The sequence below is a fragment of the Lonchura striata genome, chromosome Z (genome assembly GCF_046129695.1).
Source record: "Lonchura striata isolate bLonStr1 chromosome Z, bLonStr1.mat, whole genome shotgun sequence".
Lineage (NCBI taxonomy): Eukaryota > Metazoa > Chordata > Aves > Passeriformes > Estrildidae > Lonchura > Lonchura striata.
This window is the reverse complement of record NC_134642.1, coordinates 45462361-45534449: the sequence shown is the minus strand read 5'-3', so window position 1 is coordinate 45534449 and position 72089 is coordinate 45462361.

Here is a 72089-nt window from a genome sequence, read left to right as displayed (position 1 = left end):
AAGAAGATGAATTTCAGAGATTATGATAATAAATCAAAAAACTTAACCTAATCTTAATTAGAAAACTCCCCAGTGGCTGCTAAAACCAAAAATTACAAAAGCACCCATTGTTTCTTAACAGAGTTTACATATATCAGTAAATAAAAAAAAAAAAAAAAAAAACATGAGAGATTTAACATAAAGAATAGATCCTAAATAAATCATTATCCCTTTTTGTCTGCTACCAGCATCTCTTCCACTCTGTCATAATTGTGAAATTTCAGGACGAGAGCTGTCCATTTATATGCACTTTCACAGAAACTCTTAAATAACTTCTGGGATCTCTTGTATCACTGGACTGGAAACTACATTAAAAGTGGCATGCATTAGCAAAAACACAGAGATGTTTTTCACACAGGTGTTCTAGCTGAACATAAAAACCAGAGCCTGAAAGTCCCCCATGTAAGGACATAAAGGCATTCATGCATTTCTCAGATCTGACTCTCCAACACAAACATGAAAGATTTCTCTCAATTTTTGTGGAGAAGGACATGCAGGGTCATATAGATTATATTTACAGGATTTATTCCCAAGATCATTGACCCTTTGTTGCAATCTGGTGATCACCAGGTGCCTATCATTGTGTTCACACACCAGGTTTTCTGAGGAATACTAATTCTGTTTTATGGATACCAGCTTTATTAATAATTCTTGTTGGGGTTTCTTTTATCAAAATGGATCCTGGAGAATAATGAGAATCAGTGTCACATAACTGCCACAAGTCTGAGAATAAAATTGTGCTTAAATAAGGCCATGAAATGTGACCATTAAACTAATTTCAATGGCTATGCTGCTTTTTAAAAAAAAATTCTGAATACAGGCCAAATGAATTGTATTTTAATGTAATTCAACAGACATCAGATGAAAAGATTATCTCAATATCACATAGTGAAATACCTTTCCCAAAGCTACAAGAATATTAAAGCTCTATCCCTTTTAGTATTTTAGACAGAAATACTGTTAATATGAGGAAGGTGATGGATCACAACAGTCACCCATCTTGTTCCACATTTGCCATAAGGAACTGTGAGTTAAAAGTAAAAGCAGATGGATAATGAACACAGATGGCAAAACAAATTGTTTTCTGTGAAAACTTGTAATTTAAGAGAAAAAGTCTTTTGATTCTTCACATATTTCTCCCCACTGTCCATATCACTGTTCCAATGTATTTTAATGTATAAACTGTTATTATTTTTAAGCAATTGTAATTTTAAAATATTAGCTCAGTTTTCAGTTATGTATGTAATTTTCTATATAAATTTAAAATTTTAGCCCTCTTCTCTAGATTTTTATTATATTGAGGCAGCTACATTTTTAAAGACCTACTCTTCAGGCACTGAAGTGGTCCTTCATCTTCTTTTCCTTTTTCCCATCAGCTGAAGAGGCTAAGGACTATTTTATAGCTTTTCCTGCTTTCTGCTTAGCAGCACTATTAGCCAGGTATATCTGAGTAGCTTTAGATGTGGGTAGTTATTTGCTTTATGGAATCTCTTTTGATTAATGTGTCTTTCTTGTGCTTAAAAATATGTGTATTTTATAATCTGCAAACAAGAAATCCTGGATGGCCATCTGCATTTGGTTTTCATCAGCGTTCTCAGCCATTAGATTTCCCATGACGTAGTCACTGTGTGTGCTTTTATGGAGAGGCACAGAAAGTCCACACCTTGTGTGAGTGGAGGGCAAATCCTCAAGCATGAAACCTCTTCTGTGTTTCAGCTAATCTGGAATGAAATACCTTTATACAGGGCTGACTGCTGAATACACACCGGTGACTAAATGGAATTTTTAAATAAGGCAGAGAAGGTGAAAGCAAATAGAGCTTTTAATTGCACATTTCCACACAGCCTTGCAAAAGGTTGTTTCATGCATCAATAAAGGCATGTGGAAAAGAGTATTTAGTTGTGGCAGAAGTGATGCCTCACATACCTGCCAGCACAGGGATCACAACATCTGCTGTGCAGCAGCATTGCACTGTGAACTCAAGGCTCCATCTGCAAGAAAATGCAAAAAGTTTGCTGACTCTCTCTCCTGCACCTTAGGGCTCAAGGTCTATTTTTGCTCCCAGGCATGGAGTTAGAGGAATACAGTGAGTCCCAGTGGTAGTAAATTACTTTTCTGTAAGTATCGTTTCCATTGCACCTTATTGACTTGAATAATAATTAAGAAAAAAGCCTCAAAACATGTAATTTCTTCTAGCTCAGCCCCATAAAAACATCACGAGTTCACAAAGACAATGAAAAAAAGGCCAGGAATTACTTTTTTTTTAATTGGGAGTTAGGGAAATGTTAATAGTGCAGGTTTTGTTTTGTTGTTTTGGTAGTTTTTTAATTTATAGATCAGGGAAAAGAAGAAAATGTACAAATAAACACAGTTAAATCTGGCAAAGGTTATTAAAAATTTATACTCTGTGGCAAGGCTTTTAATACTGTAGCTCTCTGTGCTTGTCAGCCTAATAGTTTAGGTAGACTTCAGCGCTTTTAAGAAATAGGGCTACTTTAATGTGTTTTAGAAAGCATAACAACTCCCCATCTTCACTACCTGCCTCCACCCCCCCCAGTTAACAACAACCAAAAAACACCAAGTGCAGACATGATTAATTCAGGACTAACATAACTGAAATAACTAATGTAGTCTTCAGATGAGGTACATGTCAAGAGCATTATGACAATAAAGATTTATAAGCTCTGGAAAAGTTGAAGATATTTTCTTAAATAATTTGAATAAATATTCTATTATCTCTGATCTTCATTAATTTACTTAATGACAATACTGAGATGTGGAAACTCTGGCCAAAAAACTGATTAATAGTTATACATGCAGGCTCTTTTGACATTGTGGGACATATCTTCTAATAACAGCCAACACTGCCATAGAAGAGGTATTAAGTAATTTTTCTGGTACATTTGGGTGTTTATCATCTGTAGTGTTTATCTACTTTGCTTGCCGGGATTTTCAAAAATATAAAAGTCCTAAAGATATGGATTGCTTGGGTTTCCAGAAGTCAATCCTACTAAAACCCTAGAAGAGCATGTTTTAGACAGTGGATTGAATCATTCTTTAAGCATTTAACTGTTTTTTGCATGTCCTCCCAGTGCCAAGGTTGCCCAGTATACAATTGACACTGTGACCCATACTTAGAGTCCTAATTACAATTATATTTATAGAAGGGAAGGGAATAGACAAGTGAGTGCCTTGCTGTCCATCAGATATACAAAACCTTTGTTTCTGAGCAGTAGCTTCACTGTAATCCTTCTCCTCTCAGACAGCTCTTCTGTCTCCCTGCATCCCAACACAGCACAACACCCACCACTTTATTTCTCACAGCTCCTGTTTACTGTGGAACATGAAGGTTTCCTTTTTATCTGACGTTGCTGCTCTTTTTCATACATGCCTTGCTCTTGAAGTGCTGTCTCTTTTAATTTTGCATTTTGTGAAGCATTCCCAGCAACACCATCTCAGTGTGGAGTTTTGATTTGAGTTGGGTCAGTTCTTTGGACCTAATAGCACCTCAAAAAGTTAACAGCAAGCCACTAAAGGGCTGCTGGTTTAGACCTAAATGCATAAGGAGATGCCAGGAACTTATATACCCCCACAGGAATTTAACATTAGGGTCCCCCAGGAACACATAGCAGCTGCAGCCAACAGTTAAAATCTTCACTGCTGGATATTCAGAAGGCCATTTTCTTGTCCCTGGCAACACTGAGCAAATAAACCCTGGATCTTACTCAAGCCTCATCAGGCAGGAGTCACTGGACCATGAATTCTGACTTCTACAGGATCCTGGTGCCACAAACATAACCAGACCATACCCACACCATGCATGAGGAGGTGGGATCCTCCCTCCTTCGCCTTTGCTTACAATTTACCCCACAGTCAAAGTTTGTAAGTCCAAGAGACAGTCCTGACTTAAAACCCAGGGAATCTGAGCCAGTGTTTTCTGCTCTTTTGTGGAGAGTGGGCTGAAATGAGCGGTGTTTTGCTCAATTTGTAGCTGAAATTTGGGAGTCAGGGAATTTTGATTGTCCAGAGGAGTGAATGTTAATGCATCCACCTAAAAATCTACATGTCTGTTGTCTTCACACAGAAAGTCCTTTACAGTGGGGATGGTGAAACACTGGAACAGATTGTTCATGAGAATCTGGGGCTGCCCCATTCCTGGAATCATTCAGGGTTGGTTTGGATGGGGATCGGAGCAATTTTATCTAGCAGCTGTCCTAGCTCACAGCAGGAAGTTGGACTGGACGGCTCTAAAGGTTCAGCCCAAACTATTCTGCTAATTTTATGGTCTTTTATACATATTCTTCTCCTGAAAACAGCAGAACAACCCTCTTCTACTTCATGATCAGAAAAGGACAAAGCTGCCTCCACTTCTCTTCCCACAATATCAGGAAACAGCAGTGTTGTGTCCATCATACTTCCCAATGTCTCCACAGCACTCACTGGTAACAATTTAGAATAAACGGTGTAACTACCACCTAAAACCCAGTGCCCTGCAACTCACTGCAGTGATTTCATTTTGTTGTTAGATTTGCCTTTTGCCAAACTTATCTGGCCTTCTGCAACTATTCAGTTATTGAAGATGCCGCTTTTGGTTGTCTTGGTATGTTAGCAGACGTAGATAAATAAGTAAATAAATTATTAGTTAAAAGTGAAATAGATTAAAGTCAAGATGGAAAAGATAAAAAAAATGACAAATCAAGATGCATAGAGTAGAAGCTCATCAGAAATTAACAGTGTAAATCTAGATTAGGAAGGCATCTTGGAAAATTAACAAAATTTAAAACCACAAATGTTGCAAGATTGTTACCCCACAGCTGCTGTTGGACACCTCTTGAGCCTTGTTGCATGTGTCCTATATAAAAATCAGAGTTTTATATTTTTTTGTTATTATCCATTTGTAGGATGAATGATCATTTTTCCCTGGAAGCTTGCTCCACCTTTTCATTATCCTAAGAGAGGTTTGTTTTCCTATGCCACACACTAGTGTGGCCCCTGTTGCACAAGGTTCAATTTGGTTTCCCTTTGGAAAAGAAAACCTATGACCATATTTCAGGGTGGTGTTGCCAAACAAGCATCAAGTGCAGATGTTAAAATTTACTGAAAAAGCATTTCCATTGTGCACTGAGCCACAAGTCAGTATTCACACTCAGGGGACCAGATGTCAGAGGTGAGAATGGGACGGACTACATTTTACTGAATTTGTTTTTTGTCTTCCATCAGAAAGTTTGGGAGCAGAGTAGAAGAGAAGGGAGGAAAGCTTTTTGGTCACTAGCAGCAGCCTGCAAATTTACACAACTTTCTTTGAGCACCATATTTTGGGCTTCAGTAAGGTTTACAGGGACTTAGATTCTTAAGTCAGGATTGTGAAACAAAACAGACAGCAAAACCCACTGCAAGTTAGAAGGGAGAATATGTTCCTGCAGCTACTGCTGATCCAAGAATCTATCCAGGCACATACTACATAGATTTTGATTGCTGAATGTCTGGAGGAAAAAGCTGCATCACATATTTATGGCATATGTTAACTGCTCTTACACTATACAAGAAGCACTGTTTTTTCTGCCCTGAAAGCACATTTTCATGTAACAGGGAATAAATACTAATAGTATGGTGCCTGCTAGAAAGAATAGATCCAATCCTCTAAATTAATTTAATTATCTTGAGATTTACAGATCATTAGAGGATTTTATTGCTATTGATTTATTTTTCAACCTGACTTAGAACAGCACCTATAATTTTGAGGTATGATTGTGTTGATGTGACCCTGTTAAGTACCTCCTTTTGTAGGGATGTACAGATAGACAATATGAGATTGCTGGGGTTGGGCAGCCCAGAGAAGAGAAGGCTCCAGGGAGACCTTAGACCCCATTCCAGTGCCTAAAGGGACTTACAAGAGAGCTGGAGGAGGATTCTGGAAAGGGCCTGGAGTGACAGGATAAGGGAGGAAGGCTCCACATGGCAGAGGACAGTGTCAGATGGCAGAGTGGAAAGGAATTCTTGACTGGCACAGGTTGCCCAGAGTAGCTGTGGCTGCCACATCCCTGGCAGTGTCCAAAAACAGTTGGACGGGGCTTTGAGCAACCTGGGATAGTGGAAGGAGCCCCTGTCATGGCAGGGAATTGACACTCCATGCTTATTAATGTCTCTTCCAACCCAAACCATTTAAAGAATCTGACAGCTGTCACTGCCTGCAGTGCTGTGCAATCTCAACAGATTGGTTCCAGTAATGAAGGGGAGTAGCTCAGCATGGCAGGTAAAACCAACCAATACCTCAATAGAGAGCTCAGGTGAGAGTTAACTGCACCTCCTTTCTCAGGATGGGAAGTCAGTGTCTTTCACAACTCAGGAATTGTCTGTGGAATGAGCCCTAATACAGTCAAAGTCCCTTGTCATTTTATTCTAACTTCTCTTTCCAGATCCTCTTTCTAAAATAGAGGTATTGATTAGGATGAATCTTTGCTGTAGTCACATCAAAGGCAGGAATTATTCTTTGTCACATCAGAGGGAGATCAGTCTTTCACTAAGCTGCACCCAAATATATATTAATTCAGGAAATAAGGAAAATATTGGTTTTGTTGGAGAGGGAAGGAAACAAATTTTCTGTGTCTGTCTCTTTCTCCCACTCACCAATAGATGGTGGCAAAACTCCTTCCTTATCACTGTCAAGGGCTTGGGATTCTCTCAAGGTGATGTATCATGCTTCTTCCATCACTTTCACACTCAATTCTCTTTTCCGAATATTGTTAAATCTTTTCCTCCCTAGCACTAGTCTCACTTTTTTTCCAGTTTTTCTTAACAAAAGCTGTAGGAAGTTTCAACTTAATTTTAATCTTCCTTGCATGTAGTACTCCATCTTTTTCTCAAGCAAAACAGGGGAAAGGAAGTGGTGATTAATCCCTTTAGAGTTCCCTGCCTCTGAAACCTATGGGGTATTAATCATTTTAACAACTGATGTAGGTATGTGGTAGATGGTTTTTTCCTTTAAGCAAATTTAAAAGATAAACTGCAGCTCAGGCAGACAACACAGCCATGCTTCAGGTATCAGGAGCACTAATTCCTTGGGCTAAATACACCAGAAGTCAAGATGGATTATCTGAGTATCTGAGGGCCTCTTAAAAATGTCTGCTTGGATAAGAGTGGTGTTCCTTTAAAATAAAATGATTTTTAATATGTGGCTTGAGCACATGTACATGTAAATGTTTATCAAGATGACACAATCCTTTTTTTTCTGCTGGAAGTTTTTTCACTGCAGTATGGGAGATGCCATTAAAGGATGGTACTGACATTACAAGCACCATCTTATATTGTGCTTCAGCTTTTATCAAGCTACTGTAATTTTAACACATGAAATTTTACTGTGGTAGTTTGTTTATATAAAAATACCAGCCTGTTTCCTAAAAAAAACACAAACAGGTCTTCAGTAGGTAATGTTTTTCCACAAGAGTGTATGTAAAATTGCTTTTTCCTCAAACTGACTCCTTTGTCTAGAACAGAAGATTCATTAATCACTGCGCAAGTTTTGCAGCCATCTGTTTAGAATATACCAATTTTTATGTTTTCAGTTAGTCTCTTTAATCTGTTACCCTTTGCTTTTAATCTCATTTTAATCTCATTGAGTCAACACAGTGGAAAATAGCAAAAATTATTTTTCATTGTGGCTGTGCAACAGTTGCTCAGTAAATTGTATTTGAAAACATATATTTTATTTTTTCTGTAATCTTGGTGTGTGAGCAGATCTCTCCCACATTTTATCAAACCAAGAAAGCAGAGAACTGAAGACATGTGAATAAATGTTTGAGCAGTTGTAGTCAAACACAGCAATTGAAAATGAGTAAATGACAGAAACAACAATGTCTTGATAAATGTATTACATTGAAATAGTGACATTGTGAATGTCATAGAGCCCTCATCCCACGCCCTGCCATGGGCAAGGACATCTCCTACTATCCCAGTCTGCTTGAAATCTCATCCAACCTGGACTTGGACACTCCCAGGGATCCAAGGGCAGCCACAGCTGTGCCAGGGCCTCAACACCCTCACAGGAAATAATTTCTTCCTATTATCTAATCTAAATCTCTCATATTTCAGTTTGAAAACATTCCATATTGTGCTATCACTGGCTGTGTATAAAGTCACTCACCCTGTTTTGTTTTGTTTTTTTTTTTTTTTAATAAACCCTCTGTAAGTACCAGAGGCTGCAATAAATTTGCCCCAGAGCCTTATCTTCTCCAAGTGAACACCCCCAGCTCCCCCAGCGTGTCTCCATAGCAGAGGGCCTCCAGCCCTCTGAGCATCTTTGTGGCCTCCCCTGGGCCCACTCTAAAAGTGAAATGTGGCCACTGGTTGTTGACTGTGAAAGAACTGGAGTTTTTTCCTGTTTCCTTCATTCTTTCTTGTGCCGAGCCCTTCGAGCCTAAAGGCTACCCATGGTTGAGAGGCAAGCAGAGAGGCTGAGATAACTCATTACTTCACTAAAACTTTAAATAAAACTCTCTCACCACAGCCTCACTGATAAGTTGGAGGAGAATATGCTAGCCAGACTCTGTGATGAGCTGACAATTGTCGAGACCTCTGGTCTCATCGAGTGCTGATCGATGGCTCCATGACTGTTTGGCAGCTGGTAAAAAGTGGAGCATGACAGGCGTCAATACTTAGGCCAATAATGTCCAATAACGTAATCAGTTGCCTTGATGCTGAGAATGTGATTCCTCAGCAAATTTCTGAACAATTCAGAGGGAGATGGCAAATCAACAGCAGAACTTCATTTCACTGAGACCTTGCTGAAATTAAAGATTGGATCATTAGAGAATCCTGGAAGTTCAACAAGTGCAAAGAGCTCCTTCAGGAGAGAGCAGACCTGCCTATGAACTAGCATGGGCTAGAAACAAAATGGGATCTCTGCTGAAAAGTACCTGGATTAACAGTGGGTGACAACACACATACAACCCAGCAGCACATTTTTGTTGTGAGTAAGGCAGACCACACACTGGGCTGCACTAGGAAAAACACAGCCATCAGACCAAGGGAAGTTATGGCCCCATTTTGCTTAGTGCTGTTGAGAAGATGACTTCTCAGCATGTTCTAAAGATAAAATATAAGTACAGCTAAATTAGGTGGTGGGCACCTCGCAAATATCTTGTTTGAGCTCCTGGCCACTGTGTTTTCAAGTAATCTGCACTCTTGTCCCCTTAATAACATTTACGGGATGAGTGAGTGGGTGTCTGGCTTGTCTCAGTGTCTTGCTACTGAAAGTTTATGCAGGGGAAAAAGGTCAATGTATTCAACTCTGAATCGCAGCAGTGGAAAGGGAAAAAAAAAAATAAAAAAATAGAAGGGATTTTCTTGCATTGCTGAATTTACATATGTCCTTGGGGAGCAGACATCCATGTGCCAGCTGTAGAATTGTCTGCTGAAACCAGTTAGCTTTTCCTGTTAATACACAGCTTGCTCAGAGGAGAAGGTCAAGGCAGTTTGTATTAATTAGAACTTATATTAACTGCATATCTGATGTCACACAGTAAGCCTCCAAAAAGATACAGTTTATAAAAATGAAGCAGTATTCCAGGCAAAAACAGTTATAATAAATACCATTTAAATTAATGCTGATGATACATTAATAAAATATACTGACAGTATTGCTACTACTTTTGCTTTGTTTAGCCTTCTAAGCACAGTTTATGTGAGAATCCCAAAGAGATTCAAATCATTAATCACTTGAACTTCATAGAAGCCTTATAATTTTCTTTTGTTTAAAATTAAAACTTACTGAAGGTTAAATTAGGGGTGGAACTAGAAGACTCTTGTATAATCCTTACTTCAGTATTGCCCATGGATTAGAAGTACATGCTCTTGCACCCAGGAATGGTACCTCTTCTCATTTCTCTAGTTCTAGCTGTATTTTGGCTACCATGGAGCAGCTGAGAAAACCCAGTGGAACAAATGCAATCAGCAAGTTTCCCACAAATACACAAACTCAGATCTCTGAAGAAAAAAAAATCCAAAACAACCAAATAAAAAACCAGAAATCAAAATGAGACATTTGAGATTCATTTACTTCGTGCTGGTTTTATAATTAATTTGTAACTTAAATTAAAAACAAACAAAGACTTTTCCTTGGTGTTGGTTGCATTTTGGGATTTTTTAATAAATTATTTTTCCTGGACCCTCATAAAGGAAACAAATATATTAAGGATTGTATAATAATGCTAGTCATTAAGCTAGGCTAAAACATTACCTATAACATGATTACATTTAATTCTTCCTCACTAACTTTGAAATCATGTTGTATAATTATTTTTGCAATACAGAAAGCTTTACATATGTAAATAGAAAGATTTACATATAAAATTAAAAATGCAATTTTCATTGTAAATGAAAAAGTATTTTTAATCAAGCTAGGAAAACATCACATAGAGTGACTGAAAGCTTCATTAAATAATATGAATTTGATACAAATTTGTTTACTCAATTTCCAAAGTTCAGTATGATATGACCTCTGATATATTTGCCCTCCAGGATTTCATTCTGGACAACAAGCATAGGAATCTCTAACTGGTCTTTGAGCCCATTTAATGTGAAGATAAACAATCACCTTCAGATTTTTGTTCTAACTGTTAAATCCTTATGCTTTAATCTTAGCTTCAAATTATTTTGCCTTTTCCTCACAATGGAATTGTCTGGGATATTTTCAGCACAACAGCTTTAAGGTGGCAGTTCTCTCAATATGGAAGTAGGTCAGAACTGACGGAACAAGACCTGAAGTCCTGTCTTCCTTATTTTTTCCAATACAGTGAAATTTAATTTAAAAATCTCTTGGACTTCTAATAGAAAAATGATATTTCAATAACTTCCTACACAGGAATATGTTATGACATGCATGTTTTGCTAAAAAATATGATAGCTGTGACAACTCTTGCTATATGTGCCTGACATATACTCAACATCTGCCTTCAGCTACGAGATTTTTTTCACTTTTTGTCCTAGGGAAACCCCACCCTAGGAAAACATACCTCAAATTATTTTCAGATAAAGGCACTTACACTAGTAGGAACCATTTCTACTTTAATGATTAATAAGTCAACTATTTATTTCAAAGGGATCATTTTGGTTTCTATTGCAGATAATAGCAAGAGACTCTAAGGAGTGGCTTTTCTTACCTCTTTTTTTATTTTAGCAGTATGAGCCTGGACAAGCTGTTTAGGAAAAACACACAACTGCAGAGGTATCTAGGTGCCTGAACTGAGCCAGATGTTAAGTCAACCTTGGGTATTTCCTGATAGAAGATATTAGAAATCTCCTCATCTCTTAAAAGGTCATATTGTGGGGTTTGCCTTCCATTGCCCTCAAGATTTTTCCTTTGAATATCTGTTTAATTGAATTTAAGCTTCAAGGACAAAGATAGTGGCAGAGAAAAAGCACAGTGTCTGTACCTGTGAGATCATTGCATCATACAGTAAATGCAATCTGGGTATTTTACCCACTTGCTTTACTTCTCCATTGCACACTGCTGGATATTAATGGCAGGCTATCAATTAAAAGCTGATAAATATTGTTTGCTCTGTTCAGTGCATCACATGGTAATTTTATCTGAAATTACTGACAGTTACCAAGGCCTTGACAAAATCCATTTTTTATTCATCTAACATGCTGTCACTATTGCCACATTTTGATTAAAATTTGATGGGATGTTCTCCCATCCTGAAAAAAATGTCTTTCTGCAAACATTTTGACAAATCCTTTTTAAAAGTAATACTACCAGACAAATTTGGCAAATGCCAGATTCCCTCATTGCAACCAATTGGCTTAAAGGTGTGGTTCAGTTAAAGCATCCTTTTGCCCCTTAAGCAATGAAATCTGGCCACTGTTTTTTTTCCTGTTTTCTTCATTTTTTTATTTGGATGGGAGAGAAGAGGGAAGTTCATCCTCTGTCATTGCACAGTCAGTAAAATGGTCAAGTTGATATTACAGTTTTACACCTAGATTACTGGAATATTTTCTGAACCCTTTCTCCTCTCTCCTGCATCATCATGACTCACAACTAAACTGTCATTTGAAATGTATGAAGGGCACCCAAAGATAATAAGACAAACAAAAATTTCTAGACTCAATTAATGGGTTAACTTTCATGGTTTGAAGTTGTTTAATCTGCCGTTTTCTCTCCATCATTCTGATCTCACAAAAAGATACAACTGCAGGCCAAGGTGCAGACTCCATCAATGAAATCAAATTTCCAGACAGAGAAATACTGTAATGCACTTAAGCATATTCTGCACAAAGATGAGCTGAGGAGATGAGCAGGAGGAGTGAGTAACATGACCTAAATTTATAATGAAAGCCTGCACATCTACAATGCTGAAAGCTTTCAGTGAGTGTGACATGAATTCTAGGGCAATGGATTACATCATTTCTCTGCACAGTGTTTTAGTAAGGCTTGATAAGTTTCCATTAAATGGAAGAAAATCAGTGCATCATATTCCATCCTGGCAGTTACTGAAGTAACAGAGTGGCCTGAAAAACACTCAAAATGTCTAGTCAAATTACATACACAGGCAAATGCTGTAATGAAAAAGAAAATGTGATTTGGGATGTTTGAAATCCTTATTTTTAAGCATTAGAAGTTACTATAGTCACTCTTGTGTTTATGTGATTTATTTGGTTATGGACAGCATTAGGAGTCACATTAAGACATTAATTGACTTAATTCTATGCCAGTTTGCAACAGCTATAGATTATCAAGAAGATGTATTTGTTTCCCTCTCCCTTGTTATCTCGAGCTGGCTGGTTTATCTCACATGTCATTGGGACTGGAGGAGCAGTACAGTTCTGTTCATTATTTGAGACAGGACACTGCTACTTTTGCACTGGCTCTGCATGTCTGAGAACTGAAATATTAGATTCTATTCTGTGCTTGCAGCAGGACTAAGTGCTGGGAATGTGTGTCTTTGTATCAGGCATTTGACTTCAAATTCGAACCCTATCTGTCTCAGTTTTTTGTGTGTCAGTAATGCTGATATTTCCACCTTCTGTAATTTTTTTTTTTTTTTTGAAGTATCAGTGAATAAGAAATAGAGTACACATGAGTAATGGAAAAAGATCTGAGAAGCACAACGAATTTTATTGCCACTGTTTTGGAATTAACACAAAAGCATTTACAGAGCTCCAGATAAGCCTGAAGAGTCAGATAAAGCTAGAAACAAACAGAGAGAGCAAGATTCAATTAGCAGTAATTTGGAGTAGAAACTAATCTTCAGTTGTTACCATTAAACAAGTCTGGAGTGAATAGCAAAAATCCATTTAGCTTTTCTGAATTATTACCTGCAAAGTCAATAGATGTTTATTATCCTAGGGAGAACAGGCTTGTTATCAGTTCCCTTTCTTAACCCCTAATGGAGCCAGCTGTTTATTTTGGATAATGGTGCACTTCACAGCATATCCCAAGCTTCACGTTGAGATGCAGTTACACAGATCACATGTTCCCTTGCTCAGCCAAGAGCTCAGTTTGTTTAAATGTGCTGGATGATTTCACACACAGCCTCAGAAATCAGAAGCTGGTAGGTGATAAATCAGGTTTTTTCTCAGACTTTACGACTGTCAAAGTAACAGGTCATGAGGGGGCTTTTGTGTTGTATTTTTTTATCTTGGAAAGCAAAAGGGTACGCAATTTGAGTGAAGCATGGGTATGCTGAACATAAAGAGATAAGCTTTTCAGCATGGGAATTTTCTAATTAGTTGTCATACATCCACTTTTTTATCATACATCCAAAACACAAGGGATATGTAAGATAGCTTATCAGGTTACCCTCTAGCCAACTCTCTTATGTGTTACACCAGGAACTCCAGAGGCCTGTTAAAAAATAGGACAAATTTTTGACACTTCATCTAAAGAGACAGTCACAGCTCCCGGGAACCTGAAATCCTCTGTGAAAGGTCCCTGTGGGGTCTGCAGTGCTCGTCTGATGTCTTAACAGTACCCACATCATTCCGGACCAGCTCCCACTCCACAGTTTCAGGATGCTTACCCAGCAAACAGGGACAAGTGGAGATGAACTGAATCTGAGATGATTTTCCTTATGCAACACAAATGAAAACAGCTCATTTCATAAATAAAGAAATTTCCAAAGTTTAAACACGTATTTTTACTCTTATACCATTAAGAAGGACTGTTATTGAAAGGTGAAGGACAATGATGTTTTCCCAACACATTTTTTGTTTGTTTGGGTTTTTGTTTTGTTTGGCTTTGTTTGTTTGTTTTTGTTGTGGTTTTTGTTGTTTTGGTGTTTTTTATTTTTGTTTTGTTTTGTTTTGTTTTGTTTTGTTTTGTTTTTTGTTTCTAGGGTATTTTTTGTTTAGTTTAGTTTAGTTTCACATTGTTTTGTTTGTTTGTTTGTTTGTTTTGGTAAGATAAAATATTCAGAGTGCATATTATAGTTTTTGTGTCTCCTCCACAGACTATAACCTAACCTCAGGGAAAATGTTACTTTGAAGACTCTTTTTTCATAAGCCTTACTTTGGAAACTGTCAGTGCACAGGAGGAGCTAACAACTGGAGAGACAAGAGATAACTTCATCTTAAGGGTCTCATGGCAGGAAAAGTAATCTTACATTCAGATTTCTCTCCTAAATCTCTTTCTGCATTTTACATTATTCAGCAGCAGAATCAGTAATGTAAGTGGGAGCCAATGATATTAAGAAATTCCCTACTGGAAGTTCTGAACTGGTTCAGACCTTACCTAAATTTTAAAAAGTCCCAAGAAAAGCTTGAAAGTGTCCTTTGTTTTGATCCCAGCTGATCATACAGAATTTTTAATTCAGCACTCGTTTTAAGTGAACAGAATTGTTTATGCAGATTTGTTGGTTAGCTTATATTATTAAGTATAGTTATTGAAAATAAAGTAAGGCAGCCAAGATAATTGCTGGAATTAAAGTGAAAGAGAAAAATACATAAACAAATTTGGGTTATACAACTGACATTTCTATGTCATTTAATTTTATTAAAAATGTTATAATTTTAAATTTTATTTAATTTTGTAAAATAATATATTCAAACCAAAATAAAATTCACTCCAGCTACTGAAAATGATCTGAAATATTAGATATTATAGCTTCTTACTAAGGTAAAGGAAATTGTCTAAAACAACATAATTTTTTGCAACCACTTTAACCAAGGACAAAAATAACAGCATATTAAGACATTCAAGTTCATTTAAAAGTATAAATTTACTTTCTTGTAATTTTTCTAAAGGAATCAAGTAATCAGAATACTTCCATGGCTTTACAGGACCTACTCTGAATTTACATTTTGAGAAAATAAAAACATTCAGCACTGTTTGGCTTACATTGCCCAGAACTCAGTTCAGTGTGAAAATTCTTTAAATACATCCTTGCTGTCTGTTTGCAAGGATTGAAATGATTTATAAAAATATTCTTGTGTGAATGTCTTTCATTATAAGGGGAGAATCTTAATCTCTTCTATCCCTTTTAACCTCCTGAGACCTCCAAGAGGTAATTGTAGAGCTGAGAGGGCTTAAAACATCTCTTGAGTGAGATATCCAGCACAGAAATAAATTATTTGGAGCTGATCTGAAAATCCTGAAGCTTACCTAAAAATGTCCATGTTTTTATATGAATAGCAGCAACTGTTGCTCCTTCTGTAGCTCAGATAATAGAAAATATTCTCTTGTGGATTCTGATATATTTGGGTCCAAATCTGTTTACAAGCCTTGAACATGGGAGCACTAAATGGGAAGACACTGCTTCATGCTCTTTCTAAGATGTTCTAACAAGTCACAGGAACCACCTTCCTCCCTGTTTCCTCCCTGTAAAGGTGATGAATTCCTGACACAAGTTGCCCAGAGAAGCTGTGGCTGCCCCTGGATCCCTGAAAGTGTCCAAGATCAGGTTAGATGGGCTTTGGAGCATATTGGAAGGCCCATGGCAGGAAGTGGAACTGGATGAACTTTAGGGTCCCTTCCAACCCAAACTCTTCTGCAATCCTCTGATTCTTCCCAAATCACAAAATCCAGAATTAAAGTGCTTGTAAACAGTAAAACTGGGAGATGTCTAGTTGAACAAATGTGAGGTTAATAAAAACTCTGTGGTATCACACCTGATCTAGATAAAAATGCTGCTGCTGCTGCTCTTTGGACAGGGACTGGCCATCCCATTGGAATGATTGGATACCTCAAGCCAAAACTGCTCTGGGCTAAAATCCCAATCATTTAATTTTTTTAATAAAAGACTTCTCAGAGTGTCTGTGCAACACCTGCACCTTCAGCATGAATCTTCACTCTCTGTTTGCTGCTCTTTTACTCTCTGGTGGGCAAACAAAAGGTCCAGCTGGCTTCACAACAAACCTACCATGTGCTTGGCACTTCCTCTTTCTGGCTTGAGACCAAAGATGTAAGCACAGTCCTGTTTTAATAGATCTTTGAACTTTCTGATAGGTTTCAGCACAGTAGAGTGAGACTTTTAAAAACATCTTCATTCTTACTGGTATACTTGGCAAGCACTTTCACAAATGCTTTCTCATCAGCCATTTTTCAACAGTGAAACAGATTCTACAAGTTATTACAATAAATTTTCTACCATTAAATAAGTATCATCACTTAAACTTGGTACTCTCAATTTCTAATAGACTCTGGTCAAAAAAGTTGTGTTGATCATCTCTTCTTGATGAAAATGGCATTTCTACTAACAAACACTTCATTTATAATATAAATATTTATAATATAAATATATACAACAAATTAAGTGTGAGCTCTCACAGAAAACTCTCAAAATACGGTTTTTTATGAGGATAGAGGAATGATGAAACTCCATTTCATTCTGGGTGTATTATATGACTTGGTCATAAATCAACACATCAACTTAGCATGGGTTTTCCAAGACATCATTCATAAAAGGGAAAGCAAAACTGCACACTTTCAGCATTTAAAAAAAAACTCCAAAAACAACAACCAACCAAACAAACAAACAAAAACCATGACATTTTTCTTTCCACAATAAAATACATTTGCAAATCACCTAGATCGCTGGATATAACATGACAACTCAGACTTTCACTGTATGAAAAGGAGACTGCTTTGAAAATATGTGCCATCAAATTCCTCAGTTATGAAATGTGTGTAGCATCTACAGGGAGTTCACTTTGTATTTAATGACTACTATCTGCTGGTGTCAAACACCTTGCTTTGGGCAGGTGGCTCTGAACTCTATGGGTAGATGAATTTCCATCCCATGCCATTATTGAAGAACTTGCTAAACATAATGAAAGGACTCACAATAAATGGAAAAAGGATCTCATATTGCTTATGCAATAAATATGTTTTGGGATTTTTGAGACAGTCTGTAAATATGGATTATTCAGCTAAATCATATGCAAGGATTTAGTTATGCCCTTAAGTCTTAAAGAAAGATTGGCACAAATGTATAGCTATGACTCAGTGTCAAAGTCATGACATATATATGAAAAGTTATGACATATATATGCATCTATATATCACTGAGAATGATTCATTTTTTCTCAAATTATTTTGTCTACATGTTGTTATCAAATGTGTCCCGCCCCTGGCAAAGAGGTTGGAAATGGATAATCTCCAGCATCCATTTCAAGATAAACCAGGTTATGATTCTATAATTTCACAATTTTTTTCCCCTAAATACACTGCTAAATGAAAAATTTCTTGCCCAAAATAAAATTGTATGTTCATTTTGTGGCACCAAAGTTCACAGGTAATCAAAAATCTGGAAAAACACCTTCAAGAAACCACTATGCCTTTTTTCAAAGTTAAATCACTCAAAACTTTATTCACACTTACAATATCAAGTACCTTAAAAAAAAATCATGTCTTCAAGTCTGCTTTTGAAAGCATACAGACCTGTACTAAATTTTTTTTCAGAAATAGGAGTCTGTGGAAGGCACCAAAATTTCCACCCTTGATCTGGTGAAAAGCTGCTTCTGCAATGAGGCTGACAGTAGGGAGCTGATCACTAGCCATAAAGCAAGCTGTGGAACCATGTTTGGATATTAATTTTATTCTAACTTTTCTTCTGCTTTGCCTTTGTGAACATCCCCTGACACCTTTAAGTGAATTTCTCAGGTGCTACAGACAAGTAGAGAATAAATAGGCCTGCCATATTTCTTTAAAATAGCATATATGAATATAAGCATGAAGCAGTGCCATAAACATGCCTCTTGAAATCCTCCCTGCTCAAGATAGTTAATCAGTGAAAATTCCATATTTATGAGAAGCACCATAATTTCTTTCTTCTCTTATTTCATAAGACAGAATCATAGAATGGTTTGTGTGGGAGGAGATGTGAAAACCATTTAGTTTCAACCCCTCTGTAACGGGTAGGGTAAAAGCCACAAGGCCAGCATTCAGAGCCTCATCCAATCTGGTCTTGAGAAATTTCAGGGATATAGAGTTCACAGTCTCTCAGGGCAACATTTGCTCTAAGAACTCACCTAACTATGAAAGGGATTTTTCTCTCTCTTTCAGAGATGCACACACATGTTTTCATATTTATTTGCCACGTCTTCTCTAGACTACACACCCTACTGATCTGGTTTATTTGTATGCATTCAATATTATGTCAAAAAAGCACATACAAACAGATTTATAGGAGAAAATAAAGAAAAATCTGTGCATCAGATTTCTACTTGTAAATGAAGCTCACTGTCTAGACAGTGAGGAGCAATGACACTCTTAATTAGAGCCTGGGCTTTACCCTGCTCTTTCATGTGGCACAAGAGCTCTGTTGCCTTGGAGCTTCTGCCTTTTCACACCTGCAGCTTTGAGAGCTTTTTCTCCTTCAACCCAAAGACATGGGCAGTCCAATTTTCCCTCAGTGAGAAGGACATCACCTGTGTCCCATAAAACTGTGCTGCACAGTGAGCATGGGCTGTGGCTGGTCATTTGAGGCAGATCAAGTGCTCCCAGGGGAATTCTTGCAGGCCCAAAATGCATATATTATTATACACTTATAGGAAACAGATGGGTCAGAAATAACCATCAAGTTTATTTCCCAATGCGATTTTAAGCAGATATGTGAGGATTGCTTCCACATTTCTCCATTACTGCTAATGCAAGTTGTTTTTTTTTTCTCAAAAAATAAAATCCACATGCTCTAAAATGTGGGATTTTATTATGAAATCTCAGAGCAACTTTTTGAATAATGAATCACAAAAATGGGGGTATATAATCAGAGCATTAATAATTGTTTCCTTAGTATTTGCATATTTTCCCCAATGAAATTTACTATACTTATTTCTTGTAAATTCAAATTTTAAAATGTTCATGAATATTTATTTCCTTTTTTTTCTATTGTTGCAATTCAGTTGAGTTATTTTTTCTACAAACAGATAACTTGGCATTTCATTTTAGATTTTAACACCATGGAAAAACAAGCTACAATTCCTAAGCAATATACTATTATCTCATAAAAGGAAGAGAAAAATAATGAAATAAAAATCAATAAAACTCAGAAGGTGGTGACATACAAAGATAAATTAGTTTTAGATGGGTTTAGTTTCAGATTTGTCCATTTGCCTTACACAAATAATGGAAATTTCAGAAATTGAAAGAGTTGGCCCATGTATGAGATGCTCAACAGGTCTGGTATTGGGAGCTATGGTCAAGTTCTACTTGCTGAGAACTTTCAGAGGGCTTAGGAAGAAAAGTGGGCTGAATTAAAGTCCTAAATGCATCTGGAGGGAAAAGTTGCATTCAACAGTACAGAACAGTTCCTGCAGTATCCTATTTGTGCAGCCATTTAGTAAAAACGTTATAGCTGTTTTTGAAAGTACTTGGGAAAAATAATGGAGAATTAGAGATGTCTCTGGCTCTTTCCCTTTTGGAAGCTAAGAGGAGGGTTCACATGCTTGCATAGCTCTGAGGACACCCTGTCACCCCACTCTGCAAGTACCTGCTCTGTCATAAACCCGAGAAAGTTTTCCCTCTTCTCAAAGTCATTCCAGATTTATGGGAAGTCATACATAGAAAGGAAGCTTGGTTCTCTTGAGTGCTCAGTCCTGTTGCACAACCCCAGTTGCTATTAACTTTGGAGGAGGAAGTAACAATTTAGGACAGCTACTGTTAAGTAAGGAATTTCTTAAACCTACACCTTAGTCTGGAACCAGAAATTCCAGTTCCCCAGGCAACTGAAGAAACCTCTACTGAAATTTGCCACAACACCATTGTCAGGGAGAAATGAGATTGTATTTGTTGTCTTTGCTCAGCCTTTGGAATAAAAGGGTTCTCTGGTGTCTGGAGTTTCTGCAGCTTTTGTAAATCAACATGTGAGCCATAATACACTCAATGTAATAAACACACAGGAACAAAGATCAGGTATAAAGAGAGAAGATAAAATGATGGCAAAATGAGACTCTACAGAAATTTACAGCTTTCTAAAAATTGGTATGAAATGAAACAGTAATTCTTCAGATGGAAACTGTCCCTTTGACTGACAACAATTTGAAGAGAGTGGATATTCAAGCCCAGAAAAAGGAGAAAAACATAAGAAGCCACTGGAAAATGTTCTCTTTCCCTTTCTCATCCCCCTGTATGAATTTATTTTTCTCCATTCTTTTCCTCCTCTTCCCTTGGGAAATAAGATCTTTTTCTGTCAGCCATGTGAAGTGTAACACTGACTTTGAGCTATAACGAATAAAGATATAGGAAAATGGAAAGAGACAATGAAAACAAGGGATAAGTTTTGGGTGAAACACTGATTGACTTCTATAGCTCCTTATTTCTCACCTTCAACTGTAATTAGCTAAGGTGACTAGCTCAAACATAAACATATACAACACAGAGGCCTATGCCCAGTCAAATGAATCCTCTCATGGCAAACCATAGGGCTCAGCAAAAACACAACATCTGAAAAGGAAGAAATGCAGTTTACTGACATTTATGGTCTTGCTTTTTAAAAATCCTAGCCATTCTTTTCAATTACAAGGAATCTCATTTTTATTTGCCAGCTATAACACCTACACGAAAATCGACACCTTGTATAAGTCTTGCCTAAGATGTTTGACAGGAAGGCTCCACTGATAGTTGAGAAGGTTCAGAATGGTTTTTTGAATTGAAAAATGGAGCAAAACATCAACGTAAGTGGTAGGAGCCTGAATGAGTGATCAGACATCTTCATTTTCAATTCTTACATTTCCTATTCAGAAATTTCTAAGGTAAAAAAGAAACTAATATTCTGCTCAACTGTAACCTCAGAACTTAAAACACCTAGGGGTTTGGTTTGGGTGTTTTGGGGTAGTTTTTCTGGGATTTTTTTTTTTTTTTTTTGCTGATGTTTTTGTTTTTGGGGATTTTTGGTTTTTTGTTTGGTGGTTTTCTTTATTTTTGCATTTGCTCCAGAGATTATTCAGAGCTCTCAATCAGGTCAAAGAAGAAGGTGGAACAGCTGGACAATGGCCTGAGCACTAACTTTAGCCATGCACATCAGTTAACCATTAACACAATACCTTGCACAAATTTGGCCTGTTTCATTTACCACTCTTCTGGAGAATCCCAAACATGATCAGGGACTAGAGTGAGAGAGGTGCTGTTTCCAGTGAGCAATGTGGATAATTGTACTGTATTTTCCATATTTTACCCAAAAGCATCCTAGTTTTGTTTGTACCTCCTGAAAGGTACATAAATCACTTATTTAATTCAATTTTTTCTTTCCTTTAAAAATATGTTAAAAAAAGAAAATGTGTTTTTGCTGAAGGTGCAGCTTGGGAAATCCCCAAACATTTCTGAGCTCAAAGCTCTCAATATTGCATTTAAGAGGAAACAAGCTGGTAGGTTTTGAATCTTACTCCTCTTAATTAAAAATGACATTAATTTAATTTTTTAATATCTTCTCTTTAATTTTTAAAACTCTTTGTTTAATTTCTAAGTTTCCAAGAGTTATAGTAATGTCCTGTTTTCCAAGTAGTGACAAATGTACCCATCTGGTCTGCTGTTAGGAAAACTTCAAATTTTTCATCTCTGCAGCTTTAACTGGTCATTCTGATTAAAAAATATTCATTTTATGGGCTAAATAAACCACTTCCTCTGTGTCATTTTGTTAAATCAGCATTATCATCCTTTTAATGAATCAAATATCTTGATGACACTATTTAGAGCAAGCTTTCTTTTTAACTTTTTAAAAATAGGAAATGTATTGTTCCTTTGTCCAACTCCAATTGCTGGGTGATAGTTGCCATGTAATGTAGTACTTAGGCACTAAAATAAATAAGCAAAACCCTATACTTCCTACTGATTGTCTGATCACATGGAAGGCATGAAGGAGGGTCAGAGTTTCAGCATGATCAAAGAGTAAACTGTTGAGCTTATAGGCCAATGAAGCTAAGAAAGTAAATATTTGAGAGCAATAAAAACACCTTTTATTCAGGTGCAGAAATAATAATAATGACGTGAATAAGATAAATTACATGATGATAGTTGGTTCATGCTTAGAAATACAGGCAGTTATCTGGTGTATAAAAGCTGTCATATCCACAATGCACAGCACAACACTTAAATGAGATGAAGCTATGCTGTTACCCCATTCCTGCCTTTAACAGGTGGGGAGCTCATAGTGACTCCCAGCATAAAGAATCACAATATGTATTAATGAAATCCAATCACCTTTTGGGAAGGAGACACCATTTCTCACCAGGGCAAGCACATACTGTGTGCAGAAAATAGTGCAAACACTACACATCATAAAAGGAATCTTAAAAACCAGCAATTTGTTTTGTTTAGTAAAACACCAGCTTTTTTTCGCATCATTAATAATCAGTCATAGAAACATATAGTCATACAGTTAGAGAATGGTTTAGGTTGAAGAAATCCTCAAGATCATTTTTTCCACCCTTGTGGTGGGCAGGGACACCTTCCACTATCCATGACTGCTCTAAACTCTGTCCAACCTGTTTTGAGCACTTCCAGTGATGGGGCAGCCACAGCTTCTCTGGGCACCCTATGCCAGGGCCTCATCACCCTCAGAACCAAGAACTTCCTCCTAACACCAAATCTAAATCTACTCTCTTTTAGTCTGCATCCTATCCATGTTTCTGTCTTGTCTCAGTAATTTGGTGTTCTTCAGAGTCTCTCACTTTGCTACTGCTGCAGATAACAGTATAAACTTGGATATAGAGTTTAAGCCATATCTTAACTATTGAATTTTTATATAGTAGGACAAACTTTTTTTTCTCCTGAATGCTTGAAATATTTCCTGAGTTTTGATCCCTGTTGGAGCCCACAGCTCTAGTAAATCAATCAAATTGGTGTTCTGCAAGTAGCAGGTCCTACACTTTGGCCACATCTCAAAGGTCTTTTCAACCTAAATTATTCTGTAATTCTATGAATACTCTAGACTCCACACAGGACCTTTATAGCATTTAAGAGTTATAAAGAACAAAGGAGTGTCAAGGTTCACTTCAGTCAAGTCTATTTTGCTGTTTTATGCTCACCTTTAATTTCTATTCAGATTCCCAATTTATTATTAATATTGTTAATAATATTGTGCAACACGTCACACTCCTCTGTGAGTCAATGAATGTTGGTCTCAAAAAATTGTGCTCAAGCAATTTAGGATATTTGCTTTCACTCCACAGATATGTATCTGATTTTCCAGGGTTTGTCCAGATGTCAGTAGATTCCTGACAGCATCTAAATTTCTAGGAGGGCCTTACTATGCAGTCCCTCTCCAGACAACAGAAAAACCCCAGAAGCTGGAAAACACAAGCTCAGGTGAAGACACCAGCATCAGAAGACTCAGGTGAGACTAAGGAACAATGATCTTCCTTCAATATACCCTGAATATCTTATGAGCACAAGGACATTTTGAGGATAGAGAAAAGTGCATCACACAAAGGTCAGACAAGGTGAAACACTTTTGTGTCTGTAGCCCTAGATGTCTGTTCTTCACACCATCCTTCCCTGAAATTCCTCAGTCTACAGAACACAGCAGAAAATCAAGAATAACTCATATAACTTTCAGTAGTGTTGTAGACCATGGATATGCCATTCTTATCCATGTCTTTCAATATTAGGGATGAGGTCATTTCATAGATCTGTTTACTTTATTTCCCAAATCCAATAACTGAGTGTGAAGAGTTTCAAAGCACAAGATAAATGTGTCTGGGCCACAGAACTAATGTCAACTGGAAAATAACTCCTCTACCTGCATCATTAACACTTAATGTGTTGGATAATTCTGAGTGCACCTGAAAGATAATAAAGAAGTGTCAGTATTATTCATATATTTTAATTGCTTCCATTAGCATTTTTTTTCCATTCCTGAGGGCAAAATATTATCACTTCATTGATTATACAGTGGATACAGGAGAAATAATAGTACAGAATCAGATATTCTTTTAACCACCCGTTGCCATTCTATGGCTATAAGCAAAAGTATAACTTGGCAATAAAACCTATTTACTGTTAAAATTAAAATTGCTTTTAACATTTTTATGGCATGCAAACAATTAAAATAATTCTATCAGGTAGCAGCTGCTCTTTCACACTTGTGGAAAAAGAATGAAGAGAAAAAGACTGTAGAACAATTAAAGTCAGGTAACTTATTGTTCCAAGAAATGTGTCAGTTCTCTGTAAGGGGTGGGTGTAACAATAATGGAGGTAGGGCTAGTAGATAAGAGGGTGTTCAACTTGGTGGTCCTTATGTGCGCCTTCCAACTCAAGATAGTTTATGAATTTAGGAAATAATTAACTCAGTTTTGTAATACATGTATTTTTATCTAGCCAAATAAATTTTGTGGTAACACCATGATATCTTCTGGATTAAGTTATTAGGCAAAATAACATTTGGGTTCTCAGTTTGATGGTAACATGCCACCAGTGTCTTACTTGTTGAGTCAAATTCATTATTCTATTATCTCTGATGGCATTACTATTTTCACAACATAAAGCTGGCTCCTAAGAATTCCATCATAGAACCAAAGCCCTGTGTTCCTGACCCTTCCTGTCTGCCAGTGGACAGGAACAGGATAAACATAAACTGTGTGCAACAAACCTGTCGCTATAACCAAGCAAAACACAAGGCACACTGTGTTCAAGCAGCCTTTTCCTGCTGAAGGACATCCATGAACACTTCATCTAATGGAGATCATAAAATACTAGATGAATGAGAAGGGTACTGGAAAAATTAAATCCCATAACTCTATAATGCTTAGAGAAATGACAAATTATAGAATCTTAGAATCCTATACTGGTTTGAGTTGGAAGAAACCTTAAAAAACATCTGATTCTAATGCCTTGCCATGGGCAGGGACACCTTCCACTAGAACATGTTGCTCAATATCCTATCCAACCTGGCCTTGAATTATTTTACCTGGGTTTACTTATTTTACCTGCTACTTGATAATATTAAAATTAACAAATATGTTTTACTTTTAGAACAAAAAAATACTTTTAGGAAAAAAGTGACAGTGCAATTCCAGATCTTTCTAGTGCTCCTTAATTTATTTTTCCCTAAATGCCTAGTAAGAAACCAAAGCAATCAACAGCACTGATTAAACCTGAGTTGTGTCCTTATTCCATGCAAAAAACTATTTACTAGTTTGAGTTGATACACAGATTTTCTGTTTTCTTCCACTCTCTCCTTTGGAGAGGTCAGTCAGTATTTATGTATCCTAGGGTTCTGTTTCCCAGGGAAGGTGCCACAGTCCAAGACTGACAGACTAAATAAAGAATTAGGACAACTCTCAGCACATGGTAGGATTATGAGTGCTGTCCTGGGCAGGGCCAGGAGTTGTGCATGATGACCCTTCTGACTCATGGTGTCCTGTCATTCTGTGGCACTGTCCCTGCACCAGGGGGCTGTGGTGCATTATTGGATCTCAGTTCCATTACTGCCACAAGTACGCAGCTGCTGTGGGAGCTCCCCAGCTTTGTGCACAATGACGGGAGAAATTGGTGTCCCTGTGTTTGTGGGAATGGGCTGAGAGAGGTTGAACCTTATGCTCAAAAATATCAGGAAAGCTGTGAATGGGCTGGTCTGACTCAAAGCTGTATCAAACCACCAATTTCTTTTGCCGTTAATCTTGTGTCCTTGAGACAATTCATCTTCGCCTGGTAAACTGGGCAAAAGCAATCTCTGCATAAGGCTGCAATTTGATCAGTTTTGCTGGCATAGCATGTGTTCACACTAATGTTGAATCAATGCTCTCTGATTTAGTGATAAGCTACAGTAAGGCAGACTGAAATTCAGGATTCAGAATCTGAGATTGTGACAAAATACCTCGTTTTTCTTTTAGCCAGAACCCACCCCAAATAATGCTTGCATTGAATTGTCCACTAAATCTGTCCAAACGACAAACATGTTAAAACCAGGAAAATTCTAATGACTTTGTTGTTTCATTAAGCTGATTGTCTGCACCTGATTCCATTTTAAAATTAATACCTATATATTAGGGTTTTTTTCCTTACACACAGTAGGGATGAAACAGTTTGAATTATGTAAAATAAATGTATGGTCATAAAATGTAATAATCCATTACAAAACACTTTCATTTTTCATTTTATTACCATGTTCAAATAATTATTGACCTTTTTTTTGCTAACCTGAGCAAATAGACATTCACAGAAATATTGCATTCCCTTTGTATTATGATTGCAATAATGAAGAAGGGTAAATCAACCTCCTCATACTGTATTTGCATTAAATATTGCACTTGCAGCAGATTAAAAATGAAACCAGAAACCCTATTTTTGATACATCTATTATAAATTATTGCATTTCCCAGCAGGGAACTTCAGTTTTGGGAGCCATATGCTACAGCTATTTGGTGCTATTTTTGCACGTGACCAGCAGAAAAATAATGCAATAAATGTGTGCTTCTTCAGAGACACTTTGAGAAATGTAGACATTTGTTTAAGCACCCCAAACTCAACATTTTCTGATTACAAGCTATGAGATATGACTGTGATTGATGCAGGTATTAAAATGAGTTTCTTCAGATAGTTTCTGGTTTTGCCTTCTTTGTTCTTTCCATTGTATTAGTTGGGTAATATCCCTCCAATACCTCCTCAGAAGGTAAAATTTTGGTGAACAATATTAACCTCTTTAGTGTAGTATCCTGAGGAGGAGAGTTTTTTACAGTACTGCAGCTAAATAAGTGTAATGGTTTTTCTTGCCAAGAGCTCTTGATCTGGGCATTTTATAGCAGCCCAATTTAAAAAGCAGATTTTTCTAACCAAATTATATTTCTACCTTTTGATGAAAATGGTGAGCTATAATAAAGAAAAGACACCCTGGATTACTTATTAAAGAATCCAGATGCACAAAGGAGACAATATAAACTTTTTTAATTTGTTCTGCTCTGCAAGAAAGTGCTTCCCTACATACCCTTTCTACATCTTAACTACCTTCTTTGATCATACATTAAAAATTAGAAGCATCACATTAATTGCTCTCAGAATAAACAAGGATTAAACCAAAAGTAATTCTCTATGTCAGACCAAATATCTACTTAGCCCCAAAGCTGATGGTGTCTGATTACAGACGTGAGAAAAGGAAGAATATGGTGATTGCCATCCCAATAACTTAGTCTCCCAAATTATGAAAAAAAAACATGCTTGCTTTAATTCAATAACTGCTTTACAAAACAATTTGAGACTAGGCTAAACCCAAGTATGTAGAAATGCTGGGGCCTCTACAGTCAAGTCTAACTTAAACTGATAAGTCTTAGTGCATTTCACTTTTCGGTTTCTGAGGTATGAAAATAAAATATTTAAATGTTTATTCATTGTCATTACTCAGATATTTTCTTTTAGATTGGTCTTAAATTATAAAGCTGAATTCACATGCAAGCTTTAACATGTCTATCCATATTTAATTTTTATTCTGTTACCTTAAAAAGTCCCATTATTTTAGTCTACCCAACAGAATGGACTTTTCATTCTTCTGATCTGCTCCTGTCTTTCCTGATCAGGGATATACAAGTTGTGCTGGAGCAGGACTTACTGGTCCTTTGTGCAAAAGATTTAATTCCTTTTCATTGGGAAGGTCTCCCTCTGGCCATGGATCAGCTCTGCACAAGATTAACTGCTTGATTGGTTTAGAGTAAAAATCCTGTCAAAATTAATTAAAAAAGAACTAGTGTACTTAATACTACCACAAATGCACCATGATCACAATAGGCAGTTACAAAGATAAAGCTTACAGTTATAAAACCATCACCAGACTGAGGACAGGTACTAGGATTGTAAATAGCTCAGCAAAAACCTTTGCATTATACTAAATTTGGAATCATTAACAGTATTAGCAAGAACTAAAAGGGAAAAAAATGCAGCATAGATAAGGCAAATTATCTGATAGATAAATTATTCTCTGATACAGAAATAATATGATGAAATTAAGATTGAAAAAAATATGTTGACAGATATAGTAAATGAAGAGAGGAAATGTATTAATTCAAAGCTATAGAGTAGGATTATATTTTAGTTCAGTGAAAATGTTTTTTCTTCTTATACAGCTATAATTGTGCATACAAATTTCACTATTCCAGCCCAAATATTTTGATTCCACCAATCCAATCTGCAATAAAATTGTTAAGTACAGAAATATCTTTCAGGATAGACATATATATTTCAGTAATTAAACAGGAACAATCCTTCCATTAGGCTTTGTGAAGGTACCTCTACTGAAAGCTTTCAGCAGCAGGATTTTTTTGCATAGCAAGACGTGCAGGACCCACTCTGGAACAGCCTGCTCCTGAAGGACTGAGCCCTGTGGGAACTTCTGTTGGAGCAGGAGGAGCATGTGATGAGGAAAGAACAGCAGAGATAAGGAACACAGTCCCATTTCCCCATCCCACTGTGCCTCTGGTGGAGAGGAGGAGGGAAGTAAGCCATGAATTTGAGCTCGTGAGAAAGTGAGGTTATGGTGGGTGGGAAAGGTGTTTTAAGATTTCAGTATATTTATTATTGACCTAATCTGATTTGGTTATATTTAAGTAAATTTCTCTGGTTTGAGTCTGTTTTGGCTGTGACAGTAATTGGTGAGTAATGTCTCTTTTCCCTTATCTCAACCCACCAGTCTTTCATTCTGTTTTCTCTTCCCTGTCCAACTGAAAAAAGGAGTGACAAAGCAGCATGGGTGGGCACTTGGTATCCAGCCAGGGTCAGCCTGGCACAAGATGTTTTATTAAAGCCCCTATGTAATTTCAATTGTTAGCAACAGCCTTACACAGGTGCTAGCACTCTGAATACAGGGAAAAAAATTTAAAGACTGAAAGCATTATCTATATGCATTATCCCCACAATCTACTTTAATTGAGTGAAGTGAGCAGATCTAAAAATGAAGATGCACCATTGTAACTTGAATAGGTTCTTTCAAAAGTCTTATTTTCTTCTGTTATCAAAAATCTGAATTATGAGTTCAAATTAGCATAGCTTCAGCTCAAACTTTGAAGTTCCCACAGTCTTCACTCTGTTGATCATGCTTACAGTGGATGCAAAACACTTGCATTCCTTTTTGTGCTGATGCCTGACAGAAGGGCAGAAAGTCAAGTCAGTATTTATTCTTGTTTCTTTTCCTTTGCAGGAGAGGTTGATCAGCATTTATGTCTCTGAATGTCTCATGTTAGGTATTTAGGGGGCCAAGTAGTACTTCTGGTTGGTGACACTGGGATCATCTTAAGGAGAAACTGGATTCTGGAACTGATTAATTCCTATTCCTACCTTTTAGCTCTTCTGTATGATAGCAGAGTTTATATGATAGAGGTTTAAAACTAATGAATCAACACAGCACAGAGACTTTTTGTTGGTTTGTTAGGATTTTTAAGTGGTTTTTTTGGGTCTGGGCTAGTTTTAGAGTTATTCTTCTCTCAAAGAATTGCTGGAATGTACTGAGGAAGAATTAAGGTTCTGAGATTATAGAAAATAAAAATTTAAAAGAATGAGGATTGATTAGAACATTGTAACTAGATTCAGCATGTCTTTTAAACCCACTAAATTGCCTGTTTCTTTAAACTAGCCCTTTCTCTGCTGTAACAAAGGACAAATATGCCTCATTCTCTTTATCTTTGTTTTATCATCCATTGCTGACAGGAATCATAAAATCACTGAGCTGATAGCATTAGCAGAGCAAGGCTTGCACATGACTCAAAGTTAATGCTCCTATAGCTCATACCACTTTGATGTAATTAATTACATATCATTTTTCTATAGTATTAATTGCAGGTTTTCTGTCAAAAAACTGGGGAAAAAAGGAAAAAGTAAAGGAAGCTCTTCTGTCCCCTGAAATGAAATTATGCTATCATGGAGAAGAATAAGACTGCTGCAATTTCTATCCATTAGCATTCTGTATGTTTTGATTTTTAATGTGACCTTTTCTATTCAAAATAAAATGGATTTTCCTCTATATACAACAGACTTGAGGAATGTAAATTACTTATATCAGTGATGCAAAAAGAAAGCCTTGCAAGTTGAGTAAATGAACTCTACAAGGGAACGACAAAACAATAACTTATTAGGAAATTATTTAAAGGCCTTAACCTCTTCTGTTCTAAAAACAGTTAATAAATGTCTTTTAATACCAGGCTGTTTAGAAGAAGGGTTGCTCCATTTTGCTCTCTCTCAGATGATTTAGAAGGGTTTCTTAGACTAGTTTCATATTTCTAATTTCACCCTTAGCAACAAGAGTAATGAACTTTTCTAGAGTGATGCTATGCCTTCCTTCTGGTCGAAAATGTTTATGAGCTGTCATTCATTAAATTAATTCCAGATATTTTTAGTCTTCTCTTAATCTACTGATTGGGAACCTTACATTTAAATATCTTCATGTATTTGAAAGTTTTTTAAAATGTTAATTCAGAGCGTTGAAACAAAGTCAGATCAGATTAATCTAAAAATGGGTATTTTTAGTAATTACATTTCTAGATGCCATTATGTAAATATCTGAATCCCTCTAAATTGCTGGGGGTTTTTTTTGGATGTCTTTAGTTCTTTGATGGTTTCTTTTCTTTTCTTTTCTTTCTTTTCTTTTCTTTTCTTTTCTTTTCTTTTCTTTTCTTTTCTTTTCTTTTCTTTTCTTTTCATTTGGATTTTCCTTTGTTCACTTCCTTCTTGGTAGATTATTTTTTGGAAGCAAAAATATCCCTCTGAGATGCATTTGCATATTAATATGAGAAATATTGGTCAGCTAGCTGTCAATTTTGGTCCATTAGCCATGTTATGCCTCATCTATTGTAGGTACAGTAATGCTTCATGCATTATTAAAATGTTAATATTTTGTAGTAGGAAAGAAAAATAGAAGGTTTTCTTTCTCCTGACCAAATATACATTTAAACATTTTTTTTTTAAACCAACTAAATAGATTCGTTGATTTGATTTGAAATTTTGATATGGGTAAAATGACAGAAGTTACTTTAGAAAAACTACCAGGGCCCCTTGAGGAAAGCATATGTTTCAATACATTTTAGGATCTAATTTTTTAACTAAAAATGTTTTTGCAATTTCTTAATATTGATCCATGAAAGTTGAGAATTGAAATAACTGTGATAAATACCTCAATATTTCATTCATCTTTCAAGAAGCCAGACTCCTTCCAAAATACAAAGATAGACATTGACAGCAATAATAACTGAAACATAGCCTTATTTTCATTATATTGTCCATTGATTCTTTTGTGACTGTGGTTTAATTTGTTACTCATTTCTTATTTCATATAAAATATAGTGCAAAGGCTTATAGATATGATATATTGAATAAAAAATCTTCTGACATGTATATGTCATTAAATTAGAAAGTGGCAACTTGGCATTTGTAAATCATCTGAGTTTTAATACAAATACAGATCACTCATTTGTGAAAGGTCTGTTGGACAGCCACAGCTATCACTCTTTGTATTCATCAGCCTCTAACTTTAAATGCTTTTGGTGTCAGATCTTTCAGTCTGAGTTGTGAGTTTCTGGTTCCAGCAGTGGAGAAGAAGTTAATGACTTGCTGAATTAGTCAGGGTATATTTTAGATATTAAGGTCAAACAGCTTTACATAAGCATAGGCTGGTTTATTTCCATCTTTTAAAAAATGACCTACATACGTCTTCCAAAAGTAAATAGATGCTGCCTGAATTCAACCAATTGAAACTACAGCCTCAATTTTATTTGATTTAACATAATAGATATTAAGACCTTTTAATGTCTAAAGATTTAAAAGTAAATGAGATTAAGTCTTCCTGATTTACATCAAATTAGGATTAATTAAAAATCTGGGCTCTGAGAAGCATATTTCTAGGTTTTGCTGATATCTATCTACATATGCCTACCTGTTTTAGGCAGGCATATTTAGCTTGCTATCTAATGGAAGAATGCAGAGAATAAAAGGCCAGACTTTTTTCAGAAAAAAAAAATGCTGTTTCAATTAAATGTAAATTAAAAACAAAATTACCCTGAGGGTGCTTGTATGCTCCATTCTCTCTGTCCTTGAAGAAGTCAAAAACTTGACTAAACATAACCCTGAGCAGTCCTCTGTACTTGTACCCACTCCTGGCAGCAGGTTGATCCTGGTGACCTCTGAAGGCCCTTCCAGCCTGTGGGATTTTGTGCTGCTGATTCCTTATCGATTTTTAAATCACAGGTCAAACAAGATTAAAATGAAGAAAAGAGTTTACCATTTATTATGACCATGATATGACCATGAACGTCCTCCATGTACACTTATGGTGGAATGCATGTGTGATATAGGGATTCAATGATTTTATAAACATAAAAAATCAACAAAATTGACAAGAATCCCAAGTTAGAAACAGTTGATTAAGTAATTCCCCTCTTGGTTCAATCAAGGCTCCCCTTTTCTTTCTAGCCCCACATTGTTTAGGTGACATGGCCTTGCTTCACTGGAGAAGCAGGAATAGAATAGGATTCCAGGAATGTGTTTGCCTAAAAAAGTACTGAAGCTAGCTAAGAAACTACGTAACAATACAATAAGAGTTTACAAAGCTATGAATATATGAAAAAGCAAAATTCTCTTTCACATAAGTCCAGTGGGAAGTTTCTGTACCAGTGAATTTCAGGTGTTGGGAGGTCCACGCCAGGGAAATAAGTGATGACTGTGGAATTTTCATGTTCACATGTTAACAATGCTTTTCCTATGAGCCACATGAAGGAAAATTATTTTGGACTAACCCTACTTGTCCTTGCCTATTTGTTTTGTATCAACTTTTATCTAGCAGAATTCATGTTTCCTTCCTACATACTCCTGTGTTTTTCCCTTTGTCTTTCATTTTTGTGACGAGAACAAGACTTACACATACTTAAAAGGAACCTATTCAAGAATAAGGAGATATAACTTAGATTCACAGCCAGGTTGAAATGTGATGATGAATCCATTTTGTGTTGAAACCAAGAAACTACAGACACTAATTCCTTCAACTCTGAGCTTCTATTTTACTGCATCTAAATAGGTTTGAACCTGTGACATTTAATATAAATTTTGTAAGCATCTCTGTTCATTTTGTACTATATGGATAAAAAGAGATACACTGTAATAGCTCGAGGGATTTCACAGTTATGCCTGACTTCACAAAGGAACTTACTTTCTTATTCTCATTTATTTATCAGGAGTCCTCCCACAGAATTCAATGCAGTCACAACTAAGGAAAAAATGCATATATATTCCATCTAAATTGTTTCAGTCCATCATGTTTCAGAACTGAGAAATCAGCTGCATGACAAACTGCAGGAAAAAGAGGGGAAAGAGTGAGGAGGGAAATTGTAGCAGATTACAACACTTTGATAGTTAAATGAATAGGGAAATTATGCAGGAGTATAGGATATATATGTTAACTTTTTAATCTTGTTAAGAATAAATTCCAAAGAAAAATACATTTAATACATGGCTATTCCCATGCCTCTTAAATGATCCTAAAAGATATGGAAAAATCTGAGACATGAAGAAAAGCTTGGGGCATACCTCTCTCTAACTCCATGAACCAGCACCATTCCAAGATATGGTAGTTTTGGGTTATGGCCTGTGGTCTCAAATTCATGCATTTAATCTCATAATTATAATAATTCTAATAAAAATTAATAAGTCATATCTAAAATACAAAATAGAAATTAAAAGCTCTTAAGTAATGTAAAAATGTAGGTTAAATAATCTAGACTCTATTTTTCTGTTGGTCTGTGTTTGGGTTGATATTGGCTGAAACCCACAAAGACCACATAAACACACCCAGACTCATTTCTGAAGCTTCCACCAGAGGCCTGGCTATGATCAAAAGAGTGCAAAACTCCCCTCACCAGAGGAGGTCCTTGGGCATTCCCACCTGCATCTGGGTTTATACTAATCCACTGGAATTTGTGTTTTGTGAGATTCCCAACTCTGCTCTCAGTGGGTCAAGATATTTGATCATCACTTTGTTCAGAGGCAACAGTGAAGTCTACTTGTAAATACATGGATGGTGATTGCATATATTGCTACTCTTCCTTCCTTCCTTCCTTCCTTCCTTCCTTCCTTCCTTCCTTCCTTCCTTCCTTCCTTCCTTCCTTCCTTTTCTTTCTTTTATTTCTCCCTCCTCCATTCTTTTCCCCTTTATTAAGTGATATTTTACGCTTTCATATTGTCATATTACTACAGACAATAATAACCAAAAATAGCTATACACCTGCTCTCCATTACAACCAAATTATAAAATAAACACTACAGATATAGATATATTTGCAAACACCAATCATTCAGTGCCTTTCACTCTAATCAGGCTCAAGGGATTAATTAACAAGAACCTGGGTCATCCTTGTCTCCAGGAGCAGGTCATAACACCAGTTACCCTCATGGGCAGGAGTGACTTGTCTTGGAGCACTCTCCATACCACCTCAGGCTGCACTGAGATCATAGAAATGCTTGTTAGGACTCAGCCTTGATGAGTAGCACCTTGGCTGGTCAGCACCAACATCCTTGATGGGCTCAGCCTTGGCCAGCAGTGCATCCATCTCAGAGCTGGACAGCACTGGATCCATCAGATATTGGGAAAACTTCAGCAGCTTCTCATAGTAGTCTCCCCTCACACAAGGACCTTGTCATGAGAGCCCAATAAAATTTGTCTTCTATACAACAGGAACTGAGGATAACCTATATCACCTTCCAGCAAGAAGAGATGACAGATTTCTAACAGATGACAGGTTTTGTTTTATTTTCTTGTTGTCAGCTCAAATTTAACCGTGTATGAAGCTATTTACAGAGTTAATGCATCTTTTTTCCATTTGAACTTGTACTCATATTTTTGCTTTTCCCCTATACATTTATTGGATATCAGCAGGCCTCATTAAAAAAATGACAGGTTAATAATAAGGCAAGATAGTGTTTCATTGCATCACTACCCAGGGAATATATATGTTGATTTCAGTTTCCTTGTTTTTCCCAGATGCTATAATAATTACACAGATTATTCACAAACCCTACTGTTTTTTTAACAGACTGCTCAAAGTTTAGCAGCTAATTGTGGCAGAGACACAGGCTTTCACAGGGGCATCTAATGGTTCCATTGAGAGTGAAATATCATATTCTACTACAACCAGTATCAGGAATTCAAACACTTTTATGAATTAAATGTAGTTTGGCCATACAATACAACCACTCCTGACCAGAAACTACACACTTGGGTGCATTTTAACGTACTCCTGTTTCCAGTACAAAGTGACAATCCCTTTCCATCTACTCTAGCCCTCTGTGCCCATTAGAATGGCCACTGGTTTTGTACACACTTGCACTGGTATATGTTGCGTAGTGAGACCTGATCATGTAAGAAACAAACAAGCAAATAAGCAAAAAATGGTGAAATTATTTCTCTGGGCCACTGTATTGGGAACTCTTGGTAAGTCTTAGCCAGAAGAGCAGTTCACTAAGTAAAGGGACATGAAGTGACACAGGACACTCTTTGAGAGTTGTCTCTTTGGTTGGCAACTAAATCCAGCTATGCATTTCCTCCACACCTGCAACACAATGTGTCTTTTTGCATGATTTTCTCAAAAACTTTCATTTTCTGATTGAAACTTTCACCTTCTGAGTGGTGGTGAGTTTACTTTTCTCTTTGTTTAAGACCAAATAGATAGTGTAGGGATTTATTAGATGACAAAATATTTTAGTTACAGATCTGTGTGAATTTTATGGAATAAAATCTTTCTTGTTAAAAACAGGTCTAATGTCCTTGTAGAGAGAAGCAGGGTGAAACTAGTCGTCTGTTATGTCATAAACAGAGCTCTTTGCCATAGCAAAGAAAAAATATTGTGATAGAGATTGCTGGGCTGACATCTTGCATAAGTGTCTGAAGTGGACCATAAAAGCCAAAAATTTTGCATACTGGGATTTTGCTGGTCCAATGCAGAATGGAGAGAACAGCTCTGATAATAAAGGTCTGTAAACTTAACAGTTGCTCCTGCAGACCATGATTTCAAACCCCATGTCCTGATTAGTGCTGCATAATATGTTATATGTTATGTTCTAAGAGCAGGTTGCCTTTTTCCTGCTCCACTAAAAAATTAGATTAACCATCCAACCAATCACACTATGATCATGCTGTGAGGACAAGCTAGTCAAAATTCTTTTTCCACTGAAGCTCTGTTGCATGAGGCTGGGGAAAGGAATCTATGACAGGCCCTCAGAGCATGTCTGTACTATAAACAGTTCTGCTTAAGCTACTCTATTTTCTGATGATAATGAGAAGTCAAAGGGGTACCAGGGACAAAAGTATTTTTCAGGTTCTTCTGCAAAAAACTTAGCAGAAAGGTAAAAAATAACTCAGTTTCATGTTCCAAATCAAATATCTCCCCCAGGTCTGCAACAGGCACAACATTTCTGCGTGCTGCTGAAGACCATTCTCTGTCTCCAGGAGCATAACCTTCATTTTATTACATCTGATGCAGCCCTGGACCCCGCACGTTTCACAATCAGTTTCCTGGGAGGGTAGGCATCCTGCCAGAGACCTGCTCTAATTCCTTGCCCTCTATGAATTAGCAGACATGGGTGTGTTTGAGATTGTTCAAGTGGTGCATCTAAAATACCTGTCCTGTTACACTATGACATGAAATAACTTACACACAGATGTTAGATGTAAGAAAGGGAAGAAAAGAACTAAAAGAGAGATTTTATTTTCTGACTCCACAACATATAGAATCTCAAAAGTGACAGTGGATTGGAGGGTGAAATTGGCACCTCTCCAACCACACTGGTCAAACTAACATTTTATCAATTTTCTCTGCCTACAAAGAAGAATGCAAAACAATCATTATTTACATGAACATGTGAGAGAACTCTAGAAGAAATATGTAAACATCAGAAGGCATAGAAAACTTTTTTAAGAATTTTAAAACTCTCAAAAGAACGGGGTGACACCTGTCCTGAATTCTAATTTCCTCTTATGTTGATCATGACAATCACAATCAACTGAGAATGAAAAAAAAGATTTTGTGACTCAGATTCAGAGTGCTGAAATAATTTCTAAATCTCCAGAGAAAGCCTTCACAAAAGATATAGCTTGTGCTCTGTAATAGTTAAAAGAAAACCAAAATAACCAAAAATAACCCCCAAAGGCATTAACATAAGTGTAGTTATATCTATGGACTTCGTTGAAATTTGAGAAATCTGTTTGGAAGGAATGGCCTGTATTTTTTTCTAGAATCTTATTCTTGAACATGTGCTCCCAGACAGTGCTGGAAAACCTCTATAGCACAAGTGTGATACCAAAGATGGAAAGGACCTATGCTGAATGATAAACTGTAAATGTTTAATAATATTTAACTGTGAATTTACCTGTGTGACAAATTACTTCCTTCTGATTCTCCAGCCCTGTCATATGTGAATAGGACAACCAGGTTCTAGGTTATGACAATAAGAAAGGAGACAAAAGGTGAGTTCAACCAGCGTTGTAGACACCTTTTACCTGATACTAAAATCATGAAATCTAACAAGGATGCTTTGGAGTCAGAACATAACTTTTCCAGGGCTTTTCTCATGCAAAAGGATCAAGTTTGCATTGCAGCTACAACTCAAGGCTTTGATGCATTCCATCATAGGTGGATAGCATACTATCTTTGGAATTTAAATTCCCCAGCAAATGCGATTCCATTCAATAAAAATAATTTGAGGAAATTTCTTGGCTGAGCATGTAAGCAAGTAGTCACACACAGGTAATAGGATTGTAGAAGGTTTACTTTCCTGGAAAAAAAAAAACAAAACAAAAAAACAAAACAAACAACAACAAAAAAAAAAAACACCTTCAAATTATTTCAGAATGCCTACAGTCAAAATTGTTTTACTGAGCTACCTGAAAATGAAGTTTGAACAGCATGTGGATGGTAAAACAAAAGCCAGTGGCAAAACTACATTGATTTTTTTGAGAGTTAGCTACCTAAACTTTGTAGATGTTTTCATAAACACTAGATGATTGATTGGATTTTTGGGATTCCTAAATACACATGTAGATTTTGCTTGGAAAAACTGTACATCAACACAAGTATTACCTAATGCTGTCTTAATTTTTGCAGTTTATGTTTTTATGTGTTTTTAGCTTTTCAGAAAGTTGTGGATCCCTGATATGCAAATATTACACTTCTTTCCCTCAACTCCTTTCTTTCCAAATAAAGTTGTGAACCTTTTTGGCATACAAATTAGAGCATCATAATTATATTTTTGCTAAGTAAATGACAGCTGATGAGCTACAAGCAGGTGTACATTAAAAGATGCAGAAAATAAACCACCAGTGTGCTGTTATTATTTTTAGTTGTGTAAACTGTGGAAGTGTGTGTACAGGAGAGAAGAAGGAATGACTAATAATTAAGATAATATTAAAGGATGCTTCTGTGCCCCTGTTTAATAAGTTTATGAAAAACCTTGTTTTCCATCAGTACCAAGGTGAGGAGAGAGAAATCTTTGAACTCTGCAGAATCTAAATATATAGACCAAAGAAATCACTTAGAATTTATTAATTGTCCCTAGTCAAGCTTTTTTATTTCTAAATATTTTAGGAGTTTTTTTGTGTTTACTATATAAAGTGCAGGATCAAGAGGTTTGTAGATTTTCTAGAACCCAAATTTCCATGTCAAAGTGTTAGTATTGAGTTTCATAGCTTTTATTTGCATTGCAGTAGTTTGTAAAAGTCTAACACACAAAGTCTCACACTATTTGGGGTGTGTTAGATGATTTTCGGAATAATCGGAATAATCAGAATAATCAGAAATTTTAGTAGAAATGCAACAGTGACAGAAACCCAAACAGAAATATTTTAAATACTTTATACCTGACTATGCCTGAAAATATGTGTGGGTGTGTTTTCAAGATGATGAGGAGTCAACATTGCACCTGGCTTCATTAGTCATGTGGGAGTATACTACTTTCAAAGAATTTTATTCCAAAGTAGTTTATGGAGTTAAACAACAGAAGACCACATATACCATAAATCACAGGAGCAGTAGTGTGGAGACATTTTGTGGGGAATAAATTAAGGCATTCAGTCATAAAGGCAATAACTTACGGAGAGAAAAATTAAGAAACAGTCAATAGGTTTCAAAAAGAGATGAGGAGAAGAAAGTCAATGTGTCAGGATGCTCAATTAAGCCTCTTTTAGGTGATGAGTGCTAAGGAGAAGACTTCTACATCAACAGTCTGCAGAAGGGTAAAGAAGAGATCCTTGTTAAATAAAGAAAGAAGGAAAAGAATAAAAAGAAATAAAGTAAGACCACTTACATTTCTTGATAATCCTCCTAAAACCCTTTGGCACCAAAGCTTTTTAGAGTACTTTCTTCTGGTATCTGTCTAATAGAGTCAACAGCTAACTGTGCCCTGTAGTGATAATCAGCTTATTTAGAACTAACCAACATGCCATAAGAAATCTAGATTTTTCAGTACATTTCTGCTAGAGTAATTTATTTTATCAGTTTGAAAAATAATTCTGGATGGCATAAAATTTTATATATTTGAGGGAAGCAAAAGAAAAAGGAATTACAAATTTTCAGCACTGTGCTGTTTTGATGCTACCAAAAGGAAGGGATTATCATGGGAGAAATTATACAACAGTTCAAAAAATCAAGACAAGCCATTTTTTGTGAACAGTTTCAGCTTGTTCTAGTCTGAGCAATCATGTTTTGTGTTCTATGTCCAGTTTGAAATCTTTTTATATCAGCATGCCTCATTTACAGGGGACTTGCTCACCAGTCAGCTGAGCTGTGTTCCACTATACGTTGTAAATTATCTAGGTAAATTGGTTATTTGGACAACATCTCTTCTAATGCAAAATTTGCTATTTAGACAAGTTTTAACTACTTTGAAGGGTAGAGCAAATCCTCAGTAAAATTGTAGCCTGTTGCATGGAGCATATGTCTTGAGAAATTTGGTTTCCATTTCTTTTTCTGTTGAGCTGCTTTAACAAATTTTGTTAATTAGATTTTTTATTTTATTTTTTCCCTTTTTTGAAAAATAAATTTATTAAATTTCTTTTCAAAAAATAAATTATTGAAATTGTCTTCCTGAGGCAATCTTTTGAAAAAAATGGAGAAATGTCAAGCAATATTTTACAGTGTCAAACTGGACCTAAAAGATTTTAATCTGTATTCTAACATCTGAAATGTCCACTGACACTATTGTGTATTTATTCTAATCTGTAATTTTTCATGTCTTCTGAAACATTCTAACCTAATTTACTATTTTTGTCAGCACCTTTTGTCAGAAGACAGTGTGCATGACTTTTCTAATGTTACTGAATTAATCATTCAATACCATGTCTGGGTCATGAAGAAGCAAGTAATTGCCTATTAAAAACTATACATTACACCTAAAAGACACAATTACACTGGCAAGGAAATTACTGGCAACCCATTTACAAGTGCATGCTGATTCAATTAGGAAATTAGCTGATTTTTTTTTTAATAATTCTTGTTTCTTAATTAAAGTCTTCATGGTGTTTGAGTGATCATTAAGTCCATTTTAAATGGATACACTGGCTACATTTTGGTATACATTTAAAATTATCTTCTTCCTCCCATCCCTCCCCTTGACTTCATTCATATTTATTACATAAATATTATATAAAATTCATTCCTTTTCTTTCAGAATCCCATCTGAACAAAATGAATATTAAGTGAAGAGGTGTATGTCCTCTACAATAAAACATGGAGAAAGAAAAAAAATCTTCACTGGCAATTGGTTTATGCTAATACCTATTTATCACCACTTTGCAAAGGTGTAGCCTGAACTCATTTTCAGATCAATGGGATTTTAATTGTTGCAGTTTCATGAGTGATGCAGGCATTGGCTCTTGCCTTGATTTGGTCTTACTTCCTTAGATTTTGACTGAATAGTCCTGTTCCTGAGTAATTTTCTGTTTGAACTATGACAATATTTAGCCAAATATCTAATTTTGAGTTTCAGATCAATGCCAAAACCACCAAAGAAATATACTCGACAGATGTGGCCACTTCTGTATAACATCCTTAATTTCATTTTGTGAAAACATAAATCTTGTTCCAAGTCACATGATTGTGGGTCATCGTCTCAAAATGCATGCTTATCAAGTGAAAATATCAGTTACAGCTAAAAATAGGTAGGATATTCCCTAAAAATGGAGAGTAAGAAGTATTCTGTTTCTGACTTCTGAATAATCTTAAATTACCATCTGTGTACTGAACTTCAGGCATATGGGAAGCCCAAATCATTATAAAATTATCTTCCACATTTAGGATTCAATCAGGTCAATTTTTTTGTTTATTGGGCCAATAGTGGCTGAAATAAAGTGTTGGTGATAAATTACTGGTATTACACTGTGATAATGATAAAGTAAATTATTTTAGAAAACTAATTTAGTATTTTAGTAGTAACATAACTGAGATTTATATTAACAATTTTTACACTCTTGACTAGTAACCCTTTTATTGATGAGTTAATGGCCATCTAGATAAATTAGGCTCTGTCAACTTCACCCAATGCCTTATAACAACTCACATTGGTCATTAACTGGTTGATTGGTAAAGTGTTTTATTATTGCTTTGGAAATATTACCTAAAATGAAGCATAGTAATTTCTGATCCTTTATCATTTTTATTTTGATGGCTTGACTTCTTTTAATGAAAAAATATGATGCACATTGAGAACCCGAAATCTAAGCTCTTAATATGATTTAAACTGAAGCCATCAAAATTACTTTTCAAATACTGACATTTGCACTTGAAATGGTAGCCCACTTATGCCCTGTGAAAACATCATGATCCACAAAGAGATTAAACCTGTTACAGAGAATTCCACATGCACTCAGTTGTAAAAAGGTTGGATGCATTTCATAACGTAGCGATTATATGCAATATTTTCTGATTAAGTTTTATGAAACTTTTTTCCTTAGTGTTTGCATAAATTCACATAGTTATTTTTTCTTTAACCATTTAAAAAAGGTGTTTATCTAATACACACAATGTATATACAGTGTGACAGTTACCTCCTCAGACTTTTTGATTTTTTAAGGTTAACTTTAATGGGTGTTCTCACATACACCCTTTATTGTATCCACATTAATGAGTCAGAGACTATTTCTGTTCTTTGAATTAAGTGAATATCTTACAGAGAAAAACATACTTTGGCAATTAAGAGAGCTGCAGTGTGAGTTTTCACAATGTATCATATATCGATAATTTGTCAACAGCCTTTCCTTAATTGTGGCAGTTTTCACTTCTTGCTGTCTGTACTAAAACAAAATACTGTTTTAGTCCCTAATTCCTAAAAGTAATCTCTGTTTTATTGTTTAACTCTGGATGTTAACAGACACAATCTCTTTTTGTAGTTGGATGGAATCAAGTGGATAGGAAGAGGGACTATAGGAAGCAACAAGAATTTTGAATTTCCTAAGTTAATATTATGTGAAAAGCAAAAATAACAAGATATCTACTAAAAAATTGTATGCTTTTCTGTGTGATATGAATATTTCCCAATGAAGCATGATAAAATAACTCCAAAGATAATATCTGACTCTGACTAGAGGTAGCTAAGCTCAGTTGTCTTTTCCCATCACAAACATTTTTGTGTCTGATGCCTCTTGAAGGGTGCAGTAGAATCTGCTAGAACTCATAAAGTTATGACTGTAGGAATTCTGCCCTCCATGTGTTACATTAAATAGTGCCCATTACTACTTAAATATTTTTCTTGCATCATTTGGGGTGATCTACAGTTCTTCACATGCTTTCCCTAAGGGCCTCTAGTGCTCTCATCACCATTCTGTTTGATCACTCCAAGCTTTACTACATTCACTCCCACACAATTCCCACCATCTGCAAGAGAATTTAGGTGGTGGTCTGATACTGCACAGGGAGCACCCTTAGCACTGTACCAGCTACTACGAAGAAAATTAACTGCGTCCCAGAAGACACCAGGGAACTTAGGGATTTAGTTTTTCCTTTATCAGGAGTCTGACAGGAAAATAGTGGAATCCCTTGATTTCTCATCATTCCACCTTGTGTTCAATCTCTTGAAAAGCCTTCAAGCATGAATGCACATCTATGAAAGATCAGATCTAGTTTCCAGGGGTATTCAGGAATGAGATTACTTTATTATCTGCAAAGACACATGTAGAGAAAATTTGGTTATAAAACGTCTTGGAGTGAGAAAACAAGGACATTTTTTAAAAAAAAAGGCAACCAACTGTGCCTGTGTCATGTTTTAACCCCAGATGTCAACCAAGCACCAAACAGCTGCTTGTTTATTATCCCACCCCAGTGGGATGAGGAAATTGAATTGGAAAGGCAATAGAGAGAAAATTCATGTGCTAATAAATAATTTAATAATGACTATAAACATTATCATTTGCCATTATTATCTGTTGTTATTAATAAATGAAAAGGAAAATAAGAAAGACAGATAAATAAAACACAAGAAATATAGTGATGCATATGCAAACAACTGTTCATCAACAACCAGCCCAGTCTCTGAGCATCACTGCTCCCACCAACCTTCTCCACAGTTTTATTGCTGAGCTATATGATCTGGAAAATCTCTTTGGTCTGTTGGGATCAGCTGTCCTGACTGTGAAAGTGTAAAAATAAGTAATCCAATCCAATCACGTGTGCAGAGCTGGTGTGAAAAAAATGGGTTGCTCAAAGCCTTGGTGAAATAAATTCTTAATGTTGTCAAGGATAGAGATCTCACAGTCTCTCTGGATCCCTGTTCCAATATTTAGACTTTTTTTGCATTAAATATTGGCTTGGTTATTCATGGTTTCTGTAATTTCTTGTTATTCTATTTCTCCTTTTTATCCACAACTTGACTCTTCCTGAATGATGTAGTCTGCTGAAGTCTGCTTTTTCGCTTGTAAAAGCTTCTTACCTGAGCGCCTGTTATGGTTTGACATTGGCCCAACAACAGGCGCCCACAAGTCACTTGCTCACCCTCCCCTGCCACAGGTGGGCAGAAGAGAGACAAAAACAATTAATGCAGGGTTACTGAGTCAACATAAGGACTGGAGAAAACACTGCCAGGGCAAAACAGGCTCAGCTTAAAGGTACAAAGTGAGTTTATCACTAACAGGGTCAGAGGAGGAGGATAATGAGAAGCAACATAAGCCCATAAACACCTTTTTCCCCTCAGCCCCTCCCTCCTTCCCATCAACAGTGTAGGGAGACAGGGCATGGGGGTTTTAGTCAGTTCACCACTGAGATTTTCTTCTGCTGCTCTGGGAGAGGAGCCCATTCCCTCTGAGACCAAGGGGTGCCTCCCATGGGAGACAGCTCTCCGTGAGCTGCCTTCACATGGGTCCACTCTCATGATCAGCAGTCAAACCTCACCTGCTGCAAACATGAATCCCCCCAAACTGCTGCAGTGTGGGTCTCTCTTCCCACAGGGTGCAGTCCTTCAAGGGCAGGCTGCTCCAGCCTGGGAAAAAGGGCCTCCTCTCCATGGAGTCTCCCACTGGATCACAGCCTCTTCTAGGCATCCACCCACTCTGGTGTAGGCCCCAGATCCCATGTGGGATCTGTGGGTGGATCTCAACATCCCTGTGGAACCCCAAGGACTGCAGGGGCACAGCTGCTTCACCATGGTCCTCACCATGCCCTGCAGAGGCACGTCAGCTCCTGGAGCACATCCTGCCCCTCCTTCTGCACTGACCTTGGTGTCTCCATGTTGTTTTCACTCACATGTTCTCACCTCCTCTTCTCTGACCAGAAAAAAAAAAAAAAATGTTGCACATGCGCACTTTCTTTTGATTTTCTTGTTAAATATGTCATCACAGAGACATTACCATCATCTGTATTTGGCCCAGTTTCAGCCAGCAGCATGTCCATCTTGACAGCCATGAGTGATTGGCTCTGCCAGACATGGTGGAAGCTTCCAGCATCTCCTGTGAGAAGCTGTGTGTCCCCACTACCACCAAAAACCAGGCTGTGAAAAACCAGCACAACACCTCAGCTAGAGGATGTGAGACCACCACTAACTCCAGCTCAAGGGAGGAGCAGCAGGTACTCCTGGCAGCTTGCACAACAGAATTGTCCCACAGGAGCCCTTGGAAGAGGCCTCTAATGCCACAGCAGCTGTTGCAAAGTGGTGTTGGTGTATGTGCAAGAATCTCCATTCACATCTCAGGAAGAGCCAATACTTAGCTCCAGAAATAGTGGTATTTAAATCATAGAGGAAAGTGGATTTATTTTCCTTAACTCTGTCCACCTCTATGGGTTTATTTTTTTTTTCCTTAAACAAGATACACATATCAGCATCATTATTCATCTTTTCCCCTGGCTAAATATCTAAAGAGGTTATTTTGAATTATTAGTTTAGATGGCTTAGTGGTATATACAGATGGTAGAAATAATTCAGTCTCATATGGAAAATCAGCAAACCCGGCAGAACCCAGCCCTTGACAGCGTGTAGATATTAATATTTCTGTCCCAGGACAGTTCACAGTGGCAAACACAAATATCCTATATCTATATAGACCTTAATAGATTTTTTTTCAGGTTAATGAAAGAGACCCTGAGAAATCAACGTGGTTTACTGAGTGGGCTAGGAAATATGTTTATGTGTAAGTAGGATTTTTTTTCTTCCTTTTTCCATTTTTCTATACTCATTAACTTAGAAAAATTTTATTCAGTAGTAGCTGACCTAGGGAGCACATTTATTTTTGCTTAGGCAGCAAATATGTAGACAAGAAAATGTCTTTTTCAGCAACATAAAGACAGATGAGGCTTACAATGAGAGTCTTTATAATAGTAATTATATAACTAACTTAATTAGTCTCTGCTTCAGTTAAAAGACAAGTAAGTTGGTTTATATCCACAGAGGCTAAAATATTAAAAAAATACACAAAGGCTTCTCCAGGGTGTTGTGTTATGCTTATGATTCTTGGAAGAGAAAAGAATCCATCTAACTGGATGAAATAAAAAATTGTGGGTATATGTAAGGAAGAATTTTATAAAGCTGTTCAGAAATATATCACCCATCTCTCCAAAATTAAGTGAAACATAATCATCAGGAAAGGCACTGTTGTTGCTTCTATTGTAGCAGCACTTAGACTGACGCTAGGTCCCCTAAATATGAAGTGTTTTCAAAGCCCCAGGTGAATCCTCTGTTCAAAATCAGACAGATCACATAAAGGAGTAGTAAATAATGTCTTTATTTTATAAGTAGAGAAATGAAGCTTCTCCAAAGTGACACAGGGAATCTGTGAAGGCAGTGAACTGAAACTTGAGTCTGTCACTTTGCAATTCATTTTTAAAAAAGGATGGGAACACAAGACAGATCTAATTTAAATGAACATACAAAGGTCCTGTGGAAACCTCAGGAAAATGCAGGTGAGGATTCACTGTTGGCCACATAAATTGTTTAGTTCCTGTGACTTGAATCTCTCACATTAGGCTGAGAAGGGGAACAGAAGCCATGGGAGTTTTTTACCTTTCTCTGCATGGCATGGGCTGTCACTGAGATAATTTCAAACTCACTCTGACTGGCCAGGGTATGCAATGTCTAGAGCTTCTTTTGCAAATGCATACAAAAATATTACTTATTGGATATTGGAATATTGGATATTGGAAGGCTCTCTAAAATATGGGATATTGGAAGACTCTCTAAAATATGAAAGGACAATGAATGCAAGAAATCATGCAATTAGCAGTGATGATTTTTTTTTTTTTTTTTTTTTTTTTTTTTTTTTTTTTACTATCACACCTTAGTGAATCAATCTAAAATTCAGTGTAAAACTAAAAAACACTACTTGGCTATCTCTGTTGGAAATATCAGCAGAGGAATTGGAGATATCTGCTACACTGATGGTGCCAAGACTAAAAGGCTATACATCTCCAGGAAATTAAATAATGCTAACCATCCATGTTAGAGGACTATATGGATAGAACTGTCATCCCTTTCCCTTTAATAATTAAAAAAAATATTTTGCTCTAATGCTGCTTTCAACTGACTCTTATTTTCCTTAGCTGTTTATAATTTTTCTAAATATTCCTAAAATGAAAAAAAGTTTCCTTTTATCCATAAATATTTTAACATAGCTATTCTCTGACTGGAGCAACTGTGATAATTTTCCCCTGCCAACTTAGTAAGTTCCACCCACACAGAGCTTAAAGGGTAATTAAATTAAAATTCTTCTATGTCTTGCATAATAGAAAAGAGAAAATGGAATCAGAAAGTAAAAAATTGTGTCAGATTTAATCCTAACTTATGATTAGCTCAATAATGCAATTGTATATTTAAAAAAAAAGAACTAAAGTAAATTAAATAAAAGTAATATTAGAAAATCATGTGTGAAAAGAGAAGAACAAATAGCACATTGTTTGGCCAGCAGGTATTGAGTAATCAATGTCTTGCAAAACCACTCCAGAGAGTATAAAAAAGAAAGCAAGTCTTTTGCCCATCTCTTTCTCCCCTCTCTATCACACACATTCTCACACAGTAGTAAAGACTCAATCAAGAAGACTTTGAGGAAGAAAAAACATTCTCTCTAAATTTCATTTGAATGAACTGTGTCTTTTTCTCCAGGAAACTTGATAAAGGAAAGAATGTAAGATGTTATATTAATCTTTTTCCTTTCAAATTCCTCTTACCCTTCCAAGGCAAAACAGTGAAAATTAACTCTTCAGTAAAAGGAATTGCTTGAAATGCATCTATAACCACATGAAAATCCATACATAGATTCCTTTTTTTCACATTTTTTTGTTTTGTGTTTGGCTTTGTTTTTCTTTTAGTTGAGACATATAATTTTTTTAGATAGATTTGTTCTTTTTTCCCTTGTATTTTTACATTAAACTGATACATAGTGATCTGCCATTTTTTTAATCTTGTGACAGGGACACTCTGTGGTTATGCTGGTGAGTACTGAAGGGTAGAAGATTTCTCCTGTGAATTTTCTCCGTCAGTGTCCTGTCATCTTCTGCCAAAAGATTCACCTTGATTTAGGTGGATAAGAAATTCCAAGGTTGTCTCTATTTTCTCTTCAATTGACTTCTTAATCAATTATTAATAAAAAATATATCACTCAGTGTTACACTTTGTCTTTTTAAAACTTCTGGTATATAAACATCTCCCTCATGTCAATACCATCAGTTGAAAAAAATATGCCACAGAGTTATATAGAAAGTGTTACTTGGATGTTATCAGTGAAATTAAATGAATCATTCATCCAGTAGTCTTATTTTTCCATCAGATTTGAAGGTTGAACTTTAAATTTTCAGGTAAGTTTTGATGTTTTCTACATGAAAAAAAGAGAAAGTTTTCTTGTTGAATATAACATTCCTTAGTTACTGACAAATGTTTAGGTTTTGAAAGACCATAATTTTCTTTTCTTTTAAATATTTGTTTATAGAAGCTTGGAACTCTTATTTCCATAAAAAATAAACAAATGAAATGAACTTATAATAACAAAACAACAAAACCTCAAGCCAAACAAAAACAAACAAAAAACAAACCAAATCCAAAACACATCAAACCCTCCCGCACAACACAAGTAAAAAATACAGGGAGAAAAAAAAAATATTCCTATGATATTCAGCTTTAAAATTGCGTTTTGTTTAACTGCAGGCATTCTACTGTGTCAATATCCTCAGCTTTTCCTATTTGCAGTGCACAAAAGTCTTCCATTAACAGAATTTCATATGTAATGGAGAAAAGTCAGGTTTTGGTACATTTTATTTACTTCTGTCCCTAATTTTATTTTATTGGTAAAATGCTATTTTTTTAATGCTAGAATGCAATAAAGCAACTTTATCTCTGCCTACTTTGCCACTATTAAATTCAGGCTTTATTTATAGATCATATCTCCTAAATTGTTGGAAACACACTATCATTTTATAATGTCTGAAATTGCCAATATGGAAATCATTAATTGCTCTTTTAGCTTCATGCTTTGGCTAGCATGTTTCAAGTAGTGTAATGAGTTCACCTTTTATTTAAATATAATTAAGAACATGGAAATTTATTGTCTTAATTGCTCAGAATACCAGTGAAATAAAGATATGTGACTGTGGAAATTCCAAGATTCAGTGTTTAGGATGAGCCAAAAGAGATGCCATTGTTTTCTCACAATTAACTGATGCACAATTTCAAGGTCAATGCAAATTTTTCAGTCTAAAATTGTGAAATATTTTCATAAATGTTAAGCTCAGTTCCTATTCAGGACTTGAATACCCAACAAATAAGAAGATTCTACCTAGGATCTGAATTAGAGAGAGATTTCCATTCACAGAATTACACATTAGATCAGTTGCACATGTATACAATTCTCAAAGGATGCCCAGATGAATCCTAATAAAGCAGTAGTATGAGAATTCAATCAAAAATTACTTTAAATGATCTATAAATCTATCTACATGTTGAAATTCTTAAATGAACATTTTTCAGAACTTTTTGTTTATTTTTTCATAACCATTTGTGTTTTCATTCAACTCTTTGGCATTTAACTAATGGAAAAACATTCTAAAAAAGGAAAAAAAAAACAAAAAACCACAAACTTTATTTCACTTCCACTTGAAAAGCTTATTTTCAATTTTGATGATGGTACTGATACCAGAGGAAAATGTGCAAAGCAGAAAAACCCTCATGGGCTCCTTCTAACTTGAGATATTTTATGATAAAAAATCCCCCCAAAAAAACAGTTTTTCTGCTGAAGGTGCCCTGTAAGGCACTTTATTCTGAATGGAATTTACCATTTTGTGATTTTTACTATCATTACTAATTTGTTTTGATGCCACTGTTGTAAAATATATAATAAAGCTAATTAATAAATAAAGAACTACATTACAAACAGGACTGCTCTGTGTCTTTACATACATAACAATGCTTTAAGTGGATGCAGGAAGTTATCCAGAAACACCCTAGGTGGACTGCTGTTTTATTGCACTCTTGTGAGCACAACTGCACAATGAATCTCTCTTCAATTAACGAAATAGGACTCTTAAACTACAATGACCTGATTTATTTGGCACTGAAAAATTTAATGTGCTTCAGAGATAGTGCACTAATGGAGTCTTCTGTATCAAAGCATCATCAACTATGCATTCTTTGTATTTATTTTTAAACATCAGCTTGCCTATTTTAGGTACAAGCAGGAGTATAATGCCCACTTTTCCATTCATTTGCTCCAGATAAATGTTTTTAAATTCTCTTGTTCATCTTTTAATCACATGAAAAACCAATATTTGCTGGAAACAAGAATAGTCAAGAAAGTAGGTCAAGATCAGACAATAAGCAGTGAGCTTTGGGTCATGTTGACATTTATAGGTGACCTGGTATGTGAGTAAGAGACAACAATACAAGTGTGATTTCTCCATGTGGGTCGTTAGACCATCTGTTTTTACAACCCATTTCTACATGTAAGGAGCTAATTAAACACAAGACAGAACTCTATACAGGGGTAATTGTGTTAAGCATTTAGTTGCCAGTGACATTCAAACAAGAAAATCAAGGACTTTATAGTGACACCAAAAATAGGATCAAAACATAAAGACTGTCTGTTTCTTTTGGCTATATGAACATCTACCAAGAACATTAAAGGTGTCAGTGAGTTTTTTCACGGTGGTCTTTTTTTACATATTTTAAAATCAAAAACATTAATTTTATGGAACTAGACCACAAAAAACCAGACTTTTCAAGGGGTCTTTGAAAGTTGATTCCAAATTCTTCATCCCCAAGACCCATTAAACCAGAAGTTTGTTTAGTTACTTAAACCCCCTGCGTGCTCTTGTCAGCTCTGTAATTGGGAGATTGTGACCTTGGAGACAAATCAAAATATTATTTTTCATCAGTGCTCTAGTAACTTTACTTTTCGGAAGGCCGGACACTTACTTGACTCAATATAGCAACGTAAAACTGTAATGAATAATTTCCTGTGATATGCCAATAAGGTAAAGACCACAGTAATTCCCTCTTGATGATGAAACATTAACTGGCTTGAGCAAACTGTATCTTTTACATGAAGCAAAAAAGAAAAATATTAAAACTGAGTCTGGGTTTCATCAACATAAAAGGACACAGATCTGAATCTTTTAAATATAAAAAAAAGACAATTTGTAATCCTGGACTAATTGTTATGCATGTGGGCCCAGAGAGGTCAGCATAAAGAGCACGGAAATGTCTGACTCTTGTGAAGAAATATTGTCTAGGGATGCTGTTGGAAGGCGTTTGATTGCAGAGGAAGAAACCAGATAACATGCAAAGATCTGAAGAATTGCTATGAAATAAAATTGGGGCATGAATACATGCTTTCCTGCATGCTTTGCAAATTTCTAAAAATTTCAAGCCCTTACCATTATCCGGCCTTATCAAGTGTTCCTTTTCTTCTTTTCTTCTCTGTCACTCTTTGTGGGTACAAAATTTTTTCACATAGGATGTGAGGAATTGATCTGCTGTCAAATATATTTAAAATGGTCAAAAGTTAGTAATTTTAGATAGTCCCATTCTTTCAATATGTCTATGACTAAAACTGGAGTATTTACTAGGATTTACTGGAGGTAGAATGGGGTGTAGAAATGTGTGACTGCTAGTTCCAGCACTGCCTAATGCCATACAGAGATGCTGAATAGACTCTGGGAAGTTTATTCTTAAAGAAGCATAAAGATAGTGGATATGGAATCTTGAAAAGAGAATCAAAATGAAGAGCAGAGAAATAAATTAAGTGAATATGGATTGTGGAGGAGAGGTTATGTCTTGAGTTGTGCCCTTAAATGCCATACTCCAGCAACAGGTGCAAGGGAATATTGTCCTTTCACGAAGATAAAAATATGAGTGTGTTAGTTTTATTTTATTTTGATTTTGTTTTAATCATAAGCAGATAAAATATAAGATATAAGAGTCAGACAGCAACTGTGGACAGAGCAGAATCTGTGTAGGTGATTCCAGTAAATCACTGAGCAGTCTTGAATTTGTACAAAACATCTTGGACCTGAAAATGTCTCAGCTGCCCAGGTAAGCTTCTACAGGGTAAGAAGTTTTTCAATCTGACTTATAATTGTCAAATACCTTGCACATATAACTTATTCCCCTTCAAGATACCTAAAAAGCAGTGAAACTTTTTCTATTTTCATTGAATGATAGGTTTTTGTACTCTTTCAAGTGAACTGCTATGAAAATACTGGCTTTTGAATTGTGCCTAATCCGTATTGTTGCTTCTGCTGTTTGGTTACCATCGGGACAATTGTTCTGTTTAAAATTTTACCCCTTATCATCCATCCATGTTCATCTTGCATGCCTTCTCACTCCCATTCTGCACTACTTCAGGTGTGATCATGCCATGGTGTGAGGTCTGAGATTGTACAAGGTCAGTGCTAAAAGCTTTACAACCTTTTCCTTTCATGTTTTTCAGTCTGTGAACTTCCTCCTACAGTTCAGCTGGAGAATTTGATTTTTCCATTGAGCTGACAGCAACTATTGATGGTTTGTGTTCATGCTACTCTACTGTCTCTTCAAAGAGCTTTAAGTTGAATAAAATAACTGGTGATGTTTTGTGCACCATGAATAATTTTTTGGGGCTTCTCTCTCACCTGAAAATAGGAGATAGATGAATGATTACAGTAGCAGATGTGAATTGTGCTGTCAATGCTATTTCTAGCCCACTTAATGGAATAATCTATCACAGGGAGAGTATAATGACAGGCAAGTGATGTATGAGCAAACACGCGTTGTGATGTCAGGCCAACGTCTCTTGGTCTGTGCCAGGTAAAGGTTACCATGTCAATGAACAAGTCACTTCTGTCCTGTCATTAGCCTCATTCAGTAATACAGGCTTCTTGAGTAGCTTCAAACAACGTAGGTAGTCCTGGCTGTCTTCTCAGATCTTGTACTTTATGCTAATGGAGAATTGTGTGATTTACATTAGAATATCTTGAGAGGGTCTTATAAACTCCACCTGCAATTCCTCTAGAATGAGAAGTCTAAGGGTATTTTGCATGACATATCCCTCCTGCAGGTGGTCGTTATTTTTTAAGTTAAAATTTGCCTTTAATGTTAATTTGGTTTTTTTAAGTTTCCGGTGAAGTTTCAGGGAGCCATGTGTGGGTTTAGCTTGTTTTCCTTAATTAGATGTTGTAGCAAGCAGCTTTAATTTTTTGCCTGTTACTACAGGTTCTTGTATTCCACATAATTACTTTTACATCATCTCTTTGGATGTCTGGTGAAGTAAGAGCTTTCCTATCTTCAGCGCCTGGTTTGTATCTCATACATACAAGTTAAAATAATGTAAGTGGCCACCACTGGATATCACTGCATTCATACAGGTACTACACTCTTGTATGAATGATTAATTCAAGTCTGCACAACACAAATTCAAAGCTGAGAAGGCCAGTGTATGGAAGAAACATAGGGGGGCCTTTGATGACCTCATGTCACTTTACAATGGCAGATTCTCACCATTAAGTTCTCTCTCATGTGGATGTATGTGGTGCCTATTATGGCTTTCTTTAACTCCTTTAAACTAGCACAAGCATTGTCATGCAAGTGAAGCCTGTTTTTACTGTGGATTTATATAGCTGAGATGAAGATAATCCTTTAAATTCCCCATTTTATTACAGATATTTGTAGTCCAGTATTCATTGCATTTTGCAGAAGTCATTTAAGGTAAATCAGATAGGATGCTCAAAAAGTTCCCATTTGTATCTTGGTTTACAAGGAAAATTCAAGGTAAGCATACTTATATGACAAATGTTTTAGGTAATACAAATTGAGCCTTGTTTTGTGGGTCATTTCCAATCATTTGTGGTGACTAGCACTGAAACCTGATCAGAGGGACATATCTATCTCTTTATTGACATTCTAGGTTAGATTTTCAGCTCCTGGTCACTCAGCTTCTCTCAGTGAAAATGTCTGGTGGTTTACATCAGTTCAGATTGCATTATCACAGGATTTCCACCCATCCAAGTGGTGTTCTGTCATTTGAAGGTCTGAAATGGGAGGATGCAGGGCAGCAATGTGTTCAGTGTCTGAGGAGTGTGACCTTCCTGAATGACCCCTTCAGCAAACATGCCTCTGGCTGGCAGAGTGACATGTGTCACACAGGCTTCAGCAGGTATGGATGTCAAATTCACACAGATGCAACCAAATAGAACAACTGGATTCTGCTGTAACTGACAGCACAACTGTAACAATTTGACATTGTTCTGTTCTGGTTTAATGGATCTACTTTTTACTGCATTTGAAATAAGGAAAAGTATACTGCCAAGAACAAGGCAGAAAGCAAGAATATTTTCACTTATCACTGGCATTGCTTAACCACTCTGACTGTAGTAAATGTTGCAACAACTTAAAACATTCACTTTGTCAGTTTATTAATATTTAATGTATGATTCGGAATATATTCAGACTTCAAACTGGTGATCAAAATCATCCCACATAACTTGAGAGACTCAGATAAGCAATGCAAGCTGTTTCTATATGCTTTCTCTATAGTTGTTCACAAGGGAAAGAGAAAACAGATGGAAACTTGGATAAAAAGTTAAAAGTTGGTCTTAGGTCATGGTCTATCCATCTTGATTATAAAACACAACTGTGATCCGTGATGTGATTTATCATCTAAGCCTCTATATTCATGGCACATCTGCACTGTTTTAATTCTTCCTTTCAGCCAAAGACTTTGGGGCACAGCAACAGGGCAGAGGTGTCTCTAATAATCATAATATCTTAATAAGTACCTTAAAACTAAGTATGAGGAAAAGAGGAAAAGGGGAAAAAGGGGAAAAGGGGAAAAGAGGAAAAGAAGAAAAGGGGAAAAGAAGAAAAGGGGAAAAGGGGAAAAGGGGAAAAGGAAAAGGAAAAGGAAAAGGAAAAGGAAAAGGAAAAGGAAAAGGAAAAGGAAAAGGAAAAGGAAAAGGAAAAGGAAAAGGAAAAGGAAAAGGAAAAGGAAAAGGAAAAGGAAAAGGAAAAGGAAAAGGAAAAGGAAAAGGAAAAGGAAAAGGAAAAGGAAAAGGAAAAGGAAAAGGAAAAGGAAAAGGAAAAGGAAAAGGAAAAGGAAAAAACATTGTAAAAATGTACTAGTAGATGCTGTCAAAGCACTTTGAATTCAAGGCTGCATATTCTTTTGTCTGGTGGCTATAAATAATAAAGCAGTCCAGATTCATGCATGAAATATTTTGTCTTCATATTTTCATTGCACTTTTCTGGCCTCACCTTTTCATATTAAATGCTGCAAATGCTTATTTTTAAGCTACCCTGTGCAATCCAATGATTGTAGGGGCCTACCTTTAGTGCAAATTTCCTGATCAGTCTTTTGTCTACACTGGCCAAGACCTCCTTGGGTGTAAATATGTTTCCTAATTTGGGTACATGGCATCATCTTTTTTATAGGTACTAGTCAAAGGGGAAAATTAAGCCAGGTGACATCCAGAATTTCTGCAACATATAGAGAGGGTGCAGAAAATATGTGCATTCAACCAGAAAATTCCAAATCAAGCTGCTACTCTTGATTTAAACATTAATTTTGTGATGCCATATAAAAACTTCTGAACTTGTATGTGTTGGCTTCTACATCCACATGTGTCAGTGATCCTTAATTAAAATAATATTGTTCATCGTATCAACCCATACTGTTTAGATGACTTTAGTGAGGCTTCTTCAGTATTGAAACAAAACCCTAGGAAAAAGAGCATAGAGGCGCTGTGCATATGCTGTAAACCACACAGTCTCATATCCTGAAATAAGAGGAAAAACACTAACATTAAAACTTCTCTGCAATGTTGGAGTGATGACACAACTTCTATCTCTCAAAACTGTCCTTTTGTAATGCTTCATATCCCTAAAAAATGTTATTTTGTAATGCTTCTCCTCTGAGATTTTTTGCAAATACTACTTTTTAAAAATAATATCAAAAAATACTCTCACACACTATTTAATCTTCTAGTGCAGATCTCTTCAGTCAATTCTGTATCCATCTGGCTGCAGACAAGACTGCTTTCCCCACTAATGCCTCTATTTTCAGTACTGATTAATATACTAACATATGAAAATCTTATCAGAAGATCATAAGCTATTCCCTGGGTGTCTCTGATTCATAAAGCAAAATTATAATACCGTCCCCTTTCTCAGATTATGCAATCATTCTCCAGGGATTTGAGAGTCAGCAGGCAGGAAATTCTTGGCCCTGATGCAGGCCTTTAGATCATATTAATTTGTGTATTGTAAAATACATATTTTCCCTTTCCTTAAAGTCTTCAGGGCTATGGCATGTCCTTCAACCCAAAAAAACAAGCCTATGATAGAAAAGTTATTAATTTATTGATTTCAGAACATCTACTTGAAATACAGAACCAAAAACCCAGATGATTAAACTCAATTTTGATACTGTATTCAAAATAATTAATTCATTTCTTTACATTTACATCACTAATTTCAAAAGTTTGAACTTTAATATTTTTTAAAGTATTAAATTGAAACATATATGGGTTAGTGGTTTTTTTTTTAAAGAGAGTGTAAATGTTATTTAAAGTTCAATAAAACACGTCTTTCTCAGATCAGTAGAGAGTAACAAACATGGAATGCAAATGTTTTTGCTGCACTGAATCATTTGCAAAATCTTCACAGACTATTCATGAATATTCATGCTAAAAGTTAAAAATTCTCTTTGTTTGACTTTTTGGACAAGGAAGAGCTTGCTATAATGAAAACATGCACTTCTTTAATTTCAATGCTTGTTTTTATTTTTATCCTCACTCAATTCTTTCAGTGCCACTCCTGTTAGGCATTGTGGTGACTGAGCACTGGATTCATAAGAAGAAAATGGCAACATTTCTTAAAAGATGATTAGACTTTTCTGTTTAAATCTTCCTTCACCTGCTGTATTACCAATTAGAATAGCCACAGGAATAGTCACAGGACCTAGTGAAAACATGGCTTCATACTCTTCACTGCTCCATTTTCATGTCATCTCTAAGCCACACTACGTTTCAGCAGCACATTCTACGTTTCCATGCCTCTGATACTCTGGGAAATTAAAGCAAAAATATAATAATACCTCCATGTCTACAAGGATCCTAAAAAAGTCAGGAAATTACAAGTTTATGTGTGAATAGTCAGTGAAAACATATTCAAGAAAGACCTTTGCATTACATGAGCCATTCAATTATGTTGTTCATTGACTTTAAATGGATTACTGCCATGATGTGGTAAATAGAAACTGCATAAAGTATTTATATTTTATTTAAATGTCAGTTATTTAATGTATTTTCTCATTATACATTAAAGTAACGATCATCCTTTTTATTAGTGTTACATATTTCATGGGGTCCACAGCAATGTGTAACTTGGAACAAATGAAATAGAGGTCTCTATGTTGTGTGAGATGGTATCAGCAGCAGTGACAGATAGAAAATAGGAATAGAGTCATCATGGAAAAGAGAGGCCAGGATGATATAATCTCTTTGAGGAACCACTGTGCTGTATCTCAGTGGCTCATTTAAAAAAAAAAAAACAAAAACAAAAACAAAAACAAAAACAAACAGAATTGTACCAAAATGATTATGACTTATATTCATAGACCATTAGACCATGCATCTAAAAATGTCTTAAACTCATTTCCAAATGCATTTTTAACCTATATGCAGAATGAAAAAATCCATTGTGATCACTAGCAAAATACAGATAATTCTGTGATGAAATGTGATTGAAGTTTAAGCAGAAGATACAAATGTTATGCAGCCATTTAGGATCTATAATGCAGTATCCCAAACAAATATAGTCAGAAATTTAAAATCTAAATTAAATTTTAGCTGGAATTGATAAAAAATAATGAGATAGGAAGCTAATATACAGACACAAGTTACCAATCCAAGCCAAAATTAGATCAGACTTCCATGAAATTCCTTCTTTCAGGCAAATAAGATTTGCACAAGACATTTCAAATACAGTACTGAATTTTCAAGGCCCATGATCTTTTCAATAGTTCTTTCAACTAGTTCAAGATGGTAACTAAAACAGAGAAAACAACCAAAAAAATGCCACACAAAATTTGTGAAGAACTTGCTGAAATGTTGATAGTTACTGTTGTGAAAGAGTACATTTTATATGCAACTGAACTAAAAACAAGTCTTAATGACCTGAACAGCTATTTTTGTAAAATTAATCAGGAAAAAAATATTGAAATTTACATGCTGGTCTCCTGGAAAACCTTGTTTTTCCTGAGTGCTCTAGAGAAGAAACCCACTCATTGCAAGCATTTAAACTGAAACGGATCTTGTAGGTCATTGATTTTAATTTCTTATTGTTACTTGGTATCCCAGTATTTGCCTTTTTTATACACTCGCTTCAAGGCTGTTTTTAAAATAAACATGTTTTCTGGGTGATTAGTTTTGTTTTCAGTCACTCATACAGGGAAGCTACTATAATGGAGAAATAGGAATGGATAAAGCCTCAAATGCTGTTGTTTCAATGACCGTGAAAATCTGGGGTGACACACAAATTTTGACTTTCACTCCAAATTATATTGCCCTTAAGAAACAATTTAAATTTCAAGAATGAAAATACAAATAAAGCTTTATGTCTGATGATGTCTATTGGTGTCTTGGAAAGCTGGAGAAGGGGATGAGTTAAAGAGCAATAATGCAGCAGAAAGAGAAGGGAACATGCACCAGATTCCTTCTCACAATTTATGAGTTCAATACCAAGATTTCCCTGTGTTTCTGCAAACTCCCTTCCCAAAACTTTCCACCTTTTTCAGCCTCTTAAAATGAGGTGTGATAGTCACTGTACCTGTTGTCTTCCCACACTCAGTTCCTCTTCACCCATTTCTTCCTCTCCATGCCACTGTCAGGGAAGAGCTCACAGTGATAGCCATCAAATTGAGATTCAACAAAATCCCTTCAAATTTTTTATGATACACCAAAAGAGACCAGAAAAGGGGATATTTGAAGAATTTTTTAGTTGAACAGCAGAAAAAGAGAAAAAAAATTGAATTAATATTAGAAATTCAAAGGAAATTGGCTCCCATCTGATGACTTGCTTTGTTTCTTCAGCATTGTACAGGTGGAGCACAGCAGTCAGCAGCAGTATAAAACCTTGGTATAGCATCCCCAAACATCCCTTTAACTCTGATTCAGCCTTTGGAAAAAACTTGTGCATCCTATATTTTTCTCCTCTGAGAATTTGTTGGATGTGTAGTAAAAAATGTCCCCTCAGGACAAGAAAGACACGGAGGGGCTGGAGCGTGTGTAGGGCAGGGAACGGAGCTGGGGAAGGGGCTGGAGCCCCAGGAGGGGCTGAGGGAGCTGGAAAGGGGCTCAGCCTGGAGAAAAGGAGGCTCAGGGGGACCTTGTGGATCTGCACATCCCCCTGCCAGGAGGGGACAGCTGGGGGAGTCGCGCTCTGCTCCCAGGGAACAGGGACAGGAGGAGAGGGAACGGCCTCACGCTGGGCCAGGACAGGTTTAGACTGGATATTAAGGAAAATTTCTCCACTAGAATAGTGGTCAGGCATTGAAATAAGCTGCCTGGAGAACTGGTGGAATCACCATCCCTAAAAGTGTTGAAAAATTTTGCAGATGTAGCACATGGGGGCATGGTTTAGTGCTGGACCCAGCAGTGTTAGATCAATGGTTGCACTCAGTGATCTGAGAGTTCCTTTCCATCCTTAATGATTCTATGATTCTGTGATTCTAAATTGTAAAATGAGACGATCCCAGATAGAATCCCTGGTTTGCAGCCAGCTGTGCAACTAAATGATGCACCAGGACCCCAAACAGAGACTTCAGATTTTGATTGTATCTAAGGCAAGCTAAGTAAGGCACACCTGCTTGAAATGGAAAAGAAATAGCTTCTAACATCTAACAGGATGTTGTAAATATTTTCTCAGTGGAAAATATCACAGTTGTAGCTGATGTGTCTGATAATAAAAGCAGGATTTTGTGTAGGCCAGCAGAGTTTGCTTAGTGTGGATTACAGTGTGCAGAGTGACACTTCATTTGTACTCCAGGTCTTTTTCAAAGCCATTTAACTGATTAGATTTTCAGTCATGGTCACCCTTAATACAGATCTGATGTGACAAGACAAAATTACAAGCACATCTTTAAAGGATATCTTTAAAGGATATTTTGAATTTTTCCCAGCTTGGAGAATTACTGCAATTCTTTTTTTTTTTTTTTAATAGCTTCACCAGACAAAAAAAGTCTTATTTTTGTCTGTTTTGAGAGCAGAGTAATGCTCTTTGTTACTAAACCTCAAACTGAGAAGTCCCAAGCATTGCCTTTGGGCTTCTGCATGATTGATTTTTACCAGGGATTCTTCTGGACAAAGCTTCTTGTGTAAACACCTGGTGAGTTTTAGATGTCATCTACAGGAGATGAGATGAATCATACTTTAGATTATAAAGGGAGCCTTGGTGGCTGTTCCAGGCTTCAATACCTGTGCTGCTGTCACAGTTTACTCGATTTCACACACATACTTCATTTCACACACCATGGCCTCTGTGCTACTGCAAAGCCAAGGGAGCACAGACAGCTCATTTTATTATTTGGAACATGAGTTTCACGGGTTGCTTGAGCTGTATTTTTTACACAGAATTTATTTATTGTCTGCAAAACAAGGGCAATCTCATCCCCTTAGACGACAGTTCTCTTCCCATGCATCAAGGTCCCTTGATACTATTTTAATTGTCTACGACAGTTTATGCAGCACAAATAAATTTAGTACAAGATAGTGGAATGTATATTTTAAATTTCAAATGTTGTGGTATTCTTCTGTCAGCTAAAGTAGATTTTTTTTTTTACTGTAGGCACTGATGATTTTATCCATATTCAAGTTATAAAAATATATTAAATAAATCTATTAACTGAAGTAATAAACCAATAAACTCTAATGGATTTTACCAGATGTCATCTCTTGATGACTCTGTTTCTTATACAGCTTGGGACAAATTTTTACCCTAAAAAATTCTCACAGGTACTTAAAGCTCTCCTTTTTTGTAATTCAGTGTCAAGTGAGATTTGCATAGATGGAGACAAGCTGTTTGAAAATAGTGATAATTTAATAATTTTACGTAGGAAATCTTTTCCCTTTGATGTTTAGATGCCATTGGACCTCTCTAGCTGTCAGTGATAATTTCCACTGAGGTATGTAATGTACTGGAGTATCAGTGCCTTGCAAAACAATAAAGTTTAACACTCTGGATTTAAACACTTATTTGGAGAACACTGAATATTCTTGGTTCTGCTTTATGCCCCTTTCCAATTTTAAGGTAATACTAGGCCTGTGTAAAATTTAAAAAAAGGAAAAATTTAAAGCAAGGACAAGAAAGACTATTAAAGAAAAAGTGATTTTATTTGGTTTAGTTTTAACATGAACAATGACAGGAGCTATATAGAATGGTGCTATGCTTTGACAGTGGTAATGGGGTGAACAAATTATATCATGTTCCCCATAATTCCAAGCATGATGAATAGTTAACTACAGAAGTGATAAAATAAGCACATTTTTTAAATGCAGAGAATAGTTTACTATGCACTGTCATTAGCAAGCAGGAACTTGGCATCCTCTCTCAGCCAGCACATTCCTGTCAGAAGTTATGAATAGCTGTTTGCAAGTACCTACTGTAAACACCCCAGGACAAATTAACTCTTAATTGGTTTGCATTCATTCTTTAATTCTAATATTAGAAATAACAAAAGCCCACAATTTTTACCTGACTAGCTAGCATGATTCTTCTTTTCAGTTTTGGTATAATTCTGAAACCAATATTGCTACACTATCTGTCAACAGTTTCTTTCTCTGTAGTATGCTTTTGATGTAAAATAATCTCCTTCCTTCTCACAGATTATACAGGTGTGGCCAGAAAAGACAGCACTTCCTTTGGAAAATTATTTGTTTCAGTTAGTCCTGTTTCAATTAGTTTGCTTGCATTGTAACGGATTCAAAGCTGCTTGGTATAACTTTAGGAAACAGAAGATGCATTCAATGCACCAAGCATAACCAAGTTCTGTCTGGTTGTTTGTCTGGCCTTTTTCAGGAGCTTGCAACACTAAAAATTTGCTACACACTCACGTTTGCACACTCTGTAAAAGACTGCCTCATTTAAATTTTCACAGGTTTAAGAGCCAGGACAGCTGTGTGTGGCTTAGCAGAGCCAGTTCATCCCACTGCCAGATCTCATCCACTTGATGCTGGCCAGATGTCTCTTCAATGTCACCTGAAACCTCTTCTTTTCAGCTTTCACAGGCTGTGGCTCACAGTCTGGCTTGCAGCACACAGGAGTAACCTGGCGGTCGCAGACCGACTCCCACAAAGCCGCCTGCCTGCTCTTAAAAGGGGTGGCTGAAGGTTTTGTGGTCTCGACGCTCTGTTGAATTTCACTGAAAGGTCTGGACAAGCTCCTTGCAAGAGATGTGGTCTTCTTCCTTTGGGACAGGAGGATTCTAAGCTCTTCAGAATCGTACTGAAAAAAGAGAGACTCTTTTCTCCTGGTATTGGGACTTTCTCCCAGTGTAAGAAACCCATAGGGAGTAGTGATTCTGGAGAGGTGTGGCAAAGAGAAAGCAGCTCTGGTTGCTGGGTCACAATGATCTGAAGCTCTCTCCAGGCCTTCAGGGAAAGTAAATTGTTCTGTAAAGCACAGGGTTCCTCTTCTCTCTCCTTTGCACATTGTTTCTTTCCTGATGTAGGATTCAGATTTGCTTCTAGTAGTTTTGCGCTTCTGAAGAATTTCATCAGAGACTCCTGTCTCAGGAGAATTCTCTGTGCTGTCCTCCTCTGGCTCCTGCTGGAAGGAAATATGCTCAATGTCCAAGGAAGGGATGAAAAATTTAGGGATGCGATCAGGAGTCATGACAATATTGAAGATGTCCTTATTTTTCTGAGCAAGCTTTTCTTCAGGAGGTGGCTTACTGATTCTGAGACTTGTCCAAGTCATCAAGCTTTCTATAACACTTTTCAGGGACTGCTGGGGTGTACCACCAGGCACCATTGTTTCAGCCAGCAGTGCTTTCTTCAAACACACAGTGCTGCCTGCTGACTGAATTCTCACAGCACTGATTGCAGATGGAAGACTCATTCTGCTTATAAAACAAAGTAAATGACGTAATCTGATAGGTGGATGTCATTGGCATGGTAACCAAAGATAAGAAGGCTTTTACACTCCTACATTTAAAGCCTGATTCATGCTGTGCCCTTACATTAAACAAGCTAAAATTTTTACTTAATTATTTTTAAATGCCATGTTTGGTGCTAGTGCCTGTTTCAGGAAAATTATAGCTACAAACCTGACTGTAACTTTTGGGCTGTTTGGAATATATTCTCTGTGTGCTCTTACATGAAACATAATTAGGCTTTTCTTTTTATTTTCTTTTTTTTTTTTTATATGCCTGCAGGTGTTAACTTACATAGTTACTTTAAGTACCTTACTACCTTAAGTTCTTTAGTTTTCATCAAATCTTTTTGTTGGGTGCATTTTGAGGTACAAGTTGTGAGAGGAAAGGGTAGAAAATGAGTTATCGAACAATTACTGAACTAGTACATATATATGAATTCCAAGGGGATTTATGAGAAAAACTGGGTAGTCCTTCAGAGAATGCTCATATTGGATATCTTTGTTTGAAGGGATATCCTTGGGTACACATAGCAGCCTGCAAGTGATGTGTGAATTTCTTCTGGTTCTTGCTTTGCTTCTTAGGCTTCTGGTGAGACCTCCCTCCCAGAACACTGGGCTGCTGTTACTTGGTGCAGTTTGCAGCTAGGAAAAGAGCAGGGCAGTTCTGACCAGCATGTGGATGTTTTCTTATGATATCAGACCATAAAGTCCTTTATCTAACTATGGTGTAATACCCATTTTCATGAGCTGTTCAGCTCTTTTCCTACTTTGGTCACAATTTCTCCTCATCTTATATAGATGATTCCATGAACATTTCATCTCTGGAGGCTGAGCAGTTCTGGGTTTCTATCACACTTAGGAACCTATGGAAGCATGCTAAGATTGGTGATTTTGAAGGTGCCTGTGCTACTGGGTACTTTGAAAGCATAAATCTTACCTGTGATAGAGTGTGAAGCTCACAAATCCTACTTCTGCATTTCATTTTATTTCAGTTTTGCACACTCCTATATTTCTCTGTTAATGTTTCCACTTCTCATATCTCCCTTCACCTGTGTTTTAAGGGTAGAAGTTCAGTTAGTTCAGTTAAGTTTAGAAGTTCACAGGTGTAATTTATTCAAGAATCATGGGATCAAAGAATAGTTTATGCTGGAAGAGATCTTCAAGACCATCTAGATCCAAGCCCTGTGACATAGGCAGGGGCACCTTCCTTTAGGAGGTTTTCTTCATAGCATCATATGATTTATCTGCATTCAGTTCTCCATTAATTTCCCTCTGGATTTGCCTACAGAATTTGGATGCTTGGTACACACCAGCATGTCAGAACAGCATATTTAATTCTGTCTTTACTGAAGATGAAAAATTACAGTAGAAAATTTTCATTGTTATTTTTGGCAGATACAGACTAACTACCATACCCTTTTCAATGATGTAGCTCTTGCCTAAAGACCAATCTCCACACAGAGAAGCTGTCCTATAGGCACAAAATAACTGCAGAAAAAACTCAAAGAAAACATTTCTGATTTAAACTGGATTTTGTATGAACTGGAAAAGTCAAAAATACTCCGTTATCAGAGAAGCAATAATAAAAGCAAAGTGTCTTGAAATTACCCATAAAATGGAGCACCTTTAGTTTTCTTCTGATTCTTTGCAGAAGAGTCAAAATGAGGGAAAGAGCATTAATTGTTGGGAAGAAAATCCACTGGGGCACTGATGTTTCAAAAACACTTAGTGATTTACATAGCACAATTGCCTCTTTGGCTGGAAAATTTTCTAAAAAATTCCATTTCTCCTGATTGAACCACACATTACAGACAGGGAAAATTCAAAAATTTCAAAGTCCCTCGAGAGTTCTCCAATATGAGCATAGTTTGATATACCCCAGAGTGGAATACAGAATTTACATCACCATTATTTCAACCTTGTTTGATCCACAATAAGCCTAATATTTACTTACAAAGCTAGTGAAAATTAGTAGATAGAGATGCTATTTTAATCCAAAAAAGAAAAGTGTATAACTAAATTTGTTTGAGGGGCCAATAAAATCCTTGATTCTTCTGCTTGTTTTTGACCACAATCATGCAGTCTGTCACCAAAATCTAGTATCTCTGAATAATTATTCTTATATTCACTAGGCAAGGCTTTCTATAGTTATACAGATTAAAAGCTTTTGGAACAGTAGACTGCCCACTCCCATGAGGCTGAAACAGATCTTCATCCAAGCCATTTCAAAGACATCAAAGCCAAAAACCACTTGGAAAACTTGATAACAGAATTGCCTGTATACTATGAGGCAGAACAAGTATTAGAAATTATCCCTTAGTGCAACATTTGTATAAAGAAACAAAGACACCCAGGTAGGTTTTGTGTTTTTCATCACATTTTTAAGTACACTGAAGTTAATTTTTGACATCTCAAACATGCATACAAATAAAAATAAAAAAATGCACATTTTTAAATCTAACATATACATTTATCTCATATGTCTCATGTACACCTGTACACATATACCCACATACACACTTGTATATATCTCTGTATGTGCATTTGTGTATATGCCTGGGCCTGATCTTGATACATGTGTGTAAGTGGATATGACCTTTATATATCTATATATATGTTTAAACACATGTATATGCAATCTGGTGTACATGTCCTGATAATAACCCAAATACCCATTCCAGAGTAATTTCTGAAACAATAAAATATTAGAAAATACATTCCCAGTCCATTTATTTTTCAACTGACAAAAACACGTTTTATGGTGCTACACTACAAAATAAGTTTGATTCTATCTCCATCGCTTCACACAGTGCTATAGTTTAGCATTTATATTTAATTCTGTTACTTCTCTTTGATCTGTGAGAAGTATTCAAATGCCCTCATTTTGCTTCTGGCAGACTATAGTTTTAATCATAAACTGCAATGAGTAAAAAGTTACAATACCTATACTAAGGTTTAGATAAGAACTATTACAAAAAATGAGTAGTAGGAAATAAGATAAATGGCAGAATCCTGGGGGAAAATATAAAGTATAAATATCTTAAGTACTCTTTGGATTATAAACTCCAAGTAGAAGATTTTCCTCCCCTCATTTCCACTACAATCTCACTAAACAACATAAGTCATCTTTTCTTTTTTCTCTCCTAGTGCAATCAGCAGGTTTCTAATGATTCCTTCATCCAGGCTCCAAAACAAAAATAGGCTTTGGGGTGTCTTATACAATATTTTCTCTAAATAGTTCAACTACTAACCAGTAATTTTGCAGACTTTCTCTGCAATAAGGGTTTAACCTCTGGAAATTGGGCACAGCTAGAAAACCTTTTAATGTTTCCTGTGGAAAATGCATATTTTTGGTGTCTGTGAATATACAAATACTTAGCACTTGCACTGAGCTTTCATCTTTCACATGCAACGAGAACATTAACTAATTAGTCTTCACAAATCCCTGAGGGATAGGTAAATATAATGCCTGTGATGTTTGCTGTGCTCACAATAAGGATAGAAGAATGAAAATTGCCTGTGTTCATGTTCAAAATTAACAAAAAAAAAAAAGTTATAGAGTTGAAAAACAGAATTCTGCACTTTTCTATAGTGTAGTTATCTGTTTTAAAGGACTTACTCACTTTGTCTGCCGCTTTATTTGGTTTTAGCCCATCACTGCACTTTTTTCCCATGTACACCTTCTAGACAAGCCCTGCAATTTAAGCATGTAGGTTTTTTTTTTGGTTTTTTTTGTTTGTTTTTTTTTTGTTTGTTTGTTTGGTTTATTTTTAACTGAATGTGATAGGAAAAATACTTCAGCAGTCCTTGGCTAGCGATTTTATCTGGGTGCCAGATGTCAGAGCTGTGAACATCTCAGGTGTTTTTTTCTTCTTTTAGTATTAAAGCTTCTGTTCTGTTAGATAGTACCTCCATTTTTCAGATCTTTCCTTGGGCTTAAATGCTTTCAGTCGCCTACAATTCTTTCCACTAAATCATGCTGACAAACAAAATCTGTCTTTAGTGCCCAGCCTTGTTTGCTTTGAGATTGAGTAAGAGTAGCACTATTTATTGACAGTTCTTGTACTACCTCTCCAGACTTCAGTCATTTGTGCTTGGTTAAGGACACCTCCAGGTAATGGCATATTTTTGACAATTTAACTGAGGTTAAAGTAAGTCATTGTCTTGTCAGCTGGGGATTTGGCACTGCCATCACCTTTAAAATAAATCACCTTACCCTATCAACCACTGGGGAACCATAAAAATATAAGCATCTGAAGTCAGAAGGGAACCATGAGAATCATTGGGTCCAACTCCTGAAATGCCATCCTTGAGATTCTACATGGTCATGCTAACCAAGAGCAGGGAAGGAGTATATTCCTTCTTACTCAATTTATTTGGGATTTAAGAGTCAGTTGGCAAGACAATTCCCAGCCTGAGTGGCAAAATCTAGCAGAAAAGTAACTGGGGATGAGTCAGAGTCCTTAGCTAAAATCTTCAAACTGTGTGCAAAAAATGCATACATCTCAGCTGCCTACAGAGACAGAATTTCATCCAAGCTGTGGTCGCTGGTTGTTGTAAATGTTGCATAAGGACATAAACACTATTGAAAAAAAAAATTAAGAGAAATTTTACTATGGAATTTTAACAAAAGGCTATCTGTTCCACTATTTTCACAGAATTAACCCTTGTTTCCTGACATAAGTGCCTACAGTAAAATACCACTACTATATCCCACAGTGTGTGTGTATATCTAGTGAAGCAATCTAGTTGGCATCAGTTTGTCACAGATAAGTCATGTGTACTTGAAACTGAGATTACCCAAAGTTTTAAAGGAATGTAAGGAATTAGTTTATTTTATTCTAAGACATAAATGTGAAAACTAGGGGAAAAATAATAAATTAATTTAGAGATTGAACTCCAGTTCCCTATGATCAAAAACCTTGACTCACAGCTTGTGTTTTTACCACTGTAAACATCATCAACCAGTCACTTTTTACAGTAAAATTTTAGGCTTGTTGTTGGACAGAGGACATTTCTAACAGTAGTAGAGAAGTATCCAACCAAGCACTTGGATTAGGTGCTAGTGGAGATGTTTTCTCCTGTAGATAGGTTTAACAGCACACCCCAGCACAAGCAAAGAAGCGCAAAGCTGTGCAAAGGTGTTATTTCAATAGCCTTTGCTTTGTTGCTCCCAGTCATTTTCAGTCATTTCCAACTGTATATTTAATATCAAGGAGACAGCAGACAGTATCTTCCCTAAATTATTCATTTCAGCCTTGAAAATATCTCTCAAGATTTCAGTGCTTCTGTTTTGTGGTGTTAATAATTTAGAGCTGCTGGAGAAGCAGAGCTTCCCAATTCAATGCTAATCTTTTGTTTTCTCAAAAACATTTCACTTCTCAGTCTTGTCCCGATAGTTCATATGATCCAAACCTCAGATTTCTCACATTCTTACCAACAGAAGTAGGTGACATTTGACAGAGAGGAATTCTTGTGTTCACTTATACCCTTTTGGATTCAGCATCCAGAGTGTTCCCTTGTTTCTAAATATCTTGGAAAATAAATAAATACTACCCTCTGGTGTTTTCCATTTGTAAATATTGTTACTGTATCCACCTTAATGTTTATTTGCTTTCCTTCCTAAATGTTAAAAGGATTCACCTATTACTGAGGATCGTCGATTTTTCTTCAATCTTGAAATAGCTAGAAGAGCAAGGACATAAAACAGAAACATGAGATGCAGTCTACTGAATGCAAAACATCTCAAATTCACACAAAAACCCCACCCCTACTAAATGCAGTCATATTTGTAAAGTGCTTTTAAATGTTGTGTATAAATAATATATTTATTCTGAAGTAATAATATGTTAATTCTGCCATATTTGAAACATGTGGGGTTTACAATGGTCACAGCTATTGAAGGAACATATTACATGCTCATGTTCTCTGATTTCTTATGTTTAATGTATATTGGAGCTTAATGCAGTATTAAAAGAGGAAAATCTTAGCTCCCTGAGCACCACCCTATATAAATATTGCATGAACCACTGAGAACAGTCCTCTGAAGAGTTAACTAAGGGCTGGGTGATCAACCTCTGCCTCAAACCACAGCCTTGTAACTGTAAACAGAAAAAGTGGGGTTTGCACACACATGCAGATGCTGGAGTGTAGCATTACGTTTTGTGTAACATTAAGGGTTTTTTTTAGTGTATGACATGTAATAGCACCTCTGTGCAGGGAGCCCTGAATTCATCAGCTGATAAAATCCAGTGGGAGCTGCTCATGTGTCTTTTCCCAACATCAGCAATGTGTACATGATCTAAAGAAACTTTCTAAAGATGTATGAAGTCTCACTCTAAAGACTCTGAGTGGAAACATCTTTATTCTTCTGCAAACAGTTAGTTCCACTTTTATTTGCTATCATGAAGAGGAATTTTTTTTTCCTTTTTGATTCCTGTCATTTTACCCTTCCAGCTTTTGAACTTCCACTTTTGTGGACATAAGCATCAAAAATATTTTTTCTTCCTGATAATCTCTTTTGTCATTGTAGATATTTAATAAAATTAACATATTTAACAGAATTAACATGTGACTTTGATTTTTGATCATCACACTGAGCACACAGAGGGAAACAAATGAAATAAGAAATGTAAAATAAAGCTGATTATACCAGAGTCTTTCTTGCTTAAGGTAAACTTTGATCAATATGTCAAAAATTTATAATATCTTTTTCCCAGTAGGAAATCTGGAGTTTATATTCCACTGATGTGAAGTTACCATTCTTTGTCTTGTGAAATACAAAACCTGAGCTTTATTTACATAATCTTGAAAATGAAACATCAAAAACTCAGATTCCCTAAAAAGCCTTGAGATTAATTTTAAGAACAATGAGAAAAGCTTTCTTATGATTAAAATCTACGATTAAAATCTACCTTATTTACATTTGCTTAGCTTTCAGTTTCCAGATCCTCCATGTCCATCTCTTAACTATTTCCTGGCCTTGCCATGCTATTGTATTTGTAAATTCCATTGAAACTAGTAGTTCTCTGAATCTTGATTCTCATATTAGTTTAAAGAAAAAACACATAATATCATAAGATGCAAAAAAGTTGTCAACATAAGGATATTTTCTAAGCTTTCTCATCTGTTGAAGACAGCTGGATTCATAATGACTTCAGTTTAAAAAAAAGAGCAACAACAAAAAAAAAAAAGGAAATGTAATAAAAATACAGAACTTCCTTCCTCAAATCTAGATTATGTTTCCAAGTTGTCATTTTAAAATTTTATATGCTTAAACCATATGTAAAATTATTTTAGACACATGCACAGATACATAATTTTTTCACAGATTTCTTACATGTACAAAGCCTTTTTGGTATGGTATAGCTGAGTATGAAATAGTTTGCAGTACTATCACAACTAGACATAAGCACCAGAAACAGTCATGCGGAGTCATCAATTTTCCTCTCTCTTGATGTGTCTTGGTGACACTTTTGGGCTGCTAATTATATTTTATGTAGATAGAATAAGATTGATTGCATTCCATGCAACTTCCCAAAAGGCAGTATGTTGGAAGCAGTGGTAGAAAGGGCCTGGTTTCCCCAGCACTTTCCCTCTCATCCTGTCAGCTCACATCCACACCAGTGATATCTTCTTTCTGGTAAACCCTTGCTGCAGAGTTGGATGTAAAGTTTCATATAAAGTCACCTAGGGAGAATGCAAATTTTGACAAAATGAAGAAAAAAGACCCGTCGAAAAGTAAATTGAGCTCCAACATTTCAGCTACAACTCTTCAGACAATCTCATTTCAGTAGTTTTCTCCCTGGGCTGTGCATCTGGTATGATACCTCTAATTCATACTTCCCATGCTGTCCCAGCTTTTCTTGGAGTCATGGAGATCATTCCCAGCAAATTTCATCAGTGGGATTCTGCTGATATCAATGACACTTTGGCACCCTACATCTGAGGGGGATTTGTTGTATGTAAGATATGTACATATGTAAAGGATAAAGTAAGATTAGTAGCACACTGCAAACAGTAAGATCATCTGTTACCTTTTTCTCCTTTTAAATTTACCTATAACACCTGGTTGTTTATTTGATTATGTACACAACTGTGTTTGGAAGGCTTCAACAGTGAACAAAAGGAAGGGAATTTTCATATTCACTCTGAATTTCTTTGCTGTCTTTGTGTTTTGCCTTTGCAGGAAAAATTGTTTAAGGCACATTTCCAAAGTCAGTACAAAAAATTCCAAACCCTGAAGCTGATAGTTCTGTGACAAAATCCCCAGGAGGTGTGGCAACTGTAGTAATTAGTGTTTTTCTGTCATTGAGTTATTTGAAAATGGAACTGTTCTTCCTGATTTTGCTACAGGAATATAGAAAACCAAAGTAGTTTAATTCCCTCCAAAATAAGAGGACCAAATCTTGGGTGAAGTGTCCAGAGCAAAAAATCATGGTGTGTATTCAGAGAGGGATTTTAGCTGTGACAATGATCTTAGTTGTTCAGGATGCTCAGGTGATTCAAAAGCAGAAGGATTGACTTTTTCACAGTCTCAATTTCATCATTATTCAGAACATACCAATGTCTAGCCATAGACATTTTC